The sequence below is a fragment of the Carlito syrichta genome, unplaced genomic scaffold (assembly GCF_000164805.1).
Source record: "Carlito syrichta isolate Samal-C Ts95f unplaced genomic scaffold, Tarsius_syrichta-2.0.1 Scaffold303375, whole genome shotgun sequence".
Classification (NCBI taxonomy): Eukaryota; Metazoa; Chordata; class Mammalia; order Primates; family Tarsiidae; genus Carlito; species Carlito syrichta.
In genome coordinates, this window is record NW_007247471.1 from 465,792 (window position 1) to 536,529 (window position 70,738).

The following is a 70,738-nucleotide window of genomic DNA, read 5'->3' on the forward strand; positions in this document are numbered from 1 at the left end:
GTCCACGCCGTCCCTGCACCCGCTCAGAAAGTTGCACGCGGGAAGCTTCCCACCTGCCTGTCCTTTTGACTTGCCTGTTTGCAGGGACAGCCCCTGCAGGGAGGTTTCCAGAAATGAGCCCCAAACTGCAGATTCCCCTGGCCGGGGTGAGCCTGGACACGCTGTGGAGTGGCCTCTTGCCGCCTTGGTCTGACCTTTTTGGGATCCTGGCGACACTTTGCGGGTGAGGGGAGGCAGGGGCGGTGTCTGCCTGGCTGGCTGCATCCCCTCCCCCCAAGTGTATTTTGGGGCCAGAACTAAGATCCTCTGGGCACGGAGTCAGAGACCTTTATGGAAAGCATGCTTTATTTGGCCATTTGACTGTGGTACAAGCAGGACTCAGACTTGGGAGGATGGGATTATTCTGCAGATGCCCCATGGACAGCTCCAATGCCACCCGCCATGCCCCCAGGGGGTCACACTGACACACACGGGCTCCTAAGCCGCTGGTGGGAGGGACTCCTCCTCTCTCTCCTCCTCTCCCACTGGTGGGAACGGCCTGCTGCACTTTCCAGGGGAGCCTGGGTGGGTGCCCCAAGGTGCTCGGTGACTTGCTAGGTGGCCCTGGCTTCCAGAGTTCCAGCCAGGCAAGGACGCAGCCCTGGAAGGTGGTTTGACTCCAAGAGACGCAGGCAGGTTTCGATGATCATGGCCACCTAGCACAGCACAGGCCCTGGGAGCGAGAGCTGGATTCTCGGGTGAACACTGGGAGCTTGTCCTAGAGAAAGACGCAGAGGCTCGAACACCAGGGACAAAGCGAGGAAAGAAACTTCTCCTTCTTTCGGGGGACCACAGAGGGCGGGCCCCATCCTGCTAGGGACTGTCCTGGGCCACCCATAGCAGAGGAAGCACAGGCCACCTGCCAGCCAGGCTGACGTCCCAACACGCCTAGGGGCCCCCCCGTGGGTGGGGATGTCCCCGTCCGATTCCTCAGCATTCCTCTGGGAGCTCCTTCCCCACCCACTCTGTCCTGAGTGCAGCTAGAGTCCACACCACGGCCCCTTTTGACATCTCGAGTGCCAGGAGCCAAGTGGAGGGAGACTTGGGGAGATGCCCCCGCTCCTGGGCAGGTTGGAAGGGCTGAGGCCACGAAGGCAACTCTGTCCTCTGCCAGGCGAGCTCCAGGCTGCAGGCTGCAGGCTGTGGGCTTCTGCAGAGGAGTGGCTGGGATGAAAGTGACGTTCACAGAGAGATTCTCTGCGACAAAAATCAGCCCACTGTCCCAGTCATGGAGTGAGGGAGCAGCTTGACCCTTCTTCCCTGTGGCCCCCTGGCCCATTCGGGCTTGAGTCCTAGACTCCTGAGCCCTGGACGCTTGTCTCTCAGACTGTTTGCTGGTTTGCATTTTTATTTTTTCATAAATGTTTGCTCCAATGCACATAACTGAAAAATTCACAAGGCAGAAAGGAGAAACAGCCATCCCCTGTCCCATTTCTGGGAGAAATCCCTCTCCCAGGCTTTCTTCTGTGTGATCTGTATGTCGAATTATCACGTGCATGCAGTGACCCCTTGATGTGTCCATTTTAAATGCCTGCTGACTTCTCATGATGGAAGCCGAGGTTGGGGACCTTCCCCCCCCCCGTCCTTCTCATGCATTTATGTTTCATTTCTGTCAAATCAATATTCAATTTTTATTTTATTGCCATTATTGTGTCCTGTTCACTTCTGAGTGAAGAAATACTCTTGGCTCCCATTTCCTTTCTTCTATGACTCTTTGTTCTTCCAGGAGTTGTTAATTACCTCATTTTTTTTTTTGTCTGCTTAGCCGAAGTCATTATCCTAATCATTCTTCCAGAGCTCGTCAGCAGACTTTCTGAACACTATTTTTCCTATAATTAAGAATCCTGATAAACTGTATTTGGTTCCTATCTCTCATGCTGGATCTTCTCTTGCCTGACTTCCAACTCTTCCTCCTCCCTGGTTTAAGCCCTTGGCGTGTATACATCAGCTTCCTAGCAGATACATTGTTCTTCCAGCTCCAGAAGGCTGGATGCCCGGGGATCGTAAGGCCCCCGGTAACCCCCAGCGGCGCTGGGAATTTTCACACCGCCAGATGCACACACAGACCCCTAACTCTCAACAAAGCCTGCCCCAGAAAGTTTGATTCAGACTTCTGACAGCCTCGTCTGCCCCAGGGTGTTAGTCTTCCACCCAAAGTCCAGCCAGGTAGCTCAAAAAAATTTCTTTGGACAAAAAGCATAGGATGGGAGAGATGGATTTGCCAGGCTTGAAACGGACCCGCTCTGGAGAAGACTGTCACTGGTCATCAGCAGGGTCAGGGCCATCATTGCCATATCTCACCTTCTTGCAGACTAGAAGAAGGCGACCCTTTCCTCAAGACACTTTATTTGTCTGTCATTGTTATAAATACAAGTTTTGTTAGAATAAGGCATTTTGCTGCCATATTGTCAGTAGACCAGCATGGACACAGATGACATTAGCTAGACAAACACTCAGCGGGATGTGATTTGCCACGTATGACACCCCTACACACTTCAGTCCATCAAGATCAACACGGCCTCAAACATCCGAGGTGCACAGACTAGTGCACTGAATATTCACATTTTTAAGTATGAACCCGATGTTTTAACATATTTCCACGTAAGTATTGCCTACAATGTGGCCATGAGGCACATGGTTTGTTAAAAAGAAAAATATCTGATGGGAGAGGGGGAAGAGGAGGGTTGCAGCCTGTCATACATCCTCACACCCTAATCCACCAAGTCAGAGCAGAGCAGAACAGAGTCCAAGGACAGGCCCAAGGCCTCTCTACACAGTTTGTAGGGAGTGACCCGGGAGCAAAGCAGACTGCTGATAGGACTCCCATCACCCTGGTCTCTGGCAAGAAATTCTCTTTTCTCACAGGGCAAAACCTTTGCTTATTTGAGCGACACTTTGCCACACAGAGGATTAAATGAGTGAGGAGAAGGGATTCTTCTCTGGATGGAATCCTGGTGACAGTGGAAGTCTCTGCTGACTTGGGGGTGATGGGAACCCTGGAAGAAGGAGCTATGACTTTGTGGAGTGAAATCGGGGGATGCTGGGCAGGGCTGAGAGGTGACCCAGGCACAGGAAAGCCGATTTCAGAAAAGTGAGGAAAAACAGGTCTTTATCAGGGAATATAGGTCAAGATGTGTTAGCTGTAATAACGAGAGAATGCTGACTTCTCCCCAAAGGGGAAGAAAATAGAGAAATAGCTAAAATCTCAGGAAGGTGATATTTACAAAAGTGGGATGAGAACAACACAAGGAAGACACCAACCTAATAGAACAATTTCATCCCGTTATTTGAGAAATAGTTACTGAATGGTTTCTCCATGCCAGGCACCTTGCTTTGTACTGAAGAGACAGAAACAAACAAGACACACCTAGGTGTACAGTCTAGCAGGGGACACCGGTGTCACGCAAGTTATTAAAGCCAACTACACAGAGAAGGGGACTGCTTGCCCGACAGATGGCATCTGTGCAAAGCCCTCAGTGGACATCCTGCTTCATGGTAAAAGACTGGTTGTTTCTCCCAAGATCAGGAACACAGGCTGACTGCTTTCTCCACGTCTATTGGGAATTGTGCTGGAAGTTCAGGACAATTAAAAAAGAAAAAGAAATAAAAGGCATCCAGATTGGAAAGGAAAGAATAAAACCATCTCTATTTGCAGGTGACATGGCTTTGTATATATGAAATTCTAAAGACTCTCTTAAAAAAAACTATTAGAACTAATAAGCAAGTTCAGTAAGACTGCAAGATATAAGATCAATATACAAAAATCATTTTTGGGCAACCCCCTGGGGTCCCCTCCCACTGTGGGAGCTTTTCTGTTCTCTCAATAAATCCTGCTTTCTTACTCCCCCTCCCCCCCAAAATCATTTTATTCCTACACACTAGCAATGAACAATCTGGAAATGAAATTAAGAAGACAATTCCATTTACAGTAGCAGCAAAAGAATACAATACTTAGGAATAAATTTCACAAAGAAAGTGTCAGACTTCTGCACCGAAAACAAGAAAACATCATTCAAATAAATGAAAGAAAATCTTTTAAAAATGGAGAGACACATAGATCAAAAGATCCTATATCGTCAAGATGGGAATATTCCCCAATTTGATCTTTAGGTTTAAGGCAATTCTTATCAGGACCTCAGTTGTCCTCTCTTTTTGGCAGAAATTAACAACCTGATCTTAAAATTTATATGTAAATGCAGGGAACCCAGAATAGTCAAAATAATCTTGAAAAAGTAAAATGACGCTGAAGTACTCATTTCTTGATTTTAAAACTTATTACAAAACTATATAATTGTCTCAGTGTGGTACTGGCAAAGAATGGACATATAAACCTATGAAATAGAGATGAAAGTCTAGATTTAAACTAGACATTATGATAAACTGATTTTTGAAAAGGGTGCTAAGATAATAAAATTGGAGAAAGAATAGTCTTTTCAACACGTAGTGCTGGGACAACTGGATAGCCACATGTGAAAGAATGAAGTTAGACACCTACTCCACGCCATACACAACTACCTAAAAGTGGACCAAAGACCTACATGTAAGAGCAAAACTATAAAACCTCTAGAAGAAAAACAGGAGAAAATATTTGTGACTTTGGATTAGACAATGACTTCTTAGACACACACTCAAAAGCTTAAGTGACAAAAGAAAAAATAGGTTAAGTTGGACTTTGTTAAACTTAAAGACTCATGTGCTCCAAATAACATCATAAAAACACTGAAAAGACAACCTGTAGATTCAGAGAAGAACTTTGCAAACCACATATATGATAAGGCATGAGGACCTAAAAGATAGAAATAACACTTACAACTCAGTAGTAAAAAGATACTCAGCCTAAAAATGGACAAAGAATTTGAAAAGATATTTCCCTAAAGAAGATATACAAATGGTCTCTAAGCTCTGAAAAAGGATGCTCAAAATCATTAGTCATGAAAATGCAAATCCAAACCACCATGAGGTAGCATTTCACATTCTCTAGGATTGCTACGGTATAAAAGACAGACAATCACAAGTGCTGACGAGGATGTAGAGAAACTGAAACTCTCATTCATTGCTGGGGGAATGTGAACTGGTGGGAAAGTTATACTGTGGTGCGGCTACTTTGGAAAACAGTCTGTCAGTTCCTCAAAACGTCACCCATAGAGTCACCACATGATCCAGCAATTCCACTCACAGGTGTATACACCCCAGAGAGATAAAACATACGCCCACCCCAACACCTGTACACGAACATTCACAGCAGGATTATCAGCAATAGTCAAAAAGTAGAAACCACCTAAACGTCTGCCAGCTGACGAATAGGTGAATACAATACAATGCAGACACGGCAACATATTATTCGGCACTAAAAAGGAATAGAGATTGAAGCTTGCTACATCATGGGTGGCCCTTGGAAACACCGTGCTAAGTGAAAGAAGCTGGTCACTAAAGACCACAAATTGCATGAGTCCATTGACCTGAAATGTCCAGAACAGTCAAATCTACAGATTCACAAGGCAGAGTCGTGGTCACCTGGGACTAGAGGGCGAGACACGCTTGAGGAGTGCCCGCTATGGGCACTCTCAGGTCTGTTCCACAAATAGGAATGTGGAAGACACGGCGTGGCATCAGTTCCTTAGCACTCGTGCTGAAGCCCTGGACACTGGTGCCCACTGATGCCTGCCCAGGCAGGGCAGGGGTAGGGCTGGCTGGCCCAGCTCCCCCGCAAGGCCTGAGCATTCCTCCTGCTCCACACCTCCCTTTCCCGCCATTTCTGTCGCCTTTCCTGGGACGAGGAGTCACCTTTTCTCTTTGGAACGTCAATGAAGAGTTCCAGATCCCTCGCCCATGACCTTAAGCCACATGCTGCCATAAGTGTCCAACGGTCTACATGGCCTGGGTGGAACCTGCAGCTCTGGCCTCAAGCCTCAAGGGCCCTGAGCTGCTGAGCTTCGGTTCACGTGGATGAGGGCACCTTAGTCCTGGGGAGACAGGCTTGCATTCCCGGTGGAGAAGGAGAGCCATGCCCCCTGGAGGAAAGGGCTCCCGAGCCGCCATGTCTTACCTGAGCCTTGGGGTCTGCTTCCTCCTGTCTCAGTTGTACATGACCAAGTTAAGCCACTGGAAGGAAACGGCAGCATTACCAGCCACTCTTCCAGCTCGTGAGCTTATACAGAGCAGGGCGCACTGCTCCTCCTCCCTGGGATGATTTCGGTTCAGCCCCACCACCCCGTTCCGGAAAATTCCAGCTCATGCCGGGGATCTCCAGCCCAAGTTGGGGCTCTCTGCCAAAGCCGGAGGTCTCCATCCTGAGTTGGGGTCTCCTGCCAGAGCTGGGCATCTCTAACCCGAGTTGGGGGTTTCCAGCCCTAGCTGGGAGTCTCCAGCCCAAGCTGAGTTTCTCCACCAGAGTCATGGGTCTCCAGCCCAAGCCGGGGGTCTCCAGCCCTCCCTCATCATGGCACATCCTCTGCTGCTCCCTGAACCGCCAGGGGTGGGGGCAGACCCGAGGCCCACCAGCTGGCGGGCCGGGAGGATCTGACACCCGGCAGGAGTGAGTTTAACGTTCAGAGAGCTCGGGGCTGTCCCTCCGCTCCCTCCTGGATTTATGACTCCCACATAATCCTCTGCTTTATTAAGCTATCGGAAAAAAATAAAGTCTGTCTGCCAAGACCCTAAAGCAGCCTGGCAGCCAGCGATATATAAGGCGGTAACTGGGGGGGAGGGGAGGCAGCAGCTTGGTGGCCTTTGAGGAGGTTCGATGTCCCAGGGGAGGGGGTGAGGAGGAGAGCTGTCCCCTGGAATGAGGTCCCCAGAGGGGCCACCCCTCACCTCCATCTGCATCAGGTAGATTCCTCTTCCATCCTTGGTGAGGTTCCGGAAGGCCTCTAGGGTGGAAAGGAGAGACTGAGATGGACCAAGGGGCATCAGGTGAGCGGGGAGGCGGGCCGGGCCTGGGAGGGGCTGAGAGCGAGTCTCGGGAGGTGGCCCTCGTGGCCACCCGTCTCCTCTCAGAGCTCAGCCTGACCCCTCAGGATGGCTCTCGGGGGTCCCAACAGCTCTGCTCACGTGTCCGGCTCTGCCTAGCTTTGCACCAGGAGTCCCTTCCACGTGGCGTGGGAGGAACGGGGCTTGTCCTCATTCTGGGACACCATGCAGGCCCTCCTGGTCCCACTGAGGATGCCGAGGCCAAGCTCGTGCCAGGCTTCTCTCACCACTCGGCCTTTCTGCCCAGCCCAGAGCCGTAGGGTTCTCACGGGTGCCCCGGCCAGTGGTGTGGGCTCGCCGGGGGCATCTGACCCCTTCTCTACGCAACCACGGCAGCTCCATTTTGGGCTTGGCGCGGGGAGAGAGCAGGGGCGGTGGGGCCTGGGGTTTCTCACAGGGTTTCATGAAAAACAAAGAGTCATGTTGCTCAGATGTGGGGGAGGGGAACGCTGGCCTGCACAGCAGGACTTCGAAGCCTGGGGAGAGGCCCCCTCCCTCGGTCGTGTGCATGGGACATTCCTGCAGCAGAGACCAGATGCCCCTGGCATGTCTACAAGTGGGTTCAACTTGGCAAGGGCACGGGGGAGCTAGCACAACCTTACTCCGAGGGAGGAGCTGGTGAGGAAGGGGACCCGGGCAGGGAGGGTGGGGAAGGGGATCCCAGCAGGGAGGGCATGGAAGGGAGCTGGCCACACCGAGGCAGCCTGCTGGCTATGCTCTCTCAGAGCAAGGGTGTCCCCTGCAGGCCACCACCCACCCCACCGCCGGGGCCTTGCCCGGGGCTGGGGCAGGAGCTGCTCTGGTCCTCCCCTCTGTCCACTGGACACTGCCATGACCTCTGGGAGGTCCCCTGGCAACACCTACTTGCCATGGCTTCGAGCCGCATCAGGAAGCAGGCCAGGCTGGGGAAGCTGACCCTGCCCGCGTCGTCGCCGTAACGGAGGGCCATGCGGTCCAGCAGCTCGTCATTGACCAGGATGCCTGAGAGGAAGTCTGGGGCGACAGGTGAGTGTGGTGAGCTGCGGGGGAGGTCCAGTGCAGAGGAGCCTGGGGCGAGGAAGAGGCTGGGGTGGGGAGGAAGCTGGAGTGGAGAGGAGGTTGGGGTAGGATGGAGGCTAGGGCAGGGAAGAGGCTGGGATGGGGAGGAGGCTGGGACCAGAAGGAGGCTGGGACTGGGAGGAGACTGGGAAAGAGACTGGGGTGAGGAGGGGGCTGGGGTGGGGAGGAGGCTGGGGTGGGGAGGAGGCTGGGGTAGGGAGGAGGCTGGGAACTCCTCTGCCTCTGGAGGTGTGAGAGACCTCTCCAAGGGCCCTCTGGCCTCCGTCAGCCCCTACTCAGTGCCCTCCCTTCAGCGTCTTCCCCTTCTTGTTGGCTGTCAGGCCCTGGTGACGCCATCCTGAATGTCTGGCCAGAGCCAGCCCACACTCAAGACATTGCTCTTTGGGGGCACACCAGCCTTCACAGTCATCTGATAATTCCCAGCTGCCGCTGGGACACCTGGGTTTGCGCCTGGCCCTGAGTGCCAGACCCCTCTCTGCGGGTGACCCTGATGAAGAGCCTGTCCGCACCCATCTGCAGGTGGGTCCCAGTGCTGCTTGTGCGGGCAGGTGTGGTCCCTGGGAGAGGGAGCGTCAGTCCCACGCTTGTCATCCCGGGAGGAGGCTGGTGGCTGTTGGGCAGGGGATGAGCCTGTCACCAGCTCCAGGAGGTGCCACCCCGTAGGGCCAACTGCAGCCTGGCGACGGTCAGGCCTGCTAGTGGGTCAGCAGAGCTGGCCATTGAGGGATGGAGACGCCAGTGTTTCTGCTCCCCATGCTCTCAGGCCGCCCACTGCCTGAAGGTCCCCTCGCCTGCCGCCTGGCACTGGGGGCTTCTGCACTGAGTGTGAATCATTCTCTGTTTTTCTCTCCCTTGTTATTCAGGGGTCGTAAGTGAGGTCTTCTAAAGAGTTCATCTTTCAGGGGCTCTTCAATGGTTCTTGAAGTGTGGTCCCCAGACCATAGACATCCGCACCACCGGGAGCTTGTTAGAATTGCAAACTCCTGGCCGGGTGCGGTGGCTCAGTCTGTCATCCCAGCACTTTGGGAGGCCGAGGCAAGAGGATTGCCTGAGCCTGGGAGTTTGAGACCAGCCTGGGCAACTTGGTGAGACCTCATCTCTACAGTAAATCAAAAAGCAAGCTGGGCATGATAGCACATGCCTGTAATTCCAGCTACTTGGAAAGCTGAGGTGGAAGGATTGTCTGAGCCCAGCAGGTTGAGCCTTTCCCTGACCTCCCAAGTCAGAGGTTCAGCCATCTGCAACTTGGTCTTTATTTTTGTTTTTCTGGAAACAGGGTCTAGCTCTGTTTCCAGGCTGGAATGCAGTGGCACGACCATAGCTCACAGCAGCCCCCAGTTGCTTGGCTCAAGTGAGCCTCCCACCTCAGTCTCCCAAGTAGCTGGAACTACAGGCACACAGGCCATGAAGCCTGGCTCACTTTTTATATTTCTGTACAGTCAGGGTCTTTCTATGTTGTCCAGACAAGTCTTGAACCCCTGGGCTCAGGCGATCCCCCCATCTCAGTCTCCCAAAGCGCTGGGACCGTAGGCATGAGCCATTATGCCTGGAAATCTGTGTTTTAACAAGCTCTGCAAGTCTGAGAACTCCAGCTCTGTGTTATGAAGAATAAAGAGGGTGGTCTATGCAGCAGCTGGGGCCGCAGCCTGGTCTTTCTCCCCCCTCACACCCCAGGGCCAGGAGCCACAAGGGTTTGAGGAGCACAGAGACTTTCCTCCAGTGTCAGCCTGTGGGGATGTGATTTTATGTTTTATTAAGGAAAACCGCCATTTCCCTGCGGAACTTTTCAGCGATCACTGTCCCTCCCAGGTGGTAGAGGTGTCCAAAGAGTCACCGTGGAAGTGCTTGGTGGCCCACAAGGCACTTAAGCCCCTGAGGTTCTGCTGTCAGCATCCCAGGACTGGGCACCCTTGCCCACTTGAAGCCGACAGATACCATTGAGTTAACTCGGCCCCCAGCTCTCTGAGGACAGGGGCCAGGGCATCGGTTGCCCACAGGTGTTGAGTCCCGGGCTGATTCCTGGTGGGGTATCAGTGGTGTGGGGACTGCTCTCACAATTAGGGACATGCTGGGGGGTGGGGGAAGCAGTGGGGAAGATGGGCAGGCACGGGAGAACTCAGGCCAGGACATGGCCCCCGGGGGAGCTGCAGGTCCCCTCCTGGCCACCCGCCCTCCCGTCCTCTGCTGGGAGTGTGGGCAACACGCCCACCTGGCCCTTCCTCACGGCTCCCAGGGTCCGCACCTGCATTCTCGACAGCCTTCCGCAAGTCCGAGCTCAGAAGGACGCCGGGGCTCCTCTGGACTTTCTGGAAAACACCCTGATGGAGAGAAGCAAGAAGTCCCATGAGGACCCAGGAGTGATCTGGACCAGGGGAGGGCCCGGAAGTCCTTCTCCATCCCTGGAGCTCGCTTTGCTGAGACGTGGGTGGACCAGCTTGGAGGCGGGCAGGCAGCAGGGCTGAGGCCCAGAAGGCGAGGAGGCCACACTGGGTGAAGTCAGCCCTCCTGGCCACCTGCCGAGGACTTGGGGACTCCCCTCCCCACTGTTCTCCTTCCTGTTCTGCCCCGAGACTGGCCTTGACACAGGCAATTGGCTGCTCTTGGGAGCGTGGGCTCTCTGGAGAGCTTGCAGAGGGCAGGGTCACGAGCACAGGCTTTCCAGGAAAACTGGCTAGCTGGCTGAGCAGCTGCGTGGCCTTGGGCTTATGGCTTGTCTATCTAGGCTTCAGTTTCCCCATTCTTGGCACAGGGCTAATTGCAGTACCCACCTCATAGGCTCATTCAGAGAGTAAAAGAGCAAGTGTTTCCAGAGTGCTTGGGGGCGTGTGCCCACCTTAGGGAGAGCTGCAGGAAAACACTAAGGGTTGGTTAGAGCCACATCGAAGCCAAGTGCAGAGCAGAGGGTAGTAGCTGTCACCTCTTGGGTTTTTTTTAGAGACAGGGTCCCGCACTGTCACCCAGGCTGGAGTGCAGTGGGGCAATCATAGCTCACTGCAGCCTTGAACTCCAGGGCCCAAACAATCCTGCATCAGTCTCTGAGTAGCTGGGACTACAGATGTATGCCACTGCACCCAACTGATATTTTAAAAAATTTATTGTAGAGATGAGGTCTCACGATGTTGTCCAGGCTAGTTTTGAACTCCTGGCCTCAAACAATCCTGCTGCTTTGGCCTCCCAAAGTGCTGGGATTACAGGCATGAGCCACCATGCCCAGCACACCTCGCTTTTGTACAGGGAGACTTTTGCACCTACCCAGAAATTTTCCTATTGGCACCCAATTCTTCCTATAATCCTGATCAACATTGTACTTCACAGGCAGGGAAACTGAGGCCCAGGCAGGGGAACGCCTTCCAGGGGTGTGACCGGCACTGAGGTGACAAGCCAGGTGACCCCATCAGGGACCAGGTGGCACGTCCTGGTGTGGCCACACGCGGGCGCTCAGTCAACCTTGGAGAGTGTTGAGATGTTTAGTGACATGGCTGGATGTTTCATACCATGGGGTTTTTCTTGGTGTTAAAAACAGACTATACCTCTACTTAGTGTGTGGGTATATGTATCACAGGACAAAGCCTTGAGCACACGGGCTGGGCGTTCATCCTTTTCTTTGGTTGGCACAATCGTGTTTTCCTTTCTAAGTTTATTTTACCCAACTGTATTTTCTGTTTTTCTATGACAGGTATTGCTTTCATAACAAAAAAAAGGTCATTTAAAATAATTTAGGCTAGGCGCAGTGGCTCAAGTCTGTCATCCTAGCACTTTGGAAGGCCGAGGAAAGAGGATTGCCTGAGCTTAGGGGTTCGAAACCAGCCTGGGCAACCTGGTGAGACTCATCTCTACAATAAGTCAAAAAATTAGCCAAGCGTGGTGGTGCATGCCTGTAGTTGCAGCTACTTGGAAGGCTGAGGCCAAAGGATTGCCTGAGCCCAGCAGGTCGAGGCTGCAGTGGCTGTGAGCGTGCCACTGAGCTCCAGCCTGGGAAGCAGAGTAAGACTCTGACTCAAAAAAAATAAAAATAAATTAAAATTAAATTGGTATTATTTAAACTGTATTGTTTTATAATATATAATCTATACAATCATATAATTTACATTAGTATCATTTAAGACACTGAGACAACACGGCATGGCTTGCCCTGATAGGTGTGGGCTCCAGTGTCAGGAGGCCCCCAGGGAAGTCCTGCAGGGAAGGTGTGTTTGGGCTGGAACCCCCACTCCTTCAGCCCCCCGACCAGGCTGGGAGTGTTGGAGTGGGCAGGCCAAGAGGCTGGGACGTGGTGTACAGGCACTTGGGGGCCATGCCACTGGGACTACTGAGAGGGTGGCTGGGCAAAAGGCCTCCTTGGGGAGGAATAGCCCAGGGTGGGGGTCTCGTATGCCGCCCAACAGTGTGGATGTTGTCCCAAGAATCGTGGAGAGGCAGCCCAGGGCCCGGACCCTCGTGCCCTCAAGAGGTCCTTAGGCGGGGGATTGCGGAGGTGAGCTGGGCCAGTGGACTGGGGTGTGGGTGGGAGCCGGGACGAGGCAGGAGTTGCCTTAGCCGTGGTCCCCGGGTCCTCCTTCTCCTCTGTCCCCCGGAGCAGCCCTCACCCCCACCTGACTGGGCATCCTCGAGTCCCATCCGTCTCCCCGTGAGCTCTCCCCTGTGAGGGCCCCCTCCCTTCGAGCCCCCAGCCCCAGTGTAGGGTGTGGCCACCCCATAGACTCTGCCACGAGGGCAGGGTGGGAGTGTTTGTCACCTGGCAGTGGATGAGGCGTGTCCACAGTCGCGCGAACTCCTCTTGGTCCAGCCGCCCGTCCACCTTCAGCTGGCCAGGAGTCAAGGACAAGCCAGCCCTGCCAGCCACTGGCAGAGAGGTTCGCGGGAGAGAAGACGTCAGGAGGAGAGCTGGGGGCCTGGGGCTGACCCCTAGTCCAGCCACTCATGGCCGCAGAATGGGGCGGGGCACTGAAGGCCCTCTGCCCGCCCACGCCTCCTCGGCATACACAGCATGGAATAAATAATGGGCCCCGCTGCTGTGTAGACCAAGGGGCTTTTTCTGTGTTTCAGGGGTGATTCTCTGTGTGGCACTGAGGCTTGTTGAGTAAGATGCTTAAATAACGGAGGCCCCTTCAGTGGTGGGGAAGTAAGGGAGGATAGCGCTCTTGGTGCCATAAGGAGGCAGAGTAGGGTAAGGCTGGACTCTGGAGGCTGAGAATTACGACTCAATTCGGGCCCTGGTGCTGGCTAGCTGTGTGATCTGGGCAAGTTACTTTACTTCTCTGAATCCCTGCTTCTCTCATCATATGATGAAATAATATTTCTTGTATCACAGGGGTTGTTGCGAGAATTACAAGAAAACACATATGCACCCAGGACAGTTTTTGCACACCGTCGGTGCTAGGCAGATACTGACTAGTGCCGCTGTCGCTGTGGGTGGCCACAGCGAGTGAGTTAGCAGAGAACCCCCAGAAGCTCGGGGCCAAGGAAGAGGAAGCACTGGCAGTGAGAAAACATTCCCTGCTGCCCTCATGGACCCCGGGGATGCCATAGAATGGGGGGCGCTCAGGGCAGGGGTTGGGGGACCGCAAAGGATACGTCCATCAGAGCCACGATGCTGCGGCATTCGTCCAAGGAGAACGTGTCCTCCGGTGGTCCTGAGGGGTGAGGACAGGAGGACTGAAATGATGGGGGGGGGCAGGGGGAGGGGAGGGCGCGGGCCTTGGGGTGGTCGTACCTGTCAGGATCTCCTGGTTGAGCAGCCTCTGCAGCTGGGTGGCATCGAGGTCCAGCCTCTGGCCCTGACAAAGGAGGAAATCAGGCCATCCGTGCCAGCCCGGGCATGCCCACTGGCCCTCACCCTCGGCCCAGCACTGGGCCCCGGACGCTGATCTCTTCCCAGCCTTGAAGTTTCCCAATGGCTCCAGCCACGGCACTGCCTCTGCCCTGGACACCTGGGTCCGGCCACTCCTGAGTGGGTGGCCCTGCACGAACCTCCCAACGGGTCCCTGGCCTGAAAGCAGCTTCTTCCTCCCTACTGCATCCAGCACCCAGGAGCCCACAGCATAAGCATTGCCGGAGGGGCCAACGCACTCCTTCTGGTGTGTTTGTCTCCTTCTAGAAAGATTCAGAGCAAGCACGGCTACTCTACACACGTGTGATAACAGGGCTAAGACACCAGAGACACGAGAGGCTGCAGCCATCCAGCACGTTACGTGGCGGGTCTTCCCAGCCACGGAAGTGAGATGGGAGGCGACATGGTATCCTGGGGTCAAGGGCAGGAAGCAGTCGAGGCTGAGGGAGGGAGGGTCTTCCTGGGCTCAGCCTCCAGAGACCTTCGCTGCATTCGATGTTATGCTCAGGCTGGGAATGGCTGGACAACCATGTCTCTCACACCCTGCCTGGGAGGGGCGGAGGGAAGATGAGTTGCCATCACCCTGGAGGTTTCTGGGTAGGTGTCCCTGTCAGGAACTGGCCAGGTGGACGATGGATCTCCTGGGGGTCCTGAGAGCCAGCACCTTGCAGAAGCCGGACATGCCGTCGCCTGTGTCTCCTGGGACTGGCCTCACCACCCAAAGTGAAAGCAAAAGCCACCCACAGCCTGTGCTTGTGGGTCTTCACCTGGAAGGACGCCCCTCAGGACTGCCCCCGGGCAACAGCCGGCTGTGCTGGAGCTGGTCCTTGGCCATATCTCCAACACCCGTTTGTTTTTCCAACACGTGTTTGGCACCTCAGGGAGTTGGTGTTGCGTGCCCACCATCACCAGGGTTCTCTTCAAAGGAGCCTTAGAGCAGCAGTTGACACAAGCGTGAACATGCTGGTGCCCATGGAATCAGCCCGAGCTGACCAGCAGTTCCGGGGCGTGGGCTGTGTCTTCCTCCTCTGCCATGTCCCATGCCTGGACAGACCCTGGCCCGCACCCTGCGCTCCACAACCAGCCGAAAGGGTGGAAGAGATGAGGGCAGGAGTGGAGACGGGTTGCTCAAACACGCTCCCAAGAAGCCCCTGTCTGCCGTGACCACCACGATGTAAGGTCTCAAGGGCCACCACATGGTCCCAAGGGCCACCATGTAATGATGCCAAGGGCTATCATGCAGTGGCACCAAGGGCCGCCACATGATTCCAAGGGCCACCACGCAATGGTGCCAACGGCCACCGTGTAAGGGTGCCAAGGGCCGTGCCTACGTATTCCAGAGCTCAGTGTGATACTTGGAAGGTCCTACGTGCTTGGTAAGTGCTTGTCAACTGAATAAATGATGGATGGGTGGATAGACCCGGCCCTCCCAGAGTCCCAGTGCACCCTTTCTCTTTCACAGGCAGGCCTGGCTTATGGCAGCCAGCAGCAGTGGAAGCAGCAGTGGTCATGCGTGTGTAAAAGCCAGTGAACACTCTGTAAGAGCACAGGTGGCAGACACGGCTAGTGCCTGATAAGGATTTTGCTTTGCTCTTCCTTTAGATGCCCGGCCTCTGAGGAGTCTTGCGGGTCATGTAGGATGACGCCAGGCGGGCTCTGTCCAGGGGTGCCCGGTGGGAGGCAACGAGAGGCTGAATCCAGTCTCCGTTCCCTTCCCCTAGTCATGTACCTGGCACAGCGCCACATCTGGGTCTGACTCTAGTCACCACAAAGGCCCCTTTGGACCCTGTTCCCTCCACAAGGAAGCATTTGGGTCTTTTGGAAAAGGCCTGGTTAGGGATCTGTCCCAAGGGACCGTGTGACGAGTGGCATTTTTATTTCGGAGGTGCAGGCACATGATCACGTGTGAGAGCTTGCCACCTGCCCCTGATAGAAGCTTGGTCTCAGCACCTTCATCAGGCTCTGGCCATGGGCAGGGTTTGGGCATCTGCTCCAGGGGAGCGAATTCATCTTAATGCAGCTCAGCAGGGGTGGCGGAGTGCCCTCTCTGGGCCCAGGACAGGGGGTCTGTGCTGGGGACCAGGATGCACAAGTGTCTTCCCTGCTCTGGGGAGCTCAGACCGAGGATGTCATCCGGTCAAGTGAATGGCCTCAAACGGCCTGATGGGGGCGGGGATCCAGGTGACACTGGTTTTTCGGGGGGTCCGTGCTCAGTTGCTCTTCATACATAGCCCCTGTTCTAGTCCCTGTCTTCACGTTTGCTCTCTCTTTCCCCTGGGCTCAGCTGCCTCCTCGTGACCACCACCCACGGACCCTCTGTGTGCAGAGACAGGGCCTGGCATCCTTCCTGCCGGGTCCTCAGCCTGGCCTGAGCGGCACAGTCCCTACCGTCACCCGTGGCCCTTCCACTTCCCCCATGGCATGGGTAGGAGTGGGGAAAGACCCCACTATGCAGGCCCAGATGGCTGTGCCATCCTGGTGCATCCAGGGATCTTCCAGACAGTTTATTAAACCCTCAAGTGCATCCCATGTGCCACAGGTGCTTGGCAGCCAGGGCCCGTGCGTGTGACGCCAGGTTGGGGAGGCAGCCCCATGGGAGAAAGAATGATTTCCAGGGGTGCTGCCAATGACTTGTTTAAACATTTAAAAAGCAGACCACTCCCATAATTGTCCCTTGTCTTTCTAAGCTTCACGTTCCATCCAGGTGTCACTGGATGGCACTGGAGAGTGAGGGGCACTGCTCTCAGAGCCTGGCAGCCAGAACAGCTCTGAGACGTCCAGTGAGAGATGCGGGGGTGTCATTCACAGGCCGCCTCCCCGCCCCACATCCCAACAAGGCCAGGGAGGGGCTCCCGCCCTCGGGCCCTCCCTCCCATGTTCTGGCGGGGAGTCTCTCGCCACGCTAGAGACTGTACCTGCTGGGCGTATCTATAGAACACACTGTGTGCGGTGCCATGTTCTGGAAGGCTTTCCTGCAACCGAGGGAAAACAGCCAGGGCCAGACCTCGGGGAAGGAGGCCACCTGTCTACAGGAGACCACAAGCCCCCACGTGGATCTGAGGCCAGAACCTTCTCTGGCAGGTGGAAAAAGCTTTTAGGGGTATGAGAAAATTGAGGGTGGTGGAAGGAAGATGGCCGGTTGGAGCCTGGCTTTCGAGGCCCGGTCTTCTCCCTTCTCCCACTCCTCTGAGTGTCTTCTCCCCACCCCTGAGTGTCATTGGCCCACCATGTTGTCTCTGTTTTCACCGGAGAGTGGGGAGGCCAGCAGCTCCTGGGGAAAGGATGCAGCTGGCCAGTCACGCCTCGCTGCTCACCTACCTTCAGTGCTTCAAGGTTGAAATGGCCGCTCAGGCTCCTGGAAAATCAGGGGACAGTGTGACAAGAGTGACCACCATTAAGGGGCCTGTGTAGGGAGGGCACCCAGGTGGCACTGGACGCAGAAGCCTAGGGCCTGAGTGAGGCGTCCTCAGTCCCGCAGAACATGAAGTGACATCCATGGCTGTCCATGGATGGACGAGTGCTGTGGTCACGTGGCTGGCCTTCTGGGTAGCCCCAGTGTGATCGCCAAGTGTAGTCAATGACTCCTTCACAACCACATACAACGTGAGGCGGCCTCATCACCAGCATGACAGATAGGTGATGCTGTGTGGTCCACCTCTAGGAGGGTATGATGCCACCCAACATGTTGGACTGAGAAGACCTTCCCTGCACTCTGCTGAAAATACTCCGTGGTGATGCCCAGTGGGTGAGCACTTGTGTTTGGGTTTTGGGTATTTTTTTTGCGGGGGAGTCAGGGTCTCACTCTGTTACCCAGGAAGGAGTGCAGTGGTGCAATCATGGCTCACTGCAGCCTTGAACTCCTGGGCTCAAGCAATCCTCCTGCCTCAGCCTCCTGAGTAGCTGGGACCACAGGCATGTGCCACCACTTCTAGCTAATTTTCTTAATTTTTATAGGAATGAGGACTCGAAGATGCCCAGGCTGGTCTCTAACTCTTGGGTTTAAGCCATTCTCCCACCTCGGCCTCCCCAAATACTGGGATTATAAGTATGAGTCACTGTGCCAGGTGAATTGAGCACTTGTTGATCCTGGTCTTGACCCACTGACTTGGCATTCAGGGCCTTCTCCCATCAGACTCTGTCTCTCAGGCCCACCTTCCACCATCTCTCTGCTATCTCCCGCCTTCAAGCCACATTTCAGACAATGTGACAGGCTGGCCCAGTGCCACCTTCCTGCACCAGCACCACCAATGTTCCAACCAGTGATGGGCTCACCCATTTCCCCGTGGCTGTCATGCTTTTTCTCTCCACCTACTGGGTCTTCCTCTCTAAACCCAAGTGCTAGTTCCTCCGAGAGGCTTTCCTCGGTCCACCTGGCCCTCAGTCTTGCCAGTGACCCCATCCTGCCTGTGGTTAGTTCCTGGTTTGGACCCTTGCCCCCCCAGGGGGTGGGTAGGGCCGGGGAGATACCTGAGAGCAGGGCCTATCCTGTGTCTCTCTCTTGGACACGGCACAGTGGCATGCTATGCATGGAGCACTGCATACCATGGCACGTGCCTGGTTATTAGATCAAGGGAGGGACACACCCAGGACCCCGGAGGGCTATGTACCTCTCCCCGTCTGGCATTTTCAGGAAGATCCGGAGCAAGAACTGGGTGGTTTCTCTCCGTGCCCAAGCGACCACGACGTAGGTCCCGGGGCTCAGATGGAAGGACCTGGTGAAGTTGCGCTTGGATTCATGGTCTATACCCTGGACAGCATTTCTGAACAGGGAAAAAAACGTGGGCGGCAGCTTCTGGAACTTCTGGAACTGGAAGAAAGACAGTCATGGTGAGAAAGCCCCGTCATGAGGGGGACCCCCACCCCCCATGAGAGACTCACCACCCACCGCCTCCTAGGCCCTCTCTGTCACCAGGACAGCATCTCAGACCCTGAAAGGGAGGCGGCACCCACTGGAACTCCGGAAGGCACAGGGTTTGGACCAATTTCATCTAGGCCCTGGACACTGCCTTGACCAAAGTCTCATTAAGTCTGACATCATCCTGGGTTTCTGGGTCTTCTCTCTCTGCTCACGCAGAGGGAAGACTTCCACGGAACCTGGCGACATGGTCTCAGCTCTGATTTTCTGCCGGGCCCCGCAGGCCCCTTCTCTGCTGAGTGCGTGGCAAGCCCTCTGGCTTGTTGTCATGCTCCCGAACTGAATTCTGCCTGTTTCCTCTGTTTCATCTCTCCAGGGATGCTCCTGGATTCCTTCTTACTAGAGAATAATAGGCCCTGACCATTTTCCTTTTATTTCAATACTTTCTTGGAGATAGAACAATAAATATAATGCAGCTCCTATTATCAGATGTCACATACACATAACATAATAAAAACCCCTTGCTAAACACATTCCCCTCGGCAGCCAGCATGGGGACGCCTTCAGAATGGTTGTTCTGAGGTTCTGTAATGGGGAACGGCCATGCAGGAGCCTTGGGGGAGAACCGGGGGCCAGAACAGGGCTGGACTCCAGGGTGAGACAGGGGAGAGGCCACTGTCCCGGGAATGGGGCCGGGCCTTGGAGGTGCCCCTCCAGAGCATTTCTGCTGACACCGAGAGCCCAGCAGGCTTGGAGCCTGACCGGCGTGGGCCCTTCTGGAAAAAGCAGTGGTGGAATCAGCTTTCCAGAGCCATGTCCTGTGGCCATGTCTTGTGGCTCTGGGCATGCATGTGTGTGTGCGTGTGTGCACATAGGTGTGTGCACTTGGCAGGCCGTGTGTGTGCAGAGGTGTGTGGGCCACGTGCCTCTTATACTCTAGAGGGTCAGGGCCTCCCTGCTTACCCATATCCCTCTCTCCTCCCTCTATTGTCCCCTTGCAGCCCAGTTCAGGTTCCTGATCCTTCAGACTTGCCCCCTGGCAGGAGGGGAGTGAGGGCTGGGTCTCTTGCCCAAGGAACAGGGTTGGGGGGAGGAGTGTGGGGGAGAGACAGAGGGTCTTGGTCCTGGGCTTAGAGGACCCAGGGGGAGGGTGAGTGTGGAAGAGGGGCGGGAGGTCTTGGTCCCGGGCTCAGAGGGTCCGGTGTCAGCCTCAGATGAGCCCAGGGTGAGTTGAGCCCGGCCCTGACTATAGTCCTGAGGATGAGGTCTGTGCCTTTTCGTGGGTTGAGTCCACCCTCTGCTCTGGCTCTGGGACCCGAGACGCTAACCCCCTGAATGCTTCCATCAATGCCCTCCCAAGCGGTCCAGTCCGTGGCTGGGGTGCCAGGAACCAGAGCCAGGTCCTAACCCCAGCTCTGGCCAGGCTGCTGCGCTCCCAGACAGGCCTGCTTGCCGGTAGCTTTCGGCCTGGATGTCTGTGTATGCCCTGCTCCGAGACTCGCTGCCCTGCCCCTGTCTACCTACTGGGGCCCCTGGAGGGCCTGGGGGTGCTGCCACCTCCCTCTGTTGGCCCTGGCCACATCCTGCAGGCTGGCAGTCGGCTCGTGGATGTGCCTGGAAGCTGCACTCGGAAGCAGGCCTCCTGTTTGTGGTGGATTTGGGGGTAGACTGATCCCAGAGGCTGAAGAGCCCTCCCAGGTACCCCTTAGTGCTGCCTTCATCTTAAATAAGAAGGAACCGGCCATGCTCCTCTGTTCTGTCAGGGGCCATAGGCCACAGGCAAGAGGATGTTGACAGGAACAGCCCCAAGGGTCCAGCCTTCCCACCAGGACGGTTAAAGGTTTCCCCACTGTTGACCTGCTCGGAGACTCTGGCTTGCGTTGGATGCAAGACCCATCGAGGCAGAGTGTGAGGCCTCTGAGCACCTGACAGCCATGCTGCGGGAGAGGCCTAACACTTCCCCAGTGGCCGACTGCGGAGGCTGGGAAACCAGCGAGGGGGCAGGAACCATACCTGGGAGTCCACCTGTAGGGAGGAGGAGAAAGGCATAGTCAGGAACCAGAACCCAAGCAAACAGGTGAGGAGGCCCGAGCAGCCTGGCTCGGTCCCATAGTACCCCTTGTGTGGCCAGCCTGTCCCTGGTACACTCAGGTGACTGGACAATTGCTCCTCTCCTGTGCCGGGTTGTGAAAAAGGAAATCTATTCTATTTAGCGGCAAAGGGAGGGAAACTGAGGCAGAAGGAAGGTGTGGCCTCTGTCAGCTCAGCAAGTTGTGGCTCCCGTTCAAGGCAGGAGGGTCACATGAAAAGGGAAAAGGAGACAGGACAGGGTCTGAACTCAGACAGCACCTGCAACAGGGTGGGCTCCCTCACATCAGGACTTCTTATATTCCATCAGACACTGTGAATGAAGGGATGTGTGTGAAGACCACCACCCCGGCGCCTGGAAGAATGCACGTGTGCACCAGGGAAGTCCTGCTCCAGTTCTTTCCATGAGGTAGCGGGAAGCCCTGAGGATGGTTCCATCTTTAAGCCACATTACAGTTTGCAAAGCACGTCTGTGTCATGTGCTGGGTGTTCACGAGGGTCCTGCAGGCGGATGCCAAGCACCCTGTTTTATGAACATGGGAACAGAGGCTTAGCTGTTTAAGTGGAAGAATTGGGAACAGAGCAAGCTGTGTGGCCCCTTTGCCATCAAGCCCCACCAGCGGGCACCGGTTTCTGCTGTTGGCCCCGGGCCATACCTATGTGTACAGATACCCGCTCAGCCCAGGCCAACTCCTTGGAGGTCAAGGGTGACTGGGAGGGTGGTGGAAGGCCCAGTGGAGGAATGCTGGGGGCAGAGGACACAGCTTGTCCTCCTGGGCCTGTCCATTGTCCTGTCCCTGCCTGCCTATTCACATACCACCGATGTGCAGCTTGACAGAGAGCCAGGCAGGTCTCCCATAGCACTGGGGGGCTCACGGGCTTCCATCAATGGGGTCAGCAGGCTGACCACAGGTGCCACGAAGGCGCCAGAGACTCCCGAGAGGCTGGCTGCCTGTTTCTTGGCCCAAACGTGGAGGGAAGCCAAGCGTCTTCTGGGTTGTCAAGGTCTGGCCTGTGGTGTGGCGTTTCACTCAAGCAGGGTCCTGCAGCCTCTGCTGGGGCCTGGGGGTGCCTGAGGATACTGGGTCCGAGTGCTTCTTCCACCAAGTGGGGGTGCAGGGAGAGGGGCACCAGGCCTGGGGCGCCAGACTCACGTGTGAACAGATCCCAGAAGCGTGTGCTGCGGCAGCCTGATGGCCTCACAAGCATCTGCCTTGCCTCAGGAAAAGGAGGACTTGGCCTGGATGCTGAGGCCTGATGAGTGCTTGCCCTGCTCAGTCCTGGCTAGATGCACCAGGGGCCACAGCTCCTCCTTGACTGCCTCCTGTCCACCTGCCCCCCTGCACTGTCTGGACACTCTGTCTTTGTGAATGCACCATCTGGGAACCCCATCTTTTGAATGCACTGTCTGGGCACCCCATCTTTGTGTATGCACTGCCCGGATACCTCATCTCTGTGAATGCACTGTCTGGGTATCCCATCTTTTGAATGCACTGTCTGAGCACCCCATGTCTGTGACTGATCCAAGTAATGCCTTTCAGCCCATCCCAGCCTTGTTAGTTTCCGTAGACTTTGCCAAGAATTCTTGCTGCTTTTCCAGGAGGACCCATCCTCAGAGCCCCCAACTTTCACCTCAGAGAAGAACAAAAGGCTGGAGCCAGAGGGAGGGATTTGGGAAAGGCCCAGAAAGAACGGAGGCTCCTGGCCTGTGACGTGTGTCTGACCAAAGGCTTGGGAGTCCCTGGCAGCTTGTCCCAGCCATGCTGCGGGGTTGCCAGTATCCCATCCCAGATCTGCCAGGGACTTTGGTCAAGCCACATTACCTCCCTGGCACTCAGTGTATTCAACTTAATGTGAGGAAAGGGTCCCAGCACATGACGGGCATGACCTAGATTATCCCCACTGGTACAGCGAGGCGGCCAGTGTGTGACCTGAGGGCCATCACTTTATCCTTGGGATGCGTTGAATTTTGGGGGGAGGAAGAGGGAGTGGAGACATCAGGTCTTCTTCTATAGGTTTTTATTTGTTTAATTTTGATGTATTTATTTACTTTTTGAGTCAGGGTCTCACTCTGTCACCCAGGCTGGAGTACAAAGGCACAGTCACAGCTCACCGCAGCCTCAACCTCAGCCTGGGCTCAGCTGGTCCTTCTGCTGCAGCCTCCAGAGTAGCTGGGACTACAGGTGCACATCGCCATGCTTGGCTAAATTTTGTTTTCTTTAATTTTTGTAGAGACGAGGTTTTGCTATGTTGCCCAGACTGATTTTGAACTCCTAGGCTCAAGCCATCCTCCTGCCTCAGCCTCCCAAAGTGCTGGGATTATGGGCGTGAGCCACTGTGCCCTGCGGTTTTTTTGTTTTACATGGTAGTTCACAAAATGAATTCCCTAGGAATTCATTCGTTAGCCAGGTGTGGTGGGCACACCTGTAGTTTCAGCTACTCGGGAGGCTGCAGCAGAAGGATCAGTGAGCCCAGGCTGAGGTTGAGGCTGCAGTGAGCAGGAGAATCCCCTGAGCCCAGAAGGTCAAAGCTGCAGTGAGGCATGATTGCACGACTGCATTCCTGTCTCTTCAAAAAAAAAAGTTGACTTTGTAGAGATAGGGTCTTGCTATGTTGCCCAGGCTGATCTTGAACTCCTGGCCTCAAGTGAGTCTCCCTCCTTGGACTCCCAAAGTCCAGGAATTGAAAGCATGAGGCACTGCACCATTAGCAACTCTCAGGTGGTGGGGGAATAGCATGGTGGGGGGTGGCTCTGGGTCCGAGCAGCTTTTGGGAGAGCCAAGAAGGGAGAGAGGACCCCACGTGGAGGGGAAGGCCTGGTCAGGGCTGGGATGGGCCCAGGAACCTGCATTGCCACAACAGCTGGTCTTGGCTTTTTGAGTGGCAAGTGTTCGATCCTTGCAGCATCTGGGAGAGGCCCGCAAGTGACAAGAGGCAAGTCTCACTGCAAACACGATCGAGTCCCATCTCCTCCGCCTCTCAGGGATGTGGACGAGAGAGTGCAGTGGCCCCTTTGGGCTTTCTCTCAAAGGCTGCTGGGAAGTCAAGCCTCCCAGCCTGGCCAGCGCTCACCCCAACCCGCCGTTTACATGAATGCCCCCAGTGGGCATGCATGAGGGGGCGGTCTTACCTTGAACACCTGGAAGATCAGTGGAAACTTCATATTTTCTGCCTTCTGACTGGGCGGCGTGCTGGCGACCGTGAAGGAGACGATGGCATTGGTGCCTTCTGCCTGCTCTCGCATGGAGAAGAAGTACTGCGTGCCGTCCTGTGGTCGCCCTGCGTGAAAAAGTGCTGTTATCTGGTGTAGCTCCACCCCAGGGCTCTCAGTCAGGAGGCCTGCAGGGTTGTGCTAGGAATTCTGGACCAGAGACCTGAGGCCTGGGTCCCATCCCCGTAGCCACTAGTTCAAGTTTCTCTACTTTCTAAGCCTCAGTCTCTTCCTCTTAAAAACAGTGAAAATGTCTCTCAAACTGTAAAATCAAGAGTTTTTTTTTTTTTTTTTTAAGAGGTAAGGTCTTGCTCAGTCTGGAGTACAGTGGTGCAATCATGGGTCACTGCAACCTCGACCTTCAGGGCTCAGGTAATCCTCCCACTTCAGCCTCTCAAGTAACAGGTGTGCCCACCGCACCCGGCTAATTTTTAAGTTTTTTTGTAGAGATAGGGTCTTGCTAGGTTGCCCAGACTGGTCTTGAACTCCTGGTCTCAAGTGATCCTCCTGCCTCAGCCTCCCAAATCCTGGGATTATAAGCATGAGGCACTGCACCATCTTAATTTTACAAGAATAAGTGAAATTCCAGAGTCTGCAGGTATGCATGAGCTTATGCATTGATGATACTGGCAGAGTCTTGAAATGGCATCAGTCACCCTGGCGTCTCTGGAGACAGGATGACAGGCAGGGGGCTACAACTCACAGCGTGCTTCCAACCACACATTGCATCCAAGTAGAATGAGAGAGAAACCGATGTGAACACCGTTAGACCCGAATGCATGAGAGAATGAAGGTGAGTCAAGATGGGGTGAATTGCTACACATCAGAAAGTTTGGCTCACACCGGGAGCCCTGAAGGGGAGTGGGGACACAGGGGACCGTCACATCACAGGCTTGCTGTGAGGACAGATGAAGACGGTGTGCTCGAGGGTGCCCACCTGCTTGCAGTGGGCTCTGGATGACTGCCTCTCTTCCACTCTCCCTGTAAGGTCCTAGGAAGGGCCCTACATGCCGGGTTGGTTAGGTCACTGACGTGCCTTTCGCCTGGGAGAGGGCTGGGCCCCAGTCAGGGAGGTAACCCAGAAGGGGGACCGGCGGCCCTGCTCCCAGGGCGACCTGCTCTCAGTGCCCATGTATGGCCTCCTGGCAAGGAGGTGCTTTGACCACCAGCAAGGCACACACCTAAGCCCTGCCAAGCACCCTGGACCTGGGACCCCAAATCCTGGAACCAAATGCTCCCCATCACCGCCTAGCTGCCCCTTGGACAAGTCATTCCATCTACAGCATTAGAGCCTGGAGCTCGAAAAAAAGGATGCCAGCCGATGGATAGCTGCCCAGGGAGGAGTGCATACCTCGGGTTATATGCACACACACACACACACACACACACAACACACACACACACACACACACACGCTGTTACACAGTCTGGTTCAAGGACTTGAACACTCAGGTTCACTGTCACAAGGAGCTGTTTCACCCATCAGTGTCATAAATAGCCAATGGGGTCAGGGGGGGAGAGCGGTGAGGGAGTGGGACCCTTCCAAGGTCATGATCAACGAGATTCATCTCCCCGGAGTGGCACAGACGGGCTCAGAAGCAGCTGCCTGGGACACCTCTGTGGGAAACGCCAGCTGAGACAGGGCAGGGTGGTCCTCTTATGTGTGGGTGGCTCTCTGTGGGCTTAAGAGGCAGCGGGGGGCACTCATTCCACTGTTTGTAGTTGGGGGAGGCTGAGGACAGGCAGCACATTACATTTCCAGGTCCCAGGCTAGTATGGGGCAAAGACAAGGGTTCGGTCTCAGCCCTGACTTGATCCCGGGTCCTTCCACAGCCCACTCCACCCCAGGAGGCGGGAGGAGGTGAGGAGGAGGATGCTGGGACAGCATGGAGGGCTGGGGTCACGTCGGAGGCTCCTGCCGCCCACCAGCATCATTCTCCTTGGAGACGCTGCCCCTTGTGCAACTGACACTTTGGGCTGAAAAACTCCCCTACCTTCAGCTTCAGGCTGGTGGTCAGACTCAAGGGCCAGAGACAGCAGAAGCCGGGGCTGGGCCGGGCTGAAAGCATTCAGGTAGGCATGTTTATCTACCTGTGGCCTGGCCGAGAACCACTTGGTTCTTAAACTCCACCTGGGACCATCTCTCGTGGAGCGTGTTTCCGTGGTCCAGGGTGATGGGGATTTCGCTGCACACGACCAGGGAGGAGAAGTTCTCTTGGAAATCTTGACATGACATCCTGTGAAAAGCAGACACGCATCACTAGACGACTGCTCTGTATCCCCAGGGTAGAGGCCCATCACTTTGGTGTCAGCTAAAGTGACCGAACTCCTATCCTGCCAAACACCAGCATCTGACCTACTCGGCTCCTTCATGACAAGCACCTTGGGGTGTGTTCAGTCCCAACCCTCACGGTGGGGAGGGCAGGACAGAATCAAGTTCTGGGCTCTGCATCACCTGGCAGGAGCTTTGTCACTAACCACGGTGTCCTTGGCCCTGGCCCCAACGGCGAGCCGGTCTGTGGCTGTTGGGCCAACCTCAGTCTCTCTCTACCTTGGCTCCTCCAAGCAGCTGGGTGCTCGCCTGGGACCCTCTGCCAAACTCCTTGCTGAGGTCTTTATCAGAATAGCACGGATCCGGAACCCCCCCCGGGACAAAAGTGGGGTGCTGGGCCATTTTCCTTCCACTTTACATTGGTCCCTCTGATGATTACTCTTCTCCACAAGTGCTACATTTAATTTAAATATGTCATTTGGTAGACCAGATGGCCCTCTGAGAAGTGCTGAGAATGCCTTTAAAACACCAAGTCCTGCATGGCTTCTGGGTGCTGACGCTGGCATCTCACTCATGACTCTAGGACGTGAGTGTCGCTTGGGGACCACAGTGGGGGGACGGGGAGATCCAGGCTCCCAGTAAGATGGCACAGAAGACACAGGCCTGTCGGGGAGGCTGTGGATTTCAAATCCTGGGTGCCGACTTTCCCCTTTACCGTTAAAAAGACCCGGAGAGTTCAACATTTCGTCACTGAAATAACTTTCCCACAAAGTGGGGGCACGCCAGGATTTCCCATGCAAACTTTTTGTGTCTTGGTAGAAAAAATAGAGAAAAAAAAGCTCTGTAGAGCTAACTTGCTTCCTTGTAAAAGTTTAGAGAAGGGGGTGGGACTGAGGGCTGGGGGGCAGCAGGTGAACCCCCAAGCACCATTTTTGGAGCAGGATAAGTACCAGAACTCGCCATCTTTCTTGTCCTCATACAGCTGGCTCTTGCGTGGGTCACGGGTCTCCTGCCACTCCCGAGACCTGTGCGTGGAGACACAAGCTACTGGTGAGACTGCCCTGAGCATTGCATCTCAGCCCTGTGGCCCACCAGGACCCTCCCCAGAGCCCTTGCACCTGGGGCGGGACACATCCCTCTCTGGATGCTGTCCCCGCTGGTCCCTGTCCTGAGTGCGAGGTGGCTGTACTTTCCAGTTTACCCCACATCTCTTCTCGGTCCCTCCTGGTCCTGACGTGCCTGCTCTCTGCTCTCTGAGCCATGGGGACTCCCTCTCTATGCCCGTGGCCAGGCAGTCATCACACATTTGCCAGTTGATGCCCTTCCCAACCCCCTCACAGTCATCGCTTGTTTCTGCCCCTGCTGTGGTCCCCTGGCCTCCCTCGGGGCATCTCACTGGCCTCCCTGACCTCCACCCCACCCACCCACCTGTCCTTTCTCCATGGCTGCCACAGTGACCTTTCTAAAACATGAAGCTGGTGACGTTTTTTCCCTGCTCAACACGCACTCTGGGTTCCCTGTTTCTCAAGGTGAAGTTCAGACGCCTTAAAGGAACCTTGCTGTCTCTCCTGCACCAGCTCCTACCTCCCCACCCACCCGACCCTTGACCTCTACACTCCAGCAACAACGGTGTCTTCATTTCCTGACAAACACCTGCCTCTCCGGCCACCCTTCACCCCGAAGCTCCCCCACCTGGAACGTCCCCCGCATCTTTCCTCCTGAAGGACCCGTGTTTGGCCCCCTATTCCCATTGGTCCATGTCATCTGAGCTCCCCTGGCCACTGTGCTGCTCCTGTCTCAGCAGCTGGGGGGACGACGGCTTGTGCCTGGGTCGCCATCCCTAACCAGACACAGATGCCTTGAAAGCCAGGAGCCTTGGCGGCATCCGTCATCCTGTCTCCCCCAGGCCTGGGCACGTGGCCACACTTGGTGGTCTTTTGCTTGCCTTCCTAATTAATTCACGAATGTGTCCCCTTCATGATGTGCTCTACAGGCAGCCCTGGGGAGACCCCCCGGGGGGGTGCTGGTCCTCTCCCCCCCCCCGGAGAGTAGAGGCCTGTTCAGCTCCCATAGCACAAAAGACCCTTCTCTTCGAGAGGCCGGCATGGGGAGCCGGGGTCCCCTCTGCCAGGACAGCATGGCAGCGACCCCCCTCAGGCTTCCGGCAGTGGGGCTGAGGCAGTCAGATGTGTTATTGTAGAGCAGCAATTTTATAATTAAGCGATAATTACATTTTCTGCAGCGTGTAAGGGAAAATAAATGTAGTGTAAATCAATATGCTATCGATTCATGCAAGTTTGCCTTTAAGTGTGTGCGACTGAAATTTCAATTACGGCCGAGATGAAACCATCCGCCTGGCTCCATCCATCTCCATTCCTAAGAGGCGGGGAAGACATCGACACCTGCATGGAGACAGCGGCTATGCCGGCCCTACTCCTTCCTTCCCGCGGGGCTTCTGGGGGGACGTGGGTGACCCTAGTGCCCAGCAGCATCAAGTGTGGGACCCCACAGAGCAGGGGCTGACGGACCCACCCTCCTGCACACATCATCCCTGTTCAAAAGCCTACATTGGTGAGGCCGGGCATGATGACTCAATGCCTATAATCCCAGCCCTTTGGGATGCTGAGGCAGGAGGATGGCTTGAGTCCAGGGGTTTGGGACCAGCCCGGGCAACAAAGTGAGGCTTCATCTCTACAAAAATAGAAAAATTATGTGGGCGTGGTGGCATACCTGTAGTCCCACCTACTTGGAGACTGAGGTGGAAGGATCGCCTGAGCCCAGGAGGTTGAGGCTGGGTGACGGAGTAAGACCCTGACTCAAAAAACAAAAAAGCTTTCATGAGTGCCTGTGCTTGTAGGATATATCCAATCTTCCCAGCTGGCACTGGCTTCCAGCCCAAGTGCCCACAATTTCTCTCCCGGCTTCCTCCGTCCAGGCAGGCTTGTTGACCCTGAACTGCCTTGCTGGCCCTGTCCCATGGTGGACACATCCCCTCCTACCCAGTCATCTGAAGCCCGCCACCCTCTTTCCCCGCAGGACCAGCTCACCCCCCCACCCTCAAAGTGCTCCCTGGCCACGCCAGCCTTGGGATGCCCTTCCCTGGGCTCTGGCGTCCTTGCCACCACCTTCCACCTTCACTGGCCACCTGACAGTGGGGAGACGGTGCGGCGTCTCCACTGGTGAGCGTGCTGCCTGTGCGCCCACCTTGGGTCCTATCAGTGTCATCATCTTGTCTCTGCTCCTACCCCAACGGGCAACCCCAAATTGGGGTTCCAGCTCATCCCGCCACTGTCTGGGCCATGAGTGGCAGAGACTGGGAAGGAGGAGAACTGAAAAGTCCAGGAGTGTCAAGGGTTTGTGCTGAGAGGCAAAGGGCTCCCCTGGGAAGGGACAGAGAGGAGAGGGAGACAGTGAGGGAAGACCCTGTTCAGGTTGACAAGTTAAGCTTCTGCCAGTTTGTCCCTCAAGTGGCCTCAGCTCCCTGTTCTCAGTGCCTCTGAGGTCACAGCCAGGTGAGTCTGCGGTGGTTCCTCAGTTCCCTTCCTCCTCTCCTCCCTGCCTCCCTCCCTCTACCCCATCCTACACCCATCCCACATCTGCTGGGCGCCCACATATGCCAGGCCCACGGGGGATTGTGCATCCTGCCACAGCCTGGCAGGAGCCAGGTCTGGGCAGCCCTGAGTTGGGCTCTGTGTCCGCCTCCACTCAGCATCCTCGCACTATTGATTTTCACGGTGTGCTGGGCCAGTCGCCCGTGTGTCTGAGTGTAGCATTACCTTTCAGGTCATGTCCCCACCCGCACGCTGCCAGTGACACTGCTGTGGCCGCCAAGTCACCACTTCCCATGGAGCCACACAGGCCCTTAGGGACACCACGGCTGGACCGTGCTGGCTGCCCAGAGGAGCAAGGACCCGGCTGCCACCCCCTGTCCTCTCTGGACCACCCTCTCCGTCACTGACAGCCAGGTCCTGTCCCTCTGGCAGCTGAAAATGCTGCCCAGCTTCCCGGCAAAGCACTGACCACACCACTGGGTCCCCGTGGGACATGCTGGCTGGAGCCTCTGAGACCCACCTAGCTCCATGCCTTCCTGCTATGTGCCAGGCAGGTGCCCAACTGCCCCCAGATAGGAGGTCTTCACCATGCTGATGGCATGACATTTTCAGGATCAGAATCCCACGGGGTCCCTCCGAGGGATGCGGTTCCCTCTTCTCCATCACTCTCTCTTGCCAAGTGGGGGCTTGGCTCCTGCCCTGCTTGCCCCACTTTTACTAATTCTGGGTGTGTGGGCTCCCACTTCTAGCCTGCAGCCTTCTGGAGGTCTTGTCATTGGTATATACCCCACAGCACCCGCCCAACATGGTGCAGTCAGTACAGAGTGTACACAGTCGGTGCCAAGAAGATGCCTGGCGAACAGCATCATGGAAGTGCAAGGGGGACCGACAGACATACATAGGTGTGAACCGGACCGGCCAAAGGCGAGAGCCACAGTGCATAAGACAGCCACAGCCCCAGGGGCAGGCATGCTCTCCACCAGGGCTCCCGTGCGGGGGGAGAGAAGCTTCTGGAAGTCATACCCGTCACTCCAGCGCCCTCTCCATTCGGTGCTGATCCCGCTGTTGCCCGGGCCCCAGGGGTTCCACAGGCAGATGATGTCTTCCCAGCCCTGCCGGGACTGAACCTGCGAGGACAGAAAAGGCAGCGCTGGCACTCTCCGGCAGAGGTCAGCAGGTGTGAACCGGACGCCTTCGCCTCTGAGGACTCATCCTACTTCCGACCTCACTGGGCTGCAGCAGGGAGAATCCGGAAGGAAGAAAATCGATGCCTCTGTGCTGCCGGAGTGAGATGGAGTAGGAAGGGCCCACCCTCCCCTAACAGCCTCCCCTAACAGCCTCCCCTAACACCCTCCCCTAACACACACACACACACACACACACACACACACACACACACACCCACAAGGGCAGGCGGCTTTGTCATCCCAGGGGGGCTGGGTGTGGCCTGGGGCTGGGAGGAGAGGCCTCTCTAAGAAGCATCCCCACCCCAAGACACAGCCCCTCCTCCACCCCCAGAGACTCGTTACTGTGAGCCAGGAGGGTGGAGGCTGATTGAGCAGGCCTGAGGCAGCCTGGAAGAAGAGGGAGCCCAGGCCGGCCCTCCCCACCTGCAGGGCGTGCTGGCCAGACAGCTCTGTCTGAGAGCCCAGTGACCAGCGACCTACAGTGGCCTTAATTTCCTCCCTCCCTCCCTCTCTCCCTCCCTCCTCCACCCTCCTCCCTGCCTCCCACCCCTGAAGCCAGCAGGTGGGACTTGGGGAAGGTAACAATCACACAGCCGCAAGCCCTTGAGCCTCTGTGCGGGGAGCCAGGCGTCTCAGCCTGGGAGAAGAATTAAAACACGATTTAACTGTAGCTGTGATACTGATCTGTGCTAATGTTGTCTGTGGAGACAGAGGCCCAGAGGGTGAGGACAGGGGTGGAATTGTTCAATGATCCTTGGTCAGAGGAGATGGAAAGAATCTCGAACAGGACAGAAGATCACTGCGTGGAAGAGAACCGCGTGTGGGCCAGCACTTAGAGCCAGGTGCTGGCTTACATGTGCCCTGACCTCCCATTCGCAGAGGTAGATGTTTATAGAGTCCCGGCTTGCAGAAGAGGAAACAGCACCAGAGAGGGCAAGCCATCTTCCCAAGACCACAGAGTAAGCGGCAGAATTCCGACCCCAGCCAGAGTCAGTCTCGAAGTCCAGGCTCTTCATCTTGGAACTGGACGTGAATAAAGGCTCATTCTCCGGTGCGGCTGTGACGTTGACCTTGAATGGGACCCTTGAGTCACCTGCCTGAGGCCCTGGGTCACCAACAGGGCACTGTTGCCAAGAAGCAGCACCGCCATGCTAGGGCCTGGACACTGGTGGCTCAGGCTCTTGTCCATGACTGGCCGTGTCTGCCCATTCCTGGCCAGCCCTGCTGAGGGTGGGGCTCTGGCTTCCCATGCCCTCTGGGGGACTCCTAGCATAAACCTTGGCTCCCCCTGCCCCACCCCCGGCACTCTAAGGACTTGCCCACGGGTTATTGCTACTGCCAGCACCTGGCGGAGCTAAGGAGGTAGGGACGTGGGACATGGCCACCTGGTGGCCCAAAGCGCTTAATAAGCTACCCTTAGCGCCCCCACAGAGTCAGGGCTCTGTTGGGCATGGGGGGAGAGGCGGCCTGCGGTTGGAGGGACTGAAACAGGCCTGAATGAGGCAGAAGACCATGCACCCTCCACCAGGGAGTCATCACGGGCGTGGCACGTGGTAACCAATGTCCATTCCATCTGTCTTCCTGTCTGTGCCCCGTTGAGAAGGGCGAACAGAGAAGATACTTCCCTGACAGGCTGCTCGAAACTCAGCATTTGCAGCTCAGAGCTGCCACCTCCTTGCTCTGAAGGGGGTGTCTCTAACCTGGGCCTGGGTGTCCCTCCGTTGTGACAGTAACCTTTTGGTAACCACACGGGCCTTGGCACAGGGGTCACCTTCGAGGCAAGGCCATGGCTCCATGTGAGTGGGGAGTAGGCCACCCACGTACTTCCCTCCCCAGCTGCTGACCACGCTCCTGGCCTGGGTCAGCTCTCAGGAGGGGGCTGCTGGGCAAGAAGGGACCCGGGTGTCTTCCCTGCAATGGTTTCCTTGGGTGTTTCTCTGGAATGTGGGTTCCAGTGGCTGCTCATAATTATGACTCAAAAAGTGGTCACGTGGCTAATGGCACGTGAAGCCAAGCAGTGTTTGTGTCGTTACCACAGGCCTCCCTGGAGCCTTTAAGATGCTAACATGCCCTGTGCAGTGCCAGGAAGGGGACACGGGAGCTGCATTTTCAAATGTACTTGGAAACCCATTTTCACAGCATGTCCTGCTCGAGCTCCTGAGAGCACATTCTAGGAAGCGTCCGCCACACAGCATGGCAGGGCAGGAGGGACCACATGGGACATGCGGTCTTATCACCTGTCTCCACAGTGGAGGGGTCTGTTCTGACCACTCAGTACATTATAAAAGCAACCTCAAGTGTACACTGCGGGGCGCACACGTCTGGGCTGTAGTAGAATCAGCAGGGGCTCACACAGAAGCTGGGCCCACACTTCACCCCCCTCACTCCCCTCCGCCTCCCTGGGTGTTCACACAGCGGCTCACAGCCTGGTGCCTGTCGTCCCCGCACCCAGCCTCAGCAGGGACTCAGGCTGCACAATCATCTGGACCTCTGGGGACACGAGTCTCTTTCCCCGTGTTCAGAGAAGAAGCACAGGCTATCTTGGTGTATAGAAAGGGCCGTGTCCACTACGTCACGGGGGTGCCATGACTCCCTCACCCCTGCCCAGAACAGATAGCATGCATGGGTCCCAGCTCTCTTCCCCACACCCAGAAGCAGAGCCAAGGGTTCATTGGCACAGTCACCCAGGTAGGATGGCCAACCCATCAGAGGCGGCATGCAAGGTGAAACCCATCTGCAATCTGTGGACTGTCTACCTCTGGGGCGGGACAGCTGTGGAACAGTGTCCATATGCTGTGGTATGGGTACTGTCTCCACTGAGAATCCCAGGAAGAGCTTGGGGAGCGAGCTCAGGGGAAGGGAGTCTGGGGCCGCCATGACTGGGCCTTTCCTGGCCCAGGATGCCAGAGCAAGTCCTCCTTTGCTGGAGGGACACATCTTTGATGCCCCTCACATATGTCCTAGGATGGGGGATCAGTATTGCCATCTTCACTGGCCGAGGCAAAAGCATTAATTCACTCATGCAAGCGCACTCACCCACTGACCCGCCCGGCATTTATTAGACTGCGAGACCGTAGACACCCAACGCAGAGGAAGCATTTTGTTGCTGACTTTCCTTGGGGAGTCAGGCAGGAGAGATTGTCCTCATTTTGTGATTGGGACACTCACCAAAATGCGAGGCAGTGAAACAACTGGCCTTAAGTCCGCAGACAGGAGAGACAGAGGGACAAAAAGGCTGACCACCCACAAGAAAGCCATGCAGAGCCTGGCGCTCTGCATTCCTTGGTCCATAAAGACCTCTAGAGACTGGAACTCTGTCCCTTAAAGCTTAGGACATTGCTAGGCCTCGGGTGTTGTGGCAAGCAAAGGGATGAGGGAGCTCTGGCAGGAGCCTCAAAGACCAGGAAGGGCTATCACCGCCAGCCTGCATGACAAGTGTAAATGGGCCCTGAGAACACCTGCTGTCCAGGCCTGCGTTTCTCCTCTCAGGCCTCAGCCTCTGCCTTTGCGGACAGAGGAGGCTGGATCTTGGTCATGTTTTCCAGGCCAAATTGTCCTGCATGCGGTCACCACATGCACTTCCATCCACCCAAGTCGGGTCTTCATCAAGGGGAAAGACCATCCTTCAAAGCCACCCCCTGTCTTCCACAAGAACAGAGATTCATTGGTGCTTGAGGCCAGCTAGACAGGGTATTTCTCAGCCCCCCAAGCCTCGGGGAGGCCACACGATTAGGTTCAGACTAACAGGACTCAAGAGAACACGTTGTATGCCTTCTCCAACACACGCCTCTGGGGATGTAAGTGTCCCCTGGCTGGAACACCAGGTCGTGGAGAAATTGCCGTGGAGTCCCAGGTAGAGGATGGTGGAGCCACCTGCCAGCCCTGAGTCACCAGCTTGCCCAAGTGATACATGAACTTTGTCTTGGCGAGGCCCTGTTTGTTGCAGGATCTTTGTCACAGCCCTTCAGGGTGGACGTAACAAACCCAGCCCCTTTCTGGGCAGAACTTTCCCCTGGAGTCAGTTGAGCAGTGCATTCTGCCTCCTTGGGGGGCTGGTCCTTAAGTCTGGCTAGACACGAGACCTGTCTGAGATCAGCTCAGGGCAGCAAGCTCTCTGGGGGGGAGGGTGGACACAAGGGGCCAGCCCTTCCAGATGACCAGAAGGAGCAGGTCCATCATGGCAGGTGCGCGGTGGGGACAGGGGTGACGTGCCCTCCCTGCAGCTTCATTAGGCTTGCCGGAGGCACACTCTGTGTGGAGGAGTGGGCGTGGGGCGGAGGCACCTTACCTTCTCAGCTGCGGTCACGGTGTAGGCGTGCTGACTCACCAGCCCGCTCGCCAGCAGCATGGCCTTGTCTGTTGGCTGCAAAGCAGAGAAGCAGACCGGCGTTAAACACCCACAGGGTCCTCGAAGAAGGAAAGACACAGTTCCAAAAGCCACCGAGCCACCTGGCATCCCGCACGCAGCAATGGCATGTGGCCTGGAACTCTGTGCTGGAGGGCAGAGTTGGAAAGCCTTCGGGTGCGGAGGCTCCAGGGGTTTCATGCCCCAGGAGACCCCCCCACGAGTGATGGAACCCCATAGAGTCCTGAGCACTAGGGCTGCTTACTCGGCCAGACAGTAGCATCAGGGAGACTAGGTACGTAAGTGTCTGCCGGGGGTCTTTTGTTGGAGATGGGAATCACCTGACCCCACACTGTGAGCCCCTGGGGTTTCATATGCCTGCAGGGTTTCTGGTGGTGTTTTATGTGTGACTCAGAGCCTATGTGACCCAAGGGCAGAGGAAGCATCCTTGTGGGTTGGGAGTCAGATGGCTCAGAACCATTCACATCCTTTGGAGGGTCACCCGGCTCTTCAGCATGGGGCGGTGTCCTTGAGGGCTGCCTCCAGAGCCAGGGAGAACCAGAGGGCCCCAGACTCCTGGTGAGCCAAAGGCAGAATGCAAGGAAACTGACCACAGCCGCAGGAGTTGCCCCCTCTCTGGTAGACGGCACCCCCACCCCGGTCATGCAAGTCACCAAGCAGCAGGAGTCCAGGGTCTGGAGTCACAGCATTGACGCCCTGCTTGGATGCAGGCTGGGTGATGGCGAGCACTTTACATAGCATCCCTGAGCCTGGCTCACGTTCGGAACAGCCAGCACTGCTGTCTCTTCTCAGGGAGGGTACCGTAAGGTCCCATGGGCAGCCCCATTAATACTCACGGTCAGTGCTCATAGCCCCCAGGCTTGACCAACCCAGGCGGGGAAAGGCTCGAGTAGGTGCTGAGGGGCTCCCCGGATACTCACCCCCTGTGGAGTGGTGCAGGCCATCAGGGCCCCCACCCGGGCAGCTGTCTTCACTGCCATCACCAGGTTGGACGGGGAGGAGTGCAGGCTGAGGGAGGTGACCACGCCTCCCGTGAGGTCCACCAGGGAGTCATGGATGTAGCCGTAGTGCAGCTGGGAATAAGAGCCATGCAGCCTGTGGGGGGATGTCAGAGGAACAATTGTGGGGAGGGCGGTTGGATTCTGACCCTGTGCGTATTTCCTGAGCAAGGGATACCCGGTCCACATGGACTCCGGCCACCTGCCTCCTGTCCACTCCCACTGGGCTGGGGCTTGGGCTGGCATCTCCTCCTCCCTCCCCTGGTCTCCCGGGCTTGGACAGCCCCCAGGCGGCAGCATTGTGGAATGCTAGGGGTGCAGGTGCCACGGGCCAGGACTGGTGTCCAAGCTCACCACAAGTGTTGCTGCTCGACCCGGGCACGTTCCTGATGGGGCCGGGCTCCGCGTCACGCTTGGCATGTGACCAGCCCCCATGAACACCAGACATTACTAAGATGTCCGCTCTTCCCATTCAGCTTAGCAATGGCGTGGCGGGCACCACGCTAGGTATATGTTCAAAGGCAAGCAGGACCCCGCTCCTGCCTCCAAGAGCCGGCAGACACACCTGGTGCCAGCAGGGGCCACAGCAGCCTATGCTCCCACTCCCAGAGTCACCCACGTCCCCGCCACCGCTGGGGCCACCACTGACTCTGCTTACAACCCTCGCGCCTGCTCCCCAGGGTACCTCCTCCGAGTCCCCCACTTGCCCATGGGGTTTCTGCTTCTGGTGGGTGGGGTCAGATCCAGGAGGCTCTGTGCTCCCCAGGGGAGAGGGTGCCCTCACAAAGGACGAGATGGAGCCGGGTGCATCTCAAAAACTCAAGTTCCTATCCCTGGGGTGAGCTGGGTCGATCCCTGGGAATCTTGAAGTGCAGCAGAGCCCCCATGGGGCCTGGGGTGAGCCGGATGGCCCCTGTGCTCAGCGGGAGCCATGCTCACGGCTTCCCCTGCTCCCAGCTCCTCCCTGGGACCCAAGCTGTCTGTACCATCCTGGCGGCGGGTAGATGGAGACAGGACACCTTGCAGGGCAGCAGGGCGTCCCTGCAGTGGCTCTTATTCCAGGTATGGGAGATCATATGAGCCAGGGCCAGGCCTCTCCCCCGAGGCTGTCCCCTCCCTGCCCTTGGCCTATCATCTGGAACCAGCGGGTCGACCTGGCCAGCCTGGTGTCCCAGATGCCCCTTCAACTGTCTCCACCTCTGTTGTCCTCTCCTCCTGGAGGCCACCTGGAATCCCTGCAAATTCCCTGCAGCAAATACACGACAAACAGCTAGAACCAGGGGGACATCGGCCCAGTGTGAGGGCCAGGTCGGCTGGAAAGGTTTTTATTAAGAAAGCTGAGGATTCGCCCAGCACAGGGCCGACCCTCAGGAACACCCCTGCAGCAGGTTTATCTCGATGTGTTTTAACACCGTCCATACAGTCCATCGTGCTGCCCTCCTGCTCTCTGACCCCAGGCTGTGACCGACGCCAGACGCGTATCTTCCTGGGGCCCAGTCAGCCATCCACAGAGCCTGTGTGCGCCCGGGGCCCGGGCGCTAGACTCCCTGATGTTCAGTGTGTGTTCTGGCTCTACTCCTCGATGACCAGGGCTTGGTGGAGGGAGCTGGGAGGTCTTCAGGACTGGGCTCTAGAACCCGTTCCCCACCAGTGCCACCTCCAGTTCACTGCAACAGCCCCCCTTCCCGGTGCCATGCCCAGGTGCCTCCTGGGCTTCCAACAGGGCTGTGTCAAAGCCACTCCAGAAAAACCATGGTGGGGATGGTCCCCTCCTCATCCACCGTCTCAGTGTCTGTGGGTGTCATGGGCGGCCTCCCGCCACAGTCTGTTGCAGAGACACCCACAACGGGAGGACTCCATGACACATGGCCGGCACCCCTGCAAGGCATCTTCTGGAACCTTCCCTCCAGTCTACCACAGTGCCCACAGAGCCTGTCCCAGCAGCAGCTGGGTGATTTGACAAGGCGCTGTCTCTCCTCTTTACAGACATGTGCTTTAGGGTCCTGCTGATGCTTTGAGAATACGGCAATTTCGCAGCCCTTCTGCTGATGGAAATAGGAAGGACAGGGAGAGCTGTGTGCTCGCTAGAACGGTCACTGCTCCTTGTTCCCTGGACTGCAAGGCCTCAGAGAACCCTGTCCTCATCCATCCACTTCGGCCTCTTCTGGGGGAATGTCTCTGCCAGCAACGACACAAAGGAGGGAAGGTCTTGGATGCCTGACGGAGTTGGCGGGTGCTGAGAAGTCAGAGGGTCTGTGAGGGAGGGCATGCAGCCTGCCCTGTCCCATCCCTCCATTGCCTGCCCACGTCATGGCCTTGGGGGAAGACAACACCCGAACATGGTGTTCTTTCCCCACATTTGATCAACTTGGCCGACTCATGTCCAGACTCCCCAGCCACAAGGATAATTGGAAGCTTAGCATGGTCACTCAGTGCTGGAGGGAAAGGGACATCCCTCAGGGTGGGCCCCATGCACCAGATGCTGGCTTCCCAGGGGTTGCCTTTCCCGTAGGGCTAGCCACGTCGAGGGACGGTGGGGAAGCACGTGACCAGGGAGGACAGTGTCACCCATCTTGGTCCCAACATGGTGTGATCTCAGGAAAGGCATCTCACTCCTCTGAGCCTCAGTTTTCTCATCTTTCAAAGAAGGAGGTGGGGTTCGATGCTGAGAGAGGACCCTTCAGCTGGGAAATGCCATCATCCCGTTTGACTCCCTCCTGCATTCTACAACTTTCCTCTTTGCCCGGGGAGGGTTAAGTAGCTTTAGGAGTTGCAGGCATGGCTCCTCAGCCAGATGTCTTCCGGCGGTGGAGTGGGGATGCCAGCCATGCCCCTTCCGTTCAAGCAGAATGGTCGTTTCAGGTCATCCGCTCAGGCGATGAGGTCAGAGTGCTTATTTCATACTGCAAGCTTTCTCATTCTCCCAGTGAGCCACCAGGACACCCCTTCACAGAAGGAAAAAAAAAAAAACAGGCCCTAGAGTGACAGGGTCGACTCCGTGCTGGAAGGATAATGGCCAGGTCTGTCTAAGCTGCTTAGATGCGAATTAACCTCCCAGACGCGGGTTGTTCACAGTCTGTCTGCTATCTGGACTTCATTCTCACATGCTAATGAGCGGCCCTTCCTGACCCTGGAAATGAACACAGACTTGGGTTTTTCACAAGTCACCTCGAAAGAAAGAATACACAAAGAGGTCCTGCGGTCTGTCGCAGCTGAGACGGTGACTTCCAGAAGGTCTGGAGTGGGCTGTGGCGTCCTTACCACTCCCTAGGGCCCAGGGCTGGACCAGCAGAGCTTGCCTTCCTGCTAAAGGACCTCCGTGGGCAGGTGACTGGAGACCTTGGTGGATCTGGGTTAATGACCCACACCTGCTATCTCACCTGTGTTTGGAGATGCAACTTGTCCGTCTGTGAACGAGGGGCTGGAATGGATGTCTGGAACCTTTGAACTCAGTGGTTCTCTCTACTCATTTCCTCAAGCGTGTGGTCCTGGATGCTTTTTCCTGCCAGCTATGACTCCGGTTCTGATATGTTTCTCTCTGTCTGCCTGCCCAGCCCCTTCTGAGGGAGGCTGTCCCTTCCCCAGCCCCTGCCCACAGGGCAGCTGCCCGGGCCGCCACCTTTAGAGCCCCTGGCCCCTGGTCATGGTTGATTGGTGCAGTGGGGACCTGACCAAGCATGACAAGTCTGGACTCTGACTCTGGGATCAGGAGGTGGGTGGAGAATCGGGCAGCAGAAGGGAAGGCGCGCGCACACACACACACAAGTGCGCGCGCACACACGGTCCTGAACACACACACATACACACAGTGCTGCACACGTCCACTGGAGCCAACCTGTGAGCATCTGTCCCAGCACCAAGCACAGAGCCCGGCATATGGTTAAATGCTCACTAAACATCTGTTGGACGAAAGGAGTCTAAGTAAAACATGCAAGTCAGGGTGCTCATGCCTGCTCGAGCTTGCCAACACCTCCAGGCCGTCCCCAAGCCATGGCGTTCTGACCATTCGAGAAGGGGCACGTCCCGCCCCACCACCCCCTCCCACAAGAGGCCCCTGGCAGCAGCCATCCCACGCACCCGGCGGCCTGAACCTTCCTCCCACCCCCGTGCTTTTACCCAAATCACTCCCGGTTTGGGGAAACCTCCTCCCACCCAACCTCTCCCCCTCTGAAATTCTACCCATTCTTCCAAGCCTCGCTCTGCAACCCTCCTACCTACAGCCTCGCCTGACTCTGAGGCAGAAGGTCAGGCTTGTCTACATGCTGCTGAACCTGCTCCTGGCACTTGGGCCATGATGTTATATTTCATTTGGGCCTTACCCCAGTCTTGCAATGACGTCACTGTCCATGTGGTCTCTGTCCAGCTCCCGTCCTGCCTGCCCCATGTGCCCTGAGACCCTCCTGATGGCCCAGCACCGCCCCTTGCACACAGATTGTCCCTGGAGCCTGGCAGCAAGGACCACAATGTCCTGAAGGTGCCACTTGCGTCCAGGAGAGTTGCCACGAGCCCCTGGGCAGGTGGGCGGCATTGGAGCCTCGAGCCAACATGCGGGCCATACTCACTTGGCATAGGCCTTCTCCAGCAGGCAGGGCCAGAACTCCTGGGTGTCTTGGTAAGGACGTACAAACAAGTAGTTTCTGCCCACGACGGGCAGGTAGTCATCAATCACCACTTCAACCCACTGGCCGCACTGCCAGAACTGGAAGAGAGCCAAGCACATGCCTCAGCAGAGTGGAGTGGGGAGCGGGGAGGTGCTCTGCCCAAGCCGGGGTTACCCACAGCCACAACGTGGCTTGCACCATGCAGCAAAAAACTCTATCCAGAATGGGCTCCCTGTCTAAGATGCAGGACAGGGACCGGGCTTGTCATCTTCTGGCTATTGCAGAAAATGTTGCAGATCAAGTGAGTAGAGGAAGACACAGTCGAGGGAAGAAAACTTGGGCTCTAGCCTGACTTTGCCACTGCGGTCATTGCTATTACATGATGATGCTCCCCTGTGGCAAGTCCTTTGTGAGCTCCAAGGACATGCACGAGGCTGTCCGGGTTCTTTCTGTGCATAGAATGGCAGGAGGGGAGCCCGTGTTGAATGACAAGTGGAGTTGGGGTCAGGGCTGCCATGAGGGGACAGAGCCTGCCAGGAACTGCTTTAGGGAAGAGGTGGGATTCTAGCAGGTGGCGGGGAGACAGGGAAGCAGAGACGGTGGGCATAGGCCAGCAGGCACAAGGACACGGCCGGCTCTGGAGGGCTGTGCAGTGGCAACCCTACACTGGCCACTCCAGTCCCACCAAGCTGGCCCTGCTGTGAGAGCCACAGAGAGGAGACATGGGCACAGCCACTGCTCGGAGTGCAAATGAGCCAGATGTTCCTCACCCAAAACAGACTGTTTTCATCCTCAACAGTCAACCCCAAATGGCAGAGCCAACCTTTGGTTCTCTGGGCCACCTCCTTGTGTGGGATAAGCGGCAGGCCTTCCAGCTTTGGGTCTGAGTCTCAGCGAGGGCCAGTATCCACCAGGTAGGCCATGTGGAGAGCTGGGCACATGTGAACACTCATCCACACAGCCTTCCCCGCAGCTGGACATCTCAGAGACCAGGTTGTGGCATGCCACTGAGAATGCACTTTCAGGGGGAGATGGAGATGGAGAGAGAGATGTCGGGGGAGACCAAGCAGAGAAGATGTGGGTGCTGCAGTCACTATTGAGTCAGGTTCTGTGGCCGGTTCTGCACAGCTGCGGACCCGGGATGGGATTGCAGTGGGCAAGACGTGTGGGCAGTGTGGTTGAGAGGCAGAAGTCATGTCATTAGAAGGAAGCCCATTGGGCACATCTGAATTACCCAGGAAAGTGAATCCCTGTCCCAGAAGGAGGGAGTGGGGAGAGAATCCGGGTTTTGTGCTTAATTGAAAAGCAGCTTACAGGAGACAGCACCCAGTCGGTAGAACTGAGCTGGAATTCTGGTTTTCCCTCTTATTACCCAAGCACCAGGCTTTGAACAAGACACTTAATTCTCTGTGCCTCAGTTTCCTCATCCTTAAAATGGTGTTAAGAGTAATAACTTTCCCACAGGCTGTGACTGGGATCAGAGGAGACTGTGAATGTGAGGTCACAGTTCTGAGAGAAGAGACTGTTTTTCGAATCATTTCGTTCAGCACCTGAGACAGCGCCGGGCACACATTAGGTTAGAATGAGTACTGGCTGAATGGGCTCCTCTGGCGAGTTCATCTTAGAAGTCACCCTCACCCCGTCGTCTGTCTGTCTTCCCACATCAAGAATGTTGCTCCAGCTTACTCTCCTGACATAGAGGGGACATCAGATAACAATGCTGCTCCCAGAGGGGATGCAGGTGGCCTGGCTAGAGGCCAAAAATGAAGCCACCTACCCGCACTTCCTGGTTCCTGCCTCTGGTTGACCAGGGCTGGAGTTTGTTTCCAAGAACCATTTGCCAACATCTAAGGGCCTGTCAGGGAAACCAAAGCATCTGAGGTGCCCCGGGCTCTGGGTGCCTTCTGGAGCGCTATGCCCAAGCTCACAGGGATGAGATCTGCAGAGGTCAGCACTGCAGCTGCCTCTGGGGAGCTGTGGGCCTTTCTTTACCACCCAGAAGGTAGAGTGTGTCTTGCCTGGGCCCAGAGTTGTCCTAACCATCTAGGCAACTCCCTCAATGCTGGCAGCACTGGGACAGGTCAGGCACTGCCCAATCCAGCACCTGCTAGCTCGCCCCTCAGTATGGTCCCTGGGCCGGCAGCAGTGGCATCACCAGGTGAATGTGAGAGGACCAAGTTCAAAGATTGTTGGACATCAGGAAGCAAAAGCAGGTGAGAGGAGGGGCCAGGAATCATGGAGGGAAACTTAGTTGAGCAGAAGGATGCAGGCCTTCAGACTGAAGGACATCACTGAATTGCAGACAAGATGAACTTTTTTTTTTGAGTTGGAGTCTCACTCCGTCTCTCAGGCTGGAGTGTGGTGGCATGCTCATGGCATCCCCAGCATCAACCTGCTGGGCTCCAGCAATCCTTCTGCTTCAGTCTTCTAAGGAGCCAGAACTACAGGCATGGGCTGTCATGCCCAGCTAATTTGTTTTGAGTTATTCTAGAGACGAGATCTCACCAAGTTGCCTGGGCTGGTCTCAAACCTGCAGATTCAGACAATCCACTCACCTCGACCTCCCAATGTGCTGAGATGATAAGCTGAGTCACCGAGCCCAGTCAAGATGAACTTTTAAAGGGACACATCTGGATGTATTCTAGAGAAATTTCTGAACCTCAAGGAGAGAGAGAGCACCCCTTATAGACTTGCAGTTTGAAAGAACATGTTACACCCACAGTCAAGAGAATAGATTAACATCAGATTTTTCTTCTGCAGCACTGGAAGCTACAAGACAATGGGATAGTGTTGACACACTTTTCAGGAAAAGGAAATCTAAGAATTCTAACCCTAAGCAAAATATCCTTCTTCAGTGAGTGCAAATGAAACCTCTCATGCATTCCATGGAAATCATTCAAGGAACTTCTATCTAACAAATGTTTGGTTAGAACCAAGATCTTAAGAAGAAGTGAACGATAGAAGAGAGAGCAGTGAGTAATGGGCTTTCAGTACATGTCTCATAAGAAACACACACATAACAGAGCAAAAAGGAAAATGATAGGAAGGCAATGAGTGAGACACAACAGGAAATGGAAACCACAGGACACTGGGGTGGCAACTCAGACATTGGGGGAAGAGGAGCTCCAGGCTGGAGTGCTGGACATGCCACAGTGAGACAGTGCACATGCTGGATGCCAGCAGGAATTTGGCAAGACTGTCAGCCATCGGGCACCAAGGAGGGCGGCAGGAGAAGGGGAAAGCCACACTGGCAGAGCCTGCAGGAAGTCCTCTCCAACAGCAGCTGGGGAGAAGCCTCGGCTCACCTCTTTCATGGTGTCACAAGTCAAGCAGACAATATAAGTCAAGGTGAAAGATAATACAACTGCAAGTCAGAAAGCTTGGTTATATAAAGTTCACGGCCATTAGATAAAACACGTTGCTCTTGTGGGTCCAAAAACCATTTACAAAAATGGCCCTGGACTTCACCATGAATAAAACTACTTTAATAATTTCCTCAAATGTAGAGTTTATGCATTATGCTCTCTGACCATAATTTAATAAAATTAAAACTCACCAACCAAAAGATTACCCCCTTGCAGACTTCATCACTGGAAAATTACATAAACGTTAAAGAGACAGCCCTGATATGAAAAAAGAGATCAACACTAAACATATATGACCTTAAAAATTAATAAAAGTAAGATATATTATATCAAAACATATATACAGATAAGCTCTCAGAGGAGCATTTATAGTCTTAAAAGCTTTTATCATTAAAAAGGACTAAGAATATAAAATACAAAAGAACAATACAATTAAGAGAAGTAAAAAAATTAATAAAGACAATTGAAATTAGCTATATAGATAATAAAACCTCAAAAGAAAAAGAATAGAAAGAAGAATGGGAAGTAAAATTTGATTTGTTAAGAAAGGGAACCCAATGTGACAGATTGGTTAGATAAAACAAAGCTGAATTAAGGGGGAAAAAAGGAAAAATAAAAATGTAGCACAGTTGAGAAGGTAGATTTAGGCACAGATTACAAGAGATTAATGAATTATCAGAGAGTCATATGAGCAACACTGTGGCAACATATTTGAAAACACTGAAGAAACAGTTGATTTTCTAATAAAGTACAAATTTCAAGAATTAACTCCAGTAGAAATAAAAGGCCTGAGCAGATCAATAGCTACTGCATACACTGAAAGAGTTAAAGAAATCACATGTGAAAAGGAGACAGACCCAGGTAATTTAACAATGGTGTATTTTACTTTCAAAGAACAAATAATCAATGATTAGCAACCATTATTCAAATGATTTCAAATCAAAGTATATAAAGCTTGATCAGTTCATTTTTTTAAAGCTAGCATAGTGCAAACATGATAAAAATAACATGAGCTATAAACCAATTCTGCCCATGACATGGGTGCAGAAATCCTAACAAAACTGATAGCAACTTGAATCCAGCAGACTAAAAGAATAGCAGACTGGGCGTGGTTGCTCGCGCCTGTGACCCCAGCCTTTTGGGAGGTCGAGGCGGGAGGATCGCTTGAGCCCAGGAGTTCAGGACCAGCCTGGGCAATACAGTGAGACCTCATTTCTACAAAAAACTGAAGAAACTTAGCTGAGTATGGTGGCACACACCTGTAGTCCCAGCTACTTGAGAGGCTGAGGCAGGAGGATCATGTGAGCCCAGGAGTCTGAGACTGGGATAAACTGTGGTCATGACACTGCACTCCAGCCTGGGCAACAGAGTAAGACCCTGACTCAAAAAGGAAAATATAAAACCAAAAAACCCCCGGCAAATCAGGAAAGCACATGATTAAAATCAAGAGAAGGCAGGATTTGGCTTTTGTCTTTCTAATTCAAAATTGTGAGGTGTCAACGAATGTGACCGGGCAAAAGAGCAGAATAAGTTCCACAAGTATTAACCGGAGAGACAAAATTACCGTTATTTGCAGATAACATTATTGGGCAACTAAAACAATCCAGATCCCGCTAAGGGGAAATATGAGAACAATAAAAAGCTGCGGCGAGGTGGCTGGACGCAGCTTCATACATAATCAAGTTGCTTCTCCCGTTTCTAGCAATATCTAGTTAGACATGAATGGGGAAAGAAAATCTCATTTACATTGGCTGCAAAATTGTAAAATATATGAGAGTTAATTTACCAGGGAAGGTACAGCACCAAATGATCACATTTCATTGAGGGGCATAAAACTAGTTCTGGATAAACTGAGAGGTACGCCATGCTTCTGGAAAGGAATCATTAAAATCATAAAAATGAAATCTTTCGAAATTAATCCATAAATGTAGCACCACTGCAATCCGTGTCACAGTGGCTTCTCGTTTTAATTAGACACAATGATTTTAAAATTCTCATGGACGAATACATGTGCAAGAATGACCAAGATCTTTCTGAGAAAAGAGTCATGGAGGAGAAGGCATCCCACCAAGTGTCTCCTTCCTATAAAGCAACCATAATCAAGACAGCACAGAATGGCACAGGGACACAGACAGAGGCTCGGAGCTGGTGACGGGGTCCTTGACCATCAACTGTCTCCTTTTGCTCCTTGTTTCTGCTGCTGCTTTTTCTCATTTATTTACTTATCTATTTGAGTCAGAGTCTCACTCCATCTCCCAGGCTGGAGTGCAGTGGCACGCTCATGGCCACTGCAGCCTCGATCTGCTGGGCTCAGGTGATCCTTCCACCTCAGCCTTCCAAGTAGTTGGAACTACAGGTGCGCACCACCACACCCGGCTAATTTTTTGATTTATTGTAGAGATGAAGTCTGGCCAATTTGCCCAGGCTGGTCTCGAACCCAGGGCTCAGGCAATTCTCTCACCACCCATTTCTTTTTATTTCCATGGAAGCATGTTGACTCATATTTCCTGCATGCCATCAGAGCAGAAGTGCAAGCCCGTTTTGAAGGCAGCCAGGGTAACCAGCACAGAAGTGGCCCTCCATCTCAGACAGCCAGAAAACTCAAGTCCCCCCTCCCTTGTGCCCATGGAAAACCCCGCCTTACAACGAGTATCATGGTGGTGCACATACCCGGAATCGGAAAATGCCTGCGTACTGGTGAGAAAAGCTCTGGTCCATCAGGATCTTCTGCAGGTACCGTGGGTTCTGAGTCAGGGAGCCCAGTGCCGCCAGGAACCAGCAGTCTCCTGTGAGGTGGCAGAAGCCGGGAGAGGCCTGCTGGACACACCTGCGAGCCCCAGTCTGTGATTTCCCAGGTTCTCGTCACCAGAGTCTTGGGGAAGGAGTCCCAGGAGCCACTTCCAAGCAAGATGGAGAAAGGCTGGTGGTGGTTGTGGCGGTAGTGGTCGTGGGGTGGTGGTCATGGCAGCGGTGAGAGTGAGGGTGGTGGGGGAGGAGGGCGGTGGGGCCCACCTAGGGGTGCCAGGGGTGCCCAGAGCTGAAGTTACAGTGAGTTTTGCCACCAACGTCGGTGGCAATGGGGCTCTGTGTAATCGCAGAAAACCGATTTGTGTGTTTCTCTGCTGGTGTTAGCTCAGCCCCTAGGCACGGGGAAGAGGCGGTCCTCCCCTCCTCCCTGGGGGTGTGTGGCCTGAGCTTCTCTTGGGGTGCCCATGTGAGCCCTTGGAGGATGCCCATCCCTCCCTGCATCCTCCTGCCTCTGCCTTCAACACGAGTGGCTCACACCAGTGCTTGGTGCAGAAGCCACAGAGACACCCTCAGAGAGGTCTCTTCTCCAGCCGGGGCCACCCTAAGGGCGGAATCCATGGCTGGGCTAGGCAGGGACTGTCGACTTGGTCCAAGACACAGCAATGCCATCAATGCTTCTCATGGGCAAGCTCCCGTTTGCAAGGCTTACAGCCTGTCCTCCGAAGGGCTGTTGTCTTGCTGTGTCTCCCAACTTGGCCACGGTCCCCTCCCCGGCCAGCCAGGTCTGCTCTTCCACTCCTAGGCTGCTCCCTTCGGGGAGTCTCCTGGCCACACCTAGGACCATCAGGGGCCCTCTCTCAGGCAGACCCTCCTGTGTCCCTGTCATGCTCCCAGGTCTCAGGGGCTTCTTTGCTCTGGGGCTGTCTGTGGGGTGGGAGGGAGGCAGACAGCCCTTAACTGTGTCATGTGACATTAAGCAAATGATTCAACCTCTTGGCTCTTCTATGTTTGTAGGGAGTGAGGAAGATACCCAAGCACCGGGTCACGCTCAGCCCTGCAGAAACTCAAGACGGGTTTACTTCCCTTTCCCGTCTCTCCTTCCTTCCTCTCTTCCAGCACTGAAGCTTCCCCTATTTACTGCAGTGGGGAGGGGGTGCTTCAAGACGGGGCTTGAACAGTCTGTCTACAGTACCCCCGGGGGACCAGCTCTACCCTCCAGAGGAGAAAGAGGTGGGAAGATGGCTTGAGGCCAGGAGCTCAAGATTAGCCTGGTCAACAGATCGACAGCATGTCTCTACAAGCTGAGGCAGGACTCTGGGCAGCCCCCTGTCCAGGGTGTGACCAGGGGCAGCCTGCCTTGTGCAGGGCCGAGGGGGAAGATGTCCAGTTCTTACCTGCGCCGCCTTGTTGGATGTCAAATCTGCTTGCCCCATCCAGGATGAAGTGAGGGAGACCCCTTGATAAATCCTTTAGGAGAGCAGGAGAGAAGTCGTGAGTGTCTTTCATGCTTTCATGTCCCAAGGGTCCTGAGAGGTCTCACTCTTTGTCTTTGAGGGTCAGAGATTAATTCTTTCTTTCTTTTTTTCAAAGCATGATCAAATTTAATTAGAATAGCAGGTTATTCAGGGTATTTCTGCAATGTGCTGTTTTTCCTGGTGTCTTTCATTTATGAGATAAAGGCTCAGTAGTTATAATAATTCTTAAATAAGTGCTTCACGTTTGGGTTAGGAAAGTTTGCAAGTTCTTCAGGCCCTACGGCTATCAGGAAGGCAGGTGTCGAGCGTTCAAGTATAACCCAGACGCGAGCTGTGAGCACAGAGGCGAGAACACAGATGGGGGCCTGGGATCTTGTATTAGTCACTTAGTCCCAACCAGCCCGTGTCTCATCAAGCGGTTACACACCACCAGAGTGAATAGGATACATTTATCAGTGGAGACTTTCATCAACATGATAAAGCCTTACCACTTTTCACAACAAAGCTTTTCTTGTGAAAAGGGATCTCTCAAAAATCAGCACAGGCATTCCAGACTCCAGGTTCAAGTCCAGCCATGGGATCCAGGCTACATGCAACTCAGCCCTGTGCCCACTCCTAGGTCCAAGAGGGCCCCAGACCACTAGTCCCAGGAGCTGCCACTTGGGGCCCGGGCCTCCCTCAAGCTCCAACATACACAGCACCTGTTATTCTAGCAATTTGGGAGGCTGAGGTAGGAGGATTGCTTGAGGCCAGGAGTTCAAGGTTAGACTGGTCAACATATCAACACTTTGTCTTTACCAAAAATAATAATAATAATGAGGAGTGCTGGAGGACTCCCCAGTGCTGCATGACTGGAGAGAATTTGGGGCAGGGTCACGTCAGTAGGTGCGAGGACTGTGAGGTCATGAGCGGGTGCCTGGGCACTCTGGGAGGACACAGAGCCAGGGCCAAGGGCTGGCTCCCATCCCAGCACCCTCCAGACCTGCCCGGGAGCCCACAGGGTTGCCTGTCCCTTCTCCCTGGACAGCTCCTCCTGGTTTCCTGTTGTATACAATTGCACATACTCGGTCGTTGGTCCCGTCTCTTTCCTTTTCACGTCAACAAATAAGCCTCAGAGGGCAGACTGCACAGCGGCAGTGGATCCACTTGTTCAAGAGTGCATGTGTGCAGGATCATACAAGGCCAGTCTCCCAGTGGGGATGCAGATGGAGGGCAAACAAAGGTGTACCCGTCTGCAGACACGGGGGCCCAGCTGTTAACATTGTCTCCCCAGGTCTCCCCTTGCAAATACGGGGGCCTTCTGTGGGCATCACCTCCTCAAACCTCCCCTTGTAAACATGGGAGCCCTCTGTGGGCATCACCTCCCCAGATCTCTCCCTGCAAACATGGATGCTCAGCTGTGGACATGGACTGCCCACTGTAAACACGGGGGCCCAGCTGTGGGCATCATCTCCCCAAATTCCACCCCGATTCCCCACAAGGAACTGCCCCCATCAAACACCAGGGGAGGCACACTTGGGCCTGGGTCCTCCCGGGTGAGGGGAACCTGGGATGGCACCAAGCCTGATGCCTGCCCAGAGCCATGGTGAGCAGAATGTGGGAGTCTCCCAATACCAGTAAGCAGGGAGGGGCTGGGGGCGTGGGCTGTGTGCAGGTCCCATGTGGAGGCAGTTTTAAAGCAGCGTGGGGATCATTAAAAGCCCTTGTCTCCTCTCTCCTATGGAAAAGGGCTGAAGGTCTCCCAGGAGACCTGCTGGCGAGGGCAGGATGCCTGAGACCCCAGCCCACGGGAGCTTAAGGAGAGGCAGAGGTGTGGGGGCTTTTGGACTGAGCACAAGACAGATCAGCTCAGTTTTCTGAACCTTGGCACGGCTCTTCTTTGCTGCTGTTCTGCTAATTTCCCTCCAGGGACTCCAAAGCAGGGGTGAGGCTGTATGGAGAGCCCGTCCAGACAGACCAGGTGTGGGAGCCTGTACTGACCTTTCTCCCCAGATGATCTTGAGCAAATTCCTTCACTCTGCGGGGCCTGACACTCCTTACGTGTCAAATGGGAACAGGGATACAAAATGTAGGGGCAATCGGACGAATCGATGCAATCAAGGCATCAACCCCTTCTGGGGACTGGGGGTTGGGGGCTGGGGCCTTTTCCCTGGGCAGTCTTAGGCAGGCTCCTGTAGCCTCACAAAGAAGGTGAGTCCTCCCAACTACTAAGGAGGAGGGACATGAAGTCTTCAGCACAGCGTCTGACAGAAGACATGTTCGATAAATATTGACTTCCGCCTGAATTATTTGCAAAATTAAAAAGGCTGCACTCAGACAGACCCACAGCCTCAAATGCATTCATTATTAAACAAGATAAAATAAAACCATGAATTAAGCTGTCAACTCATAGATCTTACAGGGGGAAAAAAGACAAAAAAGTCTCACAAAAATAGAAGGAAGAAAGCAATGGAAGGAACAATTAAACATTATAAAAAATACTAGAAAACAGTGAAATTAATAAAGTAGATACATTGTTCTATTTGGGGGAGGGAGTTTACATAGACCTAGACTTTGACAGATATGATAGAAACCCAAATAAAATAAGAAATAAAAATGGGGCTTTAGAAACAGAAAACTATGAGGTAGAATTCTATGCTGATCAATTAAAAAATGCAGATGGTTTTCTGATAAAACTTAACATGGCTAGAAATAACTCAAGTTTGTAAAACATCTCAAAAGACTAATAACCTGGAGATGGCACTTTAAAGTTATCAAGTGATATCTCCCTAATACTCTGCAAAGGCTCACAGGTACCTGTGGTTGTTCTGCTGGGTTCCCTCAAACTTTTAGGGAATAGACAATTGCTATGTCATTTATAGTTTCAGTGTTTTCATTTAAAAAATAACAATTCTGCTACCCTTTAAGAAGCCAACTTAGCTTTGAGGCCCAACCTGAGAGAAAACACACACACACACACACATTGGATTGACATTGACTAGTCTGTTACTATCAGGTAGGGTTGTTACAGAAGTATGGAATGCAAGGATGGTTTCATGTCAGGACATCTAAGAATACAAAATGGCACTTACATGGGCCAAGGAGGAGAAAAATCCTTTTAGTAAATGCTATGAAGGCGTTTGATAAAAACAATAACTTTTTATGATTTATCAAAAGAATAAAAGTTAAAAATAGAAAATAAAAATTGTTGGCTAATTAGGAGCAGAAAGATATATCAATGTGATGGGAATGAAATGGTGATTATTTCAAACCACGAATCAATAGTCAACATCAAGTTTATGGAGAGATGCTGGAGTTGTTTGCATCAAAGGTGGCACAGCAGCTTGGGCAATATAGAGAGACCTCATCTCTACAAAAAAAAAAAAAAAATTAGTTGGGCACAGTGGTGCCCAACTGCAGTTCCAGCCACTCAGGAGGGCTGAGGCAGAAGTATTGTCTGAGCCCAGGAGGTTGATTATGCCACTGTACTCTAGCTTGGGTGACAGAGAAGACCTTGACTAAGAAAGATAGACAAAATAAAATGGTGGGCACAGAAGGAGGGGCATTGTCTCCTGTCCTCTAAACTGTTGAAAACCTCAACAGAGGGAAGGTAAGTGGGGTGGGGGGAAGGGGATTTATATACAGAATGACTTGCTGAGACGAGGCCCATAAAGAAAACAGATAAAGCCAGGTGTGGTGGCTTACACCTGCAATCGCAGCACTTAGGGAGGCTGAGGAGGGAGGATTACTTGGGTCTAGGAGTTCAAGACCAGCCTGGGCAACATAGCAAGACATCGTCTCTACAAAAAAATTAGCTGAGTGTGGTGGCACAGGCCTGTAGTCCCAGTTACTAGGGAAGCTGAGGCAGTGGGAGGTGGGGGATAGCCTGAGCTCTGAGGGCGGAGGCTTTAGTGAGCCAAGATTGCACCACAGTGCTCCAGCCCGAGTGACAGAGTGAGACACTGTCTAAAAAAAGAAAAAGAAAACAGGTAAAGATGGCTCCAGGCAGGTCTCCTCTTCCTAGGTGGTCCAGGCATGACAGGGCAGCATGAAGTCAGTGTAACAAGACTTTTGTCAGATTCAGGCCAAAAAACCAGCAACAGGCAGTGTCCCACTGACTCAGAATCCCCCAGCAGCTCTGCGGGTCATGGAGACCGCTGTGCCCCGCCTCCCACAATGTTGATTTAGTGGCTAGGTCAGTAAGAGATAGTTCAGGGTTTACAAGCTCCTGGGGAGTCTGAGGCCCAGCCAGGGAGGGAGTGGGTTCAGAGAAGCCACACGATTTGCCCCATCACACAGAAAGCAGGCTGTGGATCCGGGGTCTGCCTCTGCAATGCGCCCTGCTCTTTGCCTCTGACCAAACCATCTGTCGGGATCCTCTTCACCATAGGATTTCTGATCTGTGAGACGGACGGGGCTTTGAGGCTGTGACACGTCATCTGTACAGAAGGAAGCTGTGATGGTTGATTTTATATGTCAACTTCACTGGATCACGGGGCACTCAGATATTTGGCTAAACATCATTTCTTGGCTTGTTCCTGAGAGTGTCTCAGGTGAGACTAGCATTTGAACTGGTGGATTTAGCAAAGGACTTTGCTCTCCTCAGGGTGGGGAGGGGGCAGCATCCAACCATCGAGGGGCTACCCAGAACAAAAGACGGAAGGGAGAGTTGCCATTCGTAATAAATCGCTCACAATAAATCTATCAACAGGGCCGGGTGCGGTGGCTCACTCCCATAATCCCAGCACTGTGAGAGGCCAAGGCAGGCAGATTGCTTGAGCCGAGGAGTTCAAGACCAGCCTAGGCAACATAGCAAGACCTTGTCTCTACAGAAAAGAAAAATAATAGCAGGGCATGGTGGCATGCCTGTCCCAGCCACTGGGGAGGTTAAGGTGGAAGGATCACCTGAGTCCAGGAGGTTGAGGCTAGGAGTTCAAGATCACCGCACTCCAGCCTGGGCAACAGAATTAGACCTCAACTCAAAACAAAATTTTTTTTTTTTTTGAGTTGGAGTCTCACTCTGTCGCCCAGACTGGAGTGCAGTGGCCACTTCCGGCCACTGCAGCCTTGACTTACTGGGCTCCGACGATCCTTCCGCCTCAGCCTTCGGGGTAGCCGGAATTACAGGCATGCGCTACCACGCCCGACTAATTTTTTGATTTTATTGTAGAGATAAGGTCTTGCTGCCCAGGCGGATCTCGAACCCGCGGTCTCAGGCAATCCACTCACCTCAGCCTCCCAAAGGCGCGGGATTACAGGCTGAGCCACCGAGCCTGGCTAAAACAAATTTTTAAAAAATAAATATACCAGTAGGATATACATTAGGATACAGCTGAATATACCAATAGGATATATAGTCTAGATTATCTTATATTAATGTATTTATCAATATTGGTTGATATTGAGGCTGTTCCTCTATGACATCCCTCCCAAATTAATCATAGTAACAATAGCTAGTGTTTAGTAAGTGCCTGCAATATGCTAGACATTGTTCTAAGTATTGTGCTCATTTATTTCTTAAAGTGATAATAAGTGGTACGGGCATCTGTATATACACAACATATATGTATATCAATACACTATACATTATGGGTCCTATTTTCCTGGAGAATCTTGAGCATGCAAAAGCCATCAGCAATAGTCAAACAACGTCATTTTTTTTCTATTGAGTTGGTGTCTCACTCTGTTGCCCAGGCTGGAGTACAGTGGCACGCTCACGGCCACCACAGTCTCAACCTGCTAGGCCCAGGTGATCCTTCCTCCTCAATCTTCCAAGTAGCTGGAACCACAGGTGTGTGCCACCACGCCCAGCTAATTTTTTTAAAAAATTTTTATTTATTGTAGAGACAAGGTCTCACTAAATTGCCTAGACTGGTCTTGAACCCCTGAGCTCAGGCAATCCTCTTGCCTCAGCCTCCCAAAGTGCTGGGATTATAGGTGTGAGCCACCATGCTCAGCAGACTACCTTTCTCCAGGCAGAGTCTAGGGATAATCTCCATGGTCTTAGGCATGTCAGAAGCACCTATAATGCAAGAGCCTCTGGAGCCCTACAAAGTGCCTTCTCTGAAGTGGCACCATGCCTGCTACTGGGCCCTGTTGCTTCTGGAGATGTGTCTCCTGGCCAGACAGCACCTGCATGCTCCTGCACTCTCTCCAAAAGTTCCCGTCATCCTCAGGCTGCACATGGCCCCGGGTGAGGAAGCACTATGTTTAGCATCTTGGCATTCAGCCCTTTCAGATGGCGGCCAGAGATAGGCTGGGACAGGTGGCAGTGGCACTCCCAAGTCTATTTTTGCTAGCGGGCTTTGATTTATTGGCATCAAAGTTCTCTGGCTCAATGGCAATTGGCTGCTGATAGCGTCACCTTCTGTCATCTTCTGCTACCTATTGCCTTATGGAATGCTTCACACAACCTGACCTCACACATAGCTCCGCTATGGTGACCTCTTCTTTTGCTGAAGGTCACATTTTGGTCCCAGGACCAGCCAGTTCTAGAAAGATCCTTTCAGGAACTGCTCTGACTTCTGGGAAAATGGGAGCTGTCGCCTGGGCAGGCAATGCTTTCCTCTGGGACAGTCTGGGGTGGGAAGCCACAGCGGGACTGGATGCCGAGCTTTGAGTCTGGGGATGATCCTTGTTATGTTAGGTGTGCCAGAGCTATTGGTAGCATGCTTCAGACATAGTCCATGCTTCAGTTGAGAGGTGACATGTTCCTCACTGAAGATGGGGACAAAGGTGAAATTTCAGCCTCTCCATCTGACATACAGTGGTGACTGTGGTAAAGACCTACCCTCTCCAGTTCTGCACCATCCAATATGGTGGCCACCAGTCATATGTGGATACTTACGCTTACGCTGGCTTAAAGTCAATAAAGTTAAAACAATTCTCCAGGAAAATAGGACCCATAAATCCTGGATCCTAAGATGAGCATGGGGACTCATGCCTGTTATTCCAGCACTTTGGGACGTGGAGGTGAGAATATTGCCTGAGTCCAGGGGTTCAAAACCAGCCTGGGCAACTTGACAAGATCTCATCTCTTCGATAAATAAATAAACAAATGATTAGTCGGGTGTGGTGGCTCATGCCTGTCATCCCAGCACTTTGGGAAGTGGAGGTGAGAGGATTGCCTGAGCCCAGGGGTTTGAGACTAGCCTGAGCAACTTGGCGAGACCTCATCTCTACAGTAAAAAAAAAATTAGCCAGGCATGGTGGCATATGCCTGTGGTTCCAGCTACTTGGAAGGCTGAGGTAGAAGGATCACCTGGGCCCAGTAGGTCTAGGCTGCAGTGGCTGTGAGCGTGCCACTGCACTCCAGTCTGAGTGACAGAGTGAGACTCCGACTCAAAAAATAAAAAAAATCCTGAATCCTTTCCTCACTAATTATGTCACCTTGGCAAGTCACATCACCTGTCTGAACTTCAGTTTCCTTTTCTATAAAATTTAGAAAAACATGAAGGAGACAAAGTAATAGAAGACACCTGGAAAGCTCTAGAAAGCACTAGAAAAAGGTAAGTGCTGCCAGTTGTGATAAGGAACACAAAGAAACATGTCATTTAAAAGAAATGCTGGCATGCATAAGGATTCTGGTCGAGTTCAGGGATGCTTTTGCAAGGGGAGCAGAGTGGCAAAATTGACTTGGTCCTCCTGTATCCATTGTGGGTTCCAAGTATGATTCCGTGTGAGTCCATTTGCTCATTTGCCTCCGTTTCTCCTCATTCCCCAAAGACAGCATAGGCTGAGATGTCGCTAGAATTAGACAGTGAGAAACTCTCCACCCTTGCTGAACAGGACTGTTAAGAAGTCTCAACACTATAAATACAATCACACATCTACTACTCAGCACCTTGTGAGAAAAGAACACTTTCTAAAAGAATCTCAGCATCGGTGGAAGGAAAGGGGTGCAGGCGTGTCACATAGCAAGAGAAGAATCGAGATGGAAGGTGGTACCAGGAGCTTTTAAACACCCATCTGGCCAGGCATGGTGGCTGACACCTCTCATCCCAGCACTTTGGGAAGTGGAGGCGAGAGGATTGCCTGAGCCCAGCATTCGAGACCAGCCTGGGCAACATGGCAAGACCTCGTCTCTACAATAAATCAAAAAATTAGCTTGTGATGGCACATGCCTGTGGTTCCAGCTACTTGGAAGGATCACCTGAGCCCAGAAGGTCAAGGTTATGGTGGCCGTGAGTGTGCCACCACATTTCAACCTGGGCGACAGAGTGAGACTTCCACTCAAAAAAAAAAAAAGTGGGATAATATTTTAGCCGCACTCAGTGGCTCACACCTAAATCCCAGCACTTTGGGAGGCCAAGGCGAAAGGATTGCCTGAGCCCAGTGGTTCGAGACCAGCCTGGGCAACTTGTTGATACCTCGTCTCTATAAGTCAGAAAATTAGCCGGATGTGGTGGTGCATGCCTGTGATTCCAGCTACTTGGAAGGCTGAGGCAGAAGGATCACCTGAGCCCAGCAGGTTGAGGCTGAGGTGGTCGAGAACGTGTCACTGCACTCCAGCCTGGGTGACAGAGTGAGACTCCAATTAAAAAAATAAATATAAAAAATAAACATCCAGTTGTCACGTGAGCTAATAGAGCAAGAGCTCACTCTTCACCATGGGAAGAGCACCAAGCCATCGACGAGAAACCCACCCCCACTACCCATCACTTCCCACCCGGTCCCGCCTTCCACATCGGATTCACATTTCAGCATGCGATTGGGAGGGACGCCATCCGGACCATGTCACCTCCTCACAGGCATCCTCAGAAAATACCCCTGGTTTGTGGAGGCATTCGTGGGCGTGCTTGGCATGAAATCGGCACTCAGTATGGCAGCTGAGAGTGCAAGGATGGTTTACCAGACATGCTCTTTCTTTCTTGGGGTTCTGCCTGCAATGGCCCTCACCCAGGTCCTCTGCGTCCCCCGCAGGTCCAATGCCATGATGAGGATACTGCGTCAACAGAGAAAGCTCCCATGGGCCTTCATGCCCTGACATGGAGGTAGTTCAAGAAAAACTAGCAGGGCTCACCCGGCTCCAAGGTGGGGTTCGTGGCTGCCTGCAGGTCGGGGGAGTCGGGGTGGTTGGCTGGCTGCCCTGCAATGTTTCCCTAACTTTATAGCTGATGTCGGACATTCTTTCACAGGCAGTCAAGCCTCTGCAAGATCGAGAACATGGATATAAAAGAGGGAGGCAAGGCACCTGTTTTGACTCATCCTAGAGTGTCTATGACTCACATGCTGTCTTCCTTCCAGCATATTCTACAGGGAAGGAGAAAAGAATATAAAGATACTGATACCTGAGAGCAGGAAGGGTGACAGCAAATGGGTCACTTGTGGAGGTAGAAGAGACTTCAAGACCAAGCTATAAGGTTTTGGGGTTTTTTTGGTGTTGTTTTTTTGAGTCAGGGTCTCACTCTGCTGCCCAGGCTGGAGTGCAGTGACACGATCATGACACACTGCAGCCTCGGCCTCCTGGGTTCAGGTGATCCTTCTGCTTCAGCCTCCAGAGCAGCTGGCACTGCAGGTGAGCATCACCATACCCTGTTAATTTTTTTGATTTTTTTTTTGTAGAGATGGGGGTCTCGCTATGTTGCCCAGGCTGGTCTCAAGCTCCTGGGCTCAAGTGATCCTCCCACCTCAGCCTCCCAATGTTTAGAGATAACCAGCATGAACCTCCACACCGGGCCATCATGACTCCACTCTTCATCCCATGGTTTCCCATTTTTCAGATGAGAACACTGATGCAATTTAATTCAGCAATGTGCTCAGTGTCAGAACCGGGTCAGAACCCAGGGGTCCAGGCTCCTGGTTCCTGCCACAGGGTCTCCCACCTCACTGAGTGGGCACAACAGTGCAGCAGAGGGACCAGATGTCATGCTCCGTCCAGTCTGGCTTCAGCCCACCCGGCTTGCAGTGGAAGGTCCCCCGGCAGGCAGCCCCCAGGGCTCTGGGGTGCGTGTGTTCCCGAGGTTCACTCACCCGTGGCCGCTTCCACTTCAGGTTGGAGAGTTGCTTTTCCTGGAGCAGCTTCTGGCCTATGGAGGCATCCACGGCAGGGAATGTCTCATCCCTGAACAGCTGGCCCTGGCTGAGGTAGTGATGCCGCAGGGCCTCGAAGTCCTGGTCCTTGAACCTGATGATGGGGCTCTCCGTGAGAGGCTCCTGGTGATGCGCCATGACTCCTCTAGAGGGCTCCTTGGGGTCTTTCCTCCTGGGGAAGAAAGGGATACTTTTAGGAGTGAGCCACCAAGCCCTCTCATCATTGGCTGTGAGCCCAGGAGGACCCAATGAGGGACCCCCTCCATGAGGGGGTCTGGAGGCCAGATCTGTGCTGTCCCTGTTGGTAATCCCGCTGGAGGCAAGCTTGAACTAGAATCTGGCACCCTCCCTCCGGGTTCAGCTGTCAACCTGCTGCAAAGGCTGGGGGCATTTGCACGTTCAGTAAACACTGAGGGCCGACCTTGTGCCTGGCTCTCTCTGAAGGGCGGGCAAGCCAGAGACAAACACGATGTGATCTTTATCCTCTCAGGGCTTGTTATCCAGCGGGGCAGACTTATGAGACACTTCAACAGCTGGACATCCCTCAATAGGGACAGCGCAATGAAAAATGTGAACAAAGTCCTGGGGGTGTAGAGGAGATACGGACGGCCACGAAAGCCTGGGGCGATTCTCAGCTGAGCGGGGACGTTTGGACCTTGAAGGAAGAAAGACCTTCCAGGTGGAGAATGGATGATGGATTAAAAAAAAGTGCCCGCAGCTGCCCTGAGAAACAGGCGCACAAGGGCCCGGGGGTGGGATGGGAGAGGTCACAGGTGTTGGAGGGATGGGGGTGGTGGAGAGCTTGGTGGGGTGCAGGCCGGGGGCTGAGACAGCAGGAACGGCAGGCTGGAAAACCAAGGAGAATGTGTTTTATGCCCCTCAAGCTCGGCAGTGCCCTGGAGGAGAGGGCACAAGTCAGTTCTGGATGTAGAATGTGTTGCTGGGAGCAAGCTGGGGGCAGAGGAGGGGACGGGCGGGGGCCACACACAGGGATGAGGGAGGATGCCGGAGGGGAGACAGAGTCAGCATCATCTTATAGGTTAGGAATAGAACATGGGGGAAGGAAGAAACAGGCGGTGCGGGGAGCTGGTGCTGAGCACAGGGGTCTGAAGCTTGCCCTCTGCTCCCCCCGCCCTCCCTTCATACCACTTCTGCCCTGTGGAGCTGGTGGCCAAGCCTGTGAACCTATGGGCCGAGGTTGTGGGGTCTGGGGAGGCCCAGCTCAGAGGGCTGTTGTGACCCGACGGACTGAGCAGAGTGGTTGGCATGCAATAGGCATTCGGTGAGCGTTAGTCTTGATTTTCCAGGGTCCAGGGGTTGGGGGCCCCTGCTGTAGACAATAAAGGGTTAATAAGAGAATACTGTGAACAACCTAGTGCCAACAAATCTGATCAGTTATATAAAATGGGTCAATATCTTGAGAAATACAATTTACCGAAGATGGCACTATTTAAACAGAAAATCTGAATAATACTCTGTTGAAGAAATTGAATTCGCTGTTGAAAACTTCTCCAAAAGAAACTCCCAGGCTCAGTGGTTTTACTGGCAGATTCTTTACACCATCAAAAACAAAGTGACACTCATCTTCCACAAATTTCTTCAGAAAATGGAGGAGAAGGGAAAGTATTTTTATCAGTTCAGCGTAACATTAACAACGAAACCTCATCAAGAAATCCACCCCCCCACCAAAATATTGCAGGTCAATATCTTCATGAATAGAGCTGCAAAGAGTCCTCAGATTTTAGCAAATCAAATTCAATGATGTAAAAAAAAAAAATAAGAAGAAAGATATTACATCATAACCAAGTAGGGCTTATTCCAGGAAGGTAAGGTTGGTTTACAGTTAAGAAAATCAATCTGCAATTTGCCACGGTAAAAGGCTATAAAGATATATATATTTATGATGAAAACTCTCAGAAGACTAGAAAAATCTGGTAACATTCTCGGCGGGGGCATCTGTGGGAAAGCTACAGCTAACATCATACACCAATGCATCTTCTTCCCTTTACAATCAGAATTAAGGCAAGGATGTCTCAAGTCTCTTCATCACTGCACTAAAGGCATTAGCCAGTGCAGTAAGAAAACAAGAGGCAACAACACCAGGAAGAAGAAAAGAGCTGGTCCCTATTTTGGTATTTTGATTGCAGGAAGTCTACAACACAACTGCTAGAACTAATAATTGAATTTAACAAGGTCACAAAATACGACGTTAATATAAAACAATTATCATATTATATAATAGCAGCTAACAATAGAATAATAGCAGCCAAAATACAAAATCCTTGGGGGGAAAACAATCTAACTAACGACATTCAAGATCTCTACATCAAAAACTGCAAAGCATCACTGGGGGTGGTGGTGGCAATTTTTAAAAAATGAAATAAATGGCAAGTTATATTAGGCTCATAGAGCAAAAGGTTCAATATTGCCAAGATGGCAACTTTCCCCCAATTTATCAATGATTCAACGCAGTCCCAGCCAAAATCATAGCAGACTCTCTTTTTTTTTTTTTAGAAATCGACACACAGATTCTAACATTCACATCTATGCAAAGGACCTAGGATAGCCAAAGCAATTTTTAAAAAGAGGACTCACCCAACCTGACTTATGCATGTTATAAAGCTATGGATTGGCAAAAATATAGACAGACAGACCCAGAGAGCAGAGGAGAGAATCAGGAACCAGGCCAACACATATACGGCCAATTAACTTGAAAAGTGTTCCAAGGTATTTCAAGGGGGAAAGAAAAGTCTTTCCAAGAAAACATTGCTGGATCAACAGAATATCCACGTGGAAAAAATATAAACACACACGGGCTTGACTTCATGCCATACACAAAAACTAAATAGAAATGATCAGAGACCCAAAGATAAAACTTAAAATTACAACATTTTCAGAAGAAAACAAAATATTTGCAAACTTGGGGTAAGTATATATGTGTTTGATAGACCACAAAAATATGAGTATGACAATAAAAACTTGATAAATTAAATGTTATCAGAAGTTTGAAAGACACCGTTAAGAAAACAAAAATGTAAATCCTAGATCAGGAGAAAATACTGGTAACACACATATCAGACAAAGTACTTGTATCTATAATATATAAAGAACTCATAAATCAAAAATAAGAGAAAAATAATCCATTACAAACGGTCAAAATATTTGAGTAGACACTTTACCAAGTAATATATAAAAGCAGGCAAAGATGTCCTACATCATATATCCTCAATGAAATGCAAATTAATACCTCAATGAGAAACTACTACAAGCCATTAGAAAGCCTAAAATTTAAAAAGACTGACCATACTAAGGGTTAATGAAAACATGGAGATGCTGACACTTTCCCACACTCCGAGTGGACATGTAAATGGGTGTGGAGTGTGACTTTATCAGATAACAATGCGGCAGTTTCCCAAAAATATTAAAACGCACACATCTATCCTCTGATCCAGCCATTCTAGCCCTCAGAATTTATGGAGAAAAATAAAGCATGTATCCACATGAAACTTTGTGCATTGTCAAAACAGACTTGTTTTTAATAGCCCAAAGCTGGGAACAATCCAAATCCATCAAAAAGTGAATGGATACAGAAATTGTACTATATTCATAAAATTAAGTGTGACTCAGCAGTGAAGAGAAATGAATTACAGATACATGCCATAGCACGAACATATCTCAGAAATCATTGTGCTGAGTGAAAGAAGCCAGTCAAAATAGAGTGCATAGTATGTGATTCAATTTATGTAAAATCCTAGAAATGCAATTGTACCGTGGCAGAAAGAAGTTTAGTGGTCAAAGATGAGGGTGGAGGGAGAAATGGATGAAAAAGCGTTATGAAAGAGCAGGGCATGGTGGCTCATGCCTAAATCCTAGCACTTTGGAAGGCCAAGGTGGGAGGACTGTTGGAGCCCAGGAGTTCCAGACCAGCTTGGGTAACATAGGGAGACCTCATCTCTACAAAATTAAAATCTACATATATTAGCCAAAAGCGGTGATGCGCGGAGCCCATCATTCCAGTTACTCAGAGAGGCTAAGGAGGGAGGATTGTCTGAGCCCAGAGGGTCGAGATTACAGTGAGTTGTGATAGTGCCACTGCAGTCCAGTCTGGAAGACAGAGTGAGACCTTGACTCAAAACACCAAACCAAACCAACCAACAAACAAAAAAGGGTATGAGAAAACTTTTGGGGAGTGATAGAAATATTATTTTGAGTGTGATAATGATTTCATGTATGTCTACAGACGTCTAAACTCCTCAAACCTTTCTCCTTAAATATATGGAGTTTTGACATTTCCTAGAGTTATTTTAAAAATTAAGTACCATATGTAGCTCATATAGTCTTCAGTTACTTGGTTTTATCCTCTCCATGGTTGTCATTCATTTTACTGCTATATGTTAGGCGTCAGTTTATTTAGACCTTTTCTCTCGTTGGACATTTAATATTCATCTCTCCTTCCTCCCCGCCCTCTGCCTTTTTTTTTTTTTTTTTTGAGTTGGAGTCTCACTCCGTCGCCCAGGCTGGAGTGCAGTGGCAGACTCACAGCTACCCCAGTCTCAGCCTGCTGGACTCTGGCGATTCTTCCATCTCAGCCTTCCAAGTAGCTGGAATATAGGCGTACGCCACCATACCCATCTAATTTTTTGATTTCTTGTAGAGACGAGGTCTCGCCAAGTTGCCCAGGCTGGTCCCAAACCCCTGAGCTCAGGCAATCCTCTCCCCTCTGCCTCCCAAAGTGCTGGGATGATAGGCGTGAGTCACTACGCCCGGCCTTTCTGTTTTAATAACAAAGCTTTTATGTTCTGTGCATACTTCCCGATAAACATGTGCAGTGGGTTACATTCCTGAGAGCGGATGTGCACATGCTCAGCCCTGTGGTCTGTAGAGTCATTTTCCGGGTTGGTCCCATGTGTAAACTTGCCAGCCATATGCAATTGTCCCTCTGCCCTCACTTGGCCCTGGCGGGTTTCTGATTTGCACCCACCTAAGGGAAGTGAGCTGAACTCCCTGGTTCTTCAATCTTTTCCCAGATGGCTGGGGAGGCGGACCATTCATCTGCTTGATTACCCTTCCTTGGTGTTCCTAGCTTGGGCCACCCGTCTGCTGGGTTCCCCCTCCCCCGCCCCACTGATGTGTACGAATTCCTTTATTACTCTGGAAACTCATCTTTTGTTGGTAAATATCTTCTCCCAGTTAGTGGTTCATCTTCCCAGTATCGTTTGATGAGCACAGATGTCGTGTTCTTGGCACAAATATGAATGTCTTTTGCCCTTCAGTTTAATTTTTACAAATTAGCCTAAATGTTAATTCTACGGGAATTTAATATAAGAAACTTTGTGAGAGATTCCCTTTTTCACGCAGGAAATTTGTAATTACCACATTCATTTTTCCAAAGTACTCGTTTAAAAGTTTTTTATAGCTCTATAATAATATTTTCAAGAAGTCCAACACTTATAGCAACATTCCGAAATGGCCTTGCAAAGAAACTCTTTGAGAGCTTAGGAAATAAAGCTGGTTTCCCTGTTTTTTATTTTAATTTTAGAGTTGTGGGTGCTTGTGAGGATTTGCTAAAGAATGCATGCAGGTGGGCTTAAGCATCTGGCAAGCCCTCTTTCCCACCAGGGGTGAACCTTGTACCCAGTGAGTGGTTGTACGCTCCTGATTCCCGTCCCTCCCCCCCTCCCCTGGCTAGTAGTGTTTGGGGTCAGTTGTTCCCACCTTTGTGCTCACATGCCCAATGTTTGGGGCCTGCTTATGAGTGAGAAGATGCGGTATTCAGTTTTGTGTCTGTGATAGTTAGAATAATGGCTTCCATAAAGTTGCTATCTCTAGAAGTTGAGATAGCCTTACGAAAGCCAATATCTTAATTTTTCCTTTCTTTTTTCCCTCCCCTCCAAAAAATAGCAAGTCCCTACTTTGGAGGAAGAGAAGAATGAGGTGTGTGTGTGTGTGTGTGTACAACTTATATATAAAATCAAGATCTTATATATTGGCTATATATAAGTTTATATATATATATATATTTTAAAATATATATATCTCGATTTTTTAAAAGTATTGACTGAAATCTCCACTTATTCCTGCATGTAGACAAGGCTGGGTGGGTTGTGTATCACACAGTGTGGCATCACAGTGCAATGGCAGCGTCAAGGATAGGGTAGTCAACAGAACCCACAGTCGGGCCCAGAGAGTATGGATGGATGGATGATTCTGGATTAGCTTGGAATCCCTGCACTGTGACAGTCACCGAGCTCTGTCCTGTATCCTGTCCTGTTTAACACTTTTGTCTTGGTCCGAAAAGAAGAGGTTGAAATTAAACTGAAGATCCCTTTCAACACGTTCCTCATTTGTAATCATGGAAATAAAGAGGAACAATTCATTGAGGTGGATGGCAGAGTCAAAATTCTAAATGACCTCAAAACCAAGAAGATGGAATTGAACCAAAGATGCAAACCTGTCTTCACTTGTAAAAGTTAACTGTGCAAGCGAGGAGTGAGCAGGGTCTGCCTTGGCTACATTTCATTTTGCAACATTTTTTTTTTGAGTTGGAGTCTCACTGTCACCCAGACTGGAATGCAGTGGCTGCTCCCGGCCACTGCAGCCTTGACCTGCTGGGCTCCGGCGATCCTTCCGCCTCAGCCTTCCAAGTAGCTGGACCTACAGGTGCACACTACCACGCCCGGCTAATTTTTGATTTATTGTAGAGATGAAGTCTCGCCTGCCCAGGCGGGTCTCAAACCCGCAGGCTCAAGCAATCCACTCATCTCAGCCTCCCAAAGGCGTGGGATTACAGGCTGAGCCACCGAGCCCGGCATTTGTAGCAGATTTTGCAACATTTTGTCTGGCCTTATGTGACTTCCTGGAATTTAAAATGAGACAAAACCTCAAAAGATTTGCTAGGACCTCACCAGCTTCGAGAGCTATGGTCCTCCATATGGAGCCATTCTCCACCAGCTGGACATCTGTGCTCAGCTCTGAAGCTGCGTTCTAAGAGGATATCAACACTCTTGACAGTATTCAGGAAGGGGATTAGAGGGGCAAGAGGGGGGTTGTCCAGGGAGGCCAGCGCTCTGTTCAAGCAGGGGCTCCTGGCATGCGGGTATGTTCACCCAAAAGGGTGGTGAATTTTCTCATTGGCATGAACATGCCACACAAACTGGAAGCAGTCCTGCTAAGTACATGGGGATTCTGGAAATCCCCTTCTGGGAAGAATCCTTGGAGATTGTTGGGGCTGGGAAGTTGATACCCCCAAATATGGTGTGTTGACATGCTGAACTGAAGAAGCCTCCAGGTCTCTCTAATATCTGCACCCACTGTCTCTCCCAAGGAAGCTGCTTCCCTCATTATCTCACCATCTACTGCGGGAAGTAGACCCAGATGTGAGCACATGTGAACAGACCTTTAAATGAGTAAAGTGATGGCCATATAAGGGTCATTCAAGTTCCAGAGAAAACTATGAGGGGAGACCCCAAAAAACGGAATTTGCTTATGAAAAAATGTAGTATTTAGTCTTCCATGTTTAAACTTCAGTCACCTTCAAAGTACTCTCTGTGTGATGCAATACACCTATCGAGATGCTTTTTTCGCTGCTCAGAACAGTTTTTGAACTCATCCATTTTGATGCCTTTTAGTGCTTCTGCTGTTTTTTGCCTCACCTCTTCCACACCGGCAAATGACAATTGTTTCCCTTTGAGGACTTCTTTCATCCAAAAATTTTAAAAAGTTGCTCAGGAGAGATTGCATGAATAGGGAGGGTGGGGCACCGGGTCACGCCATTTTTGGTCAAAACCACTTTACTCACTTAAAGGTCTGCTCACATGTGCTCACATCTGGGTCCCCTGCTGGTGTGGGCAGATGCGCTCGTAAATCACCCATTAAGAAATAGGAAAACAGGTTGAAAGAATCTCCAAAATAAATTCGCCGAGAGCTGAGCACAGCCTCTCACAACAACACTAGCTGGTACACAGATGCCCATGGACTTCTAGAACTCTTACCTAGGCAGGGGGATGCCTGTACTACAAGAGGCCCACCCTCCAAAAGATAATTCCATTATTTGGGTCCTCCCTCTTATTTACAAGTTAATCTCTCAATCCCTGATCCAACCCTTCTCCCTAGCAATCATGTGTTACCCCTAAATATAATTCCCTATTTTACCAGAATCCATGCCCCCATTCTTTCTAAACCTCAAGATGGTTTTGAGTGTCTGCAACTCACTGGGAGTAAAGACTCCCGCGTATACTCCTTAAATAAATGTGTGTGTCTTTTCTCCTTTTCATCAATTGGCCTCATGCCAGTGATTTTCCAGCAAACCTTTGGGGGCCAGTGGCCATGACTCCAACAAAATCTAGCAATTGTTTACTGGGAGAAAGGCAGGCTGATGGGCCCACGGTGACCCTCAGACTCAGCCCCTGCAGCCCTGGTCCCCAGCCCTCTAGAACAATCCTGGTCTGTGAGGGAGCAGGGGTCTAACCGCCTCTGGCCCCACATGGGCTTCCCTAAGTCTTCCTGCTGCTTCTCTGACCCTCAGTTCAGAAAGCCTCGTTCCTTAAGAAAAAGGAAAAAGGAGGCAGCAGGGAATAGTGGCCAAGGGCATGTGGAATCGGGTTGGCGCCTCGGTTTGAATCCAGCTGTCATTGACTGACCGGATGATCTTGGGCAACACCTTCCCTTTCTCACATATAAAAGAGGCTGGAGGTGGAGGTACTCAAGATAGCTTTGCAGCAGCAGGTGGGTGTTACAGCGAGGATTCCCACAAAGGGCATGTCATATAGTAAAAGCTGGGGACGCCCCCCATCAGCAACTCCTTGGTGTCCTGCATTCTTGCTCAGACCAGGTGGCATCCCAGAGAGGGCTAGGTTTAGGGGTCTATTTTCCTTTCCTTTCCTTTTCTTTATTTTCTTTTTTTGTTTGTTTGTTCGTGTTGGAGTCTCATGGCAGTGGCATGCTCACAGCCATTGCAGCCTTGACCTGCTGGGCTCAGGCAATCCTTTTGCTTCAACCTCCCGTGCAGTTGGGACTACAGATGTGTGCCACTGCACCTGGCTGATATTTTGTGTTTTTTGTGGCAACAAGATCTCACTATGTTGCCCAGGCTGGTCTTGAACTCTAGGCTCAAGCAATCTTCCTATCTCAGCCTCCCAATGCTGGGATTATAGGTATGAACCACTGTGACCAGCCTTTTTTGTTGTTTCTTTGGAAGCTGAGGTCACATTTAGATAATCCGTTTACTCTTAAAGCACTTCCTCTTGGTCTACCTTCTTAGGCTTTTTCATCTAAGTGAGACAGGGAAACAGAAATGGAAGAGACAGTGACCAAGACAGAACAACCACACAGAGAGAAAGCCAAGGAGTGGCAGGAAGACCAGACAGAGAGGGGCGAGAGAACCCTGACTCTGAATCTGAGCCCAGCAACTGGGACCCTGTGCTAGGTGGTAGGCACCCCAGGCACTGACCAGTCGCCTTCTGAACTTCCATCCCGGCTCTCCCCAGGTCCCCACAGTTGCGTTCTTCCTGTGTTGAGACCCCCCCTTCCACGTCTGCTGCGTAGGACCCCAAGAGCACCTCCTTGGCTCTGAGCAGGGCTATAGACCAAATTATCCTTCAGGACCAACAGCTGGCCTAGGGTTCCACAGATGCCATTCTGCCTTAGGGAGCTTTTTCCTCTCCCTGCCCGCTTTGTCCTGCCATGATGGTCAGATGTCACTGAAGCCAACTATACGCCTAGAGGAAAGGAATCGAAAGCAAAGGAAGAACACTTGGTCTGGGGGGGGGGGTCAGAGGGTGGACTGAGCCCCCAGATATTTGAGAAGGGGTGACTTTGTTTTTTTTTATCTTTTTTTTTTTTGAGTTGGAGTCTCACTCTTGTTGCCCAGGTTAGAGTGCAGTGTCATGCTCATGGCCACCGCAACTTCGACTTGCTGGGCTCAGGTGATCCTTCCATCTCAGTCTTACAAATAGCTGGAACTACAGATGCATGCCACCACGCGTTTTTTGTGTGTGTGTGTGTGTGTGTGTGTGTGTGTGTGTGTGTGTGTGTGTGTGAGAGAGAGATTTATTGTAAAGATGAGGACTCATAAGAGTTCTCTAACCAGCGGGCTCAGGCAATCCTCTCGCCTCGGCCTCCCAAAGTGCTGGTATTACTGAGCCACTGTGCCCAGCTGTGAAGGGGTGACTTTGATTAGGCTTTCTGCACTGATAGAAATGTTCCATACCCGTGTTGTCCAACGCAGTAGCCACTGGCCATGTGTGGCTATCAAGCACTTGAAATAAGACTATTGTAAGTAAGGACTGAATTTTTGTTCTTAATTTACATATAAATGCAAATATCTGTATGCAGCCTTCTTGGGGGAAGCAGTTGGGCAGAGGTGATGGTGGTGAAAGGGTGTTGCAGAAGAACCCTGAGGGCACAGGCAGACCCCTTTCAGCTCTGACCTGCTAAGTCTTCTCTGCCCAGTCACTTTTTTTTTTTTTGAGTTGGAGTCTCACTCTGTCGCCCAGACTGGAGTGCAGTGGCCGCTCCCGGCCACCGCGGTCTCGACCTGCTGGGCTCCGGCGATCCTTCCGTCTCAGCCTTCCGAGTAGCCGGAATTACAGGCATGCGCTACCACGCTCGGCTGATTTTTTGATTTATTGTAGAGATGAGGTCTCACTGTCCAGGCGGGTCTCGAACCCGCGGGCTCAGGCAATCCACTCACCTCAGCCTCCCAAAGGCGCGGGATTACAGGCTGAGCCACCGAGCCTGGCTAGTCGCTTTTCTTCAGCATCGTATTTTGTCCACCAAATCTTTCAGTCATGTTCTGCCAGTGATAGGACCGAGGACAGCACCTCCAACAGAGACAGGGTCAGGCAGAACTGTTTCCCGAGACAGAAGTTCCAGGCCCAAATTGGGTTACAAAATGCAGAGACAGGCCGGGCTCAGTGGTTCAGCCTGTCATTCCAGCACTTTGGGAGGCTGAGGCGATTGAATTGTCTGAGCCTGAGGGTCCGAGACCAGCCCAGACAACTTGGCGAGACCTCATCTCTACAATAAATAAATTTTAAAAAATTAGCCTGGCATGGTAGCGAGGGCCTGTAGTTCTGGCTACTTGTAAGGCTGAGGTGGAAGGATCCCCAGAGCCCAGCAAGACAATGCTGAGGTAGCCATGAGCGTGCCATTGAACCCTAGCCTGGGCAACAGAGTGAGACTCCAATGAAAAAAAAACGATGCAGAGACAAGACTCACCATAGCCAGCAGAGACCAAGATGGTGTTGAGAGCAGCGTCTGCTTGCCTTTTGTGCTAATTATAATACATTAGCATGCTAAAAGACACACCCACCAGCACCATGACAGTGTATAATTGCCATGGCAACTCCTGAAAGTTACCTATATGGTTTTAAAATGGAGGAACCTTCAATCCATGAACTCCCCCCACCCCTTTCCCGGAAAACCCATTGGTAATCCACTCCTGGTTTAGCACATAACCAAGAGAGAGCTGTAAAGATGAAAATATGGCCCCAGTGAGGCCCAGTTGTTGCCCTTCCTACAGACCCAGCCAGGCCACTCACTCTGTGAGTAGCCATTCTCTGTCCTGTCAACCAACTGGCTTCATTTTCCAGCTGAAGCCCCAGCAATGCAAGGGGGCTGCCCTGTCCATGGACTAGCCGTCTTTCTCTTTCTCCGTGTCTGTGATAAACTCACTTTTCATCTCCTACTTGAGCTCTTTCTTACATGAAGCCAAGAATCCAGTTGGCCTCTCGAGCCGAATTCTAGGTTATGCCTGCATCACAACCAGTGACAGGTGCTGGGCTGACCCTGGTGTCCCTGCCTGCAGGATGCTCCTGCACAGCTCCTCGACAGAGGGCAATTCTGCTGGACTTTGTATTCCGAATCAGCTGAGAACCAGGAGGACACGTTCACCGGCTCCCTGCCCAGGAGTGCAGCCCATAGCCCTCTCCTGGTGGTGTTTTTCAGAACAATGGAAATAAATCTGGTGCAATGTAGCAGAACACGACAAGGGACGGTTTTCCCCTTAACAAATACTCATTTGAAGTGGTGCCCACACCCTGCACGAGGAGCGATCTATTTCCCACAACAGTGTTCCAGCAAAACCCATTACTAATTCCGCAACTCAAATTAAA

The 70,738-nt window shown here is 52.8% G+C and overlaps 1 protein-coding gene across 1 annotated transcript; it reads right to left on the minus strand.

Moving 5' to 3' along the window:
• Nucleotides 1-6,114: 6,114 nt before the first annotated feature.
• CAPN13 (calpain 13) lies at nt 6,115-58,763 on the minus strand. The gene is made up of 21 exons (XM_008058519.1): nt 58,566-58,763; nt 48,534-48,606; nt 47,062-47,177; nt 40,988-41,124; nt 36,348-36,522; nt 35,350-35,424; nt 30,898-31,001; nt 27,274-27,348; nt 26,143-26,288; nt 23,978-24,119; nt 20,468-20,501; nt 18,505-18,686; nt 17,216-17,252; nt 16,813-16,869; nt 13,781-13,838; nt 13,642-13,700; nt 12,803-12,871; nt 10,310-10,385; nt 7,873-8,001; nt 6,853-6,908; nt 6,115-6,141 (listed from the first exon to the last, which is right to left on the minus strand). The coding sequence occupies exons 1-21, from the start codon at nt 58,761-58,763 to the stop codon at nt 6,115-6,117; spliced, it is 2,025 nt and encodes a 674-aa protein (XP_008056710.1).
• Between the last annotated feature and the right edge of the window lie 11,975 nt (nt 58,764-70,738).

Coding starts and splice junctions, on each gene's coding strand:
- CAPN13 (XM_008058519.1), bottom strand. CDS start 58,763: ATGGCGCATCACCAGGAGCCTCTCACGGAGAGCCCCATCATCAGGTTC. Junction 41,125..47,061: donor CAGGCATTTTCCGATTCCGG/GTATGTGCACCA, acceptor GCTCTCTTCCAG/TTCTGGCAGTGCGGCCAGTG. Junction 10,386..12,802: donor CACGCCTCATCCACTGCCAG/GTGACAAACACT, acceptor TCTCTCCATCAG/GGTGTTTTCCAGAAAGTCCA.